A 66,911-nucleotide genomic window follows, 5' to 3' on the forward strand; every position below is an offset into this window, starting at 1 on the left:
TCAGGCAGCCCCTCATGCTGCACACAGCATGTGTATCTCTGCTCCTCTCCAAAAGGCACCACCACAGCTGCCCACTTCTGGAAGTTTCCATCACCTGCAGGCCTGGTGTCCACAAGCTCCATGTCCTGGGTCAGGTCCATGCCATCTCTCTGCCAGGCCAGAGTGATGTCAGCAGGGTAGAAGCCCAGGGCCCAGCACTTTAGGGAGACATCCCCTTCAGGTCCAGGGTGATGAGTCACACGTGTCTTTGGGGGCTCTGAAGGGAAGAGTTGGAAAGTTCAGGCATTTTACACTGTTCCTCAAGACTCCAGCAATACTCACTGACCATCCTGAACATGGATGGGAGAACTGGGGTGGGGGAGGGGTGAAATCCCACAGAGCAGCCTAGACACCGGCATCTGGATAATTTATTCCCCAATAAATTCTAGAATCCATGAGAGCCAGTCCAAGGAAGGAGATTCCAGGTTTCCCATGTGGAACATGTAGTTCTGCTCCTGACTGGGTGGAGCTGAGAGACTCAGCATCACTGGAGACAGACCTCCAGACACTGGATGTGGACAGAGAACCCAGCCTGAGAGAGGCCGTGGTTCACAATGTAGATGGACGGGAACTGCTGGCTGGTTATTTCAGGATCTTCTCTCCTATCCTGAGACTCTGAACTGTCCTAGAGAAGGGTGAGTCCAGGAGTCATTCTCTGATGTTGGATCAGGAAAGTCAGGAGCATCTTTCCCTCAGAGGGAGAGAGAGAGAGAGAGATAGAGATAGAGAGAGAGAGAGAGAGAGAGAGAGAGAGAGAGTAAAAGATGCTCCTGTCCAACCCCAGCTCACAGTCCATCCCTCCAGCCTCCGTCCGTCCCGTCCGTCCGTCCGTCAGGGGAGAGGAGTGAGCAGCTCCCTGCAGAGCAGGGAATGAAGTCAGCTCTGCAAGGGAGGAGCAGAGAAGGAGCTGCAGACAGTGAGAACCCGAAGTTCAGCCCAGTACTGCAAAGAACTTTAATTTTGTCCTCCTGGAAATCCCTTTCATAACACAGCTCTCTTCAGTGACTCAGCGATATTGAGAACATGAAGTAACTGGATCAGACCAGACCACCCACCACTTAAGTCCCAACAATGACTTCAGGATGATAGTTGTGTTTTCTTTACCTGGGAAAATTTAAAATTTAAGAATACCAAAGTGGCACCTGGGTGGCAGAGGCAGGTGGATCTCTCTGAGTTCCAGAATTGCCTGTTCTACATTTTGAGTTCCAGGCCAGTCAGTACTACATACTGAGACTCTGCCTCAAGCAAATGATAGTAAAATAAAAGAATGTCAGACGACTATTCCCTCACTAACACATAGCTGCAGAAAGATGATGGTGGCAGAGATGCTCACACACTCATGTTTACTGCTGCTCTATTCACAGCAGAAGGAGATGCAATCAGCCTAGATGTCCAGCAACAGGTGGATGGATGTGAAAATGTGGTTCATTTAAGTGATTAAGTCATTAAGTGATTAAGTGATGTAACCCAGGCTTTGAAAGACAAACACTTCGTGTTTAGTGTCAAATGCTATCCCTAGCTTCTCATTTTTATATTTGTGCATTTATGTGGGATGGAGTGGATGTGGAGGTCATGATACTAGAAAGGGCCCATGATGGGCAAAAGGATTTAAGGAAGGGGGGGAATAGACCACGTGGGACCTGCCAGTGGACCGAGGAATCCTGGGAGTGGAAGGGAAGAAGCAGAAAGGAGGGGCGGGGGATGGGAGAGGAGCGGGTGTGGGGAGCGTGAACCGAAACGAAGTATTACAATACCATAGGGAAACCTAGTTAAAATTTATTTTAATTCCAAGAGCTGCCCTTCAGGACTGCACAGCCTGAGGCAGGGGCTCCGTCGCCGCAGAGTGCTTGTCCAGTCCTGGAGGCTGTGCCCCGACTGCGTTACCCTGACTAGCTAATTAAAAGCAGTTCTGTGGTGCACACACTTGGATCCTGGCACTTAGGAGGTGAGGCAGGATGATCAGGAGGGTGGGGCAGCCTGGCTTCCATAGCAAGCCGATTCTCTCATCCCACTTTTATGTAAGTTCTAGAGATTGAACTCAGGTCTTCAGATTTACACAGCAAGCACCTTTATCTGCTGAGCCACTTGGGCTCTGGTACTGTCCCTTCGGTGGAAGGGAGGGAACAGGACCAGAGAACGGGATGACTCGTGCGCCCTCTGCTGGCCGACTGCTGGGATTACAGGAGAGACCTGCAGAGGCCATGCAGTCAGGAACAGGGATTCCTCCTGAGTTTCCTTCGGGAAATTTCCCCTGGAGCAGACAGGGCCCAGCGATGGACAAACAGGGAGACCGTACTGTGGAGAGATCTGCTCAGGGTCTGCGTCCTCCATTACTGACCTCCAGGAAAGTCACTTTGCACTGTGTCCTCAGGCCTGCAGGGGACCTTGGATGGCCAGGCTCCCCCTGTCCACAGCTGTCCAACTCCAGGACGGTGGGCACAGCAGGATGGCAGGACCAGGCCTCCCTCCCACTGAGGCAATCTCTGGGTCTCCTCTAGAGAGTGGTGACAGGGCAGTGACCCTGCCATCCCCTCAGTGAAAAGTCCAGGGCAGAGGACAGCATCTCAGTGCCTGGGCTGCAGGAGAGAAGGATGCACTGAGCTCTGATTGGCTGGAGCAGCAGGGCCTGGGGGCAGGTCACTAGCCAGCGGGAGCTCTGGTGATATCCTCCCCCACTGCCCGGTCCTTGTTCACACTCCCACTTCTCCACCCGTGGAGCAGAGTCGGTGGAGGCCCTACTGTTAGAACATAAGATTCAGGAACATCCACACCCAGCTCTTGTCTTCTAAATTCTTCAGTTCTAGAATTTCTATTTGATTCTTTTAAAAGTGATTTTTTAGGCTCAGCGTGGTGGCACACGCCTTTAATCCCAGCACTCCAGAGGCAGAAGCAGGTGGATCTCTGTGAGTTCAAGGCCAGCGTGGTCTACATAGTGAGTTCCAGGACAGCTGGGGCTACAGGGAAACCCTGTCTCAAAAAGACCAAAAAAAATTTTTATTTTTTATTTTATGTGCAGAAGTGTTCTGCCTGCATGCGTGTAAGCGCACCCATGTCATGCAATGCCCAAGAAGGCCAAAAGAAGGAGCCAGAAACCTTGGAACTGGAGTCATACACAGTTGTTAACCACCATGTGGATGCTGGGAACCAAACCCTGCTCCTCTGCAAGAGCAGCCAGTGCTCTTAACTGCTAAGTCATCTCTCCTTCCTAGTTGGTTCTTTTTATAGTTTCCATTTCTTTGTTCAGATTTCTTATCTGATTATTGTTTGTTTGTTTGAGACAGGGTCTCACTATGCAACCCTGGTTGGCCTCAAACTCACAGAGATCCACCTGCCTCTACCTCTCAAGTGCTGGGATTAAAGGTGTGATGACCATACCTTGCTCTATTTATCCTTTAATTACAAAGTGAGCCACCACTCCTTGCAAAGGGCCACTTTTCAGTCAGTTCTCTCCCTCCACCATGTAGGTTCCGAGACTCAAACTCACAGTCTGGTTTGATGGCAAAGAGCTTTAGCCACTGAGTCATCTCAATGGCTGTTCAGTTGCTGTTTTGTTTTTATAGGAAACACATCTAAAAACATTAAAAACATGATAAATGCCATTACCACCATCCTGCTAAGGAAGATTTCTGCAAGAACTCAACGCAGTCTGTGAGCTGATTTTGTGATCCTAATATGAATCCAGGCACCAGCAATTTCCTATTTAGACTTTTCCCCTCCCCTCTGCTATCTCTTCCCTCCCCTCTGCTATCTCTTCCCTCCCCTCTGCTATCTCTTCCCTCCCCTCTGCTATCTCTTCCCTCCCCTCTGCTATCTCTTCCCTCCCCTCTGCTATCTCTTCCCTCCCCTCTGCTATCTCTTCCCTCCCCTCTGCTATCTCTTCCCTCCCCTCTGCTATCTCTTCCCTCCCCTCTGCTATCTCTTCCCTCCCCTCTGTTTTTCTGGAGAAAATATTCATTTTGCTTCTAGTTTCATAGGTTTTACTTCATCGTGATGGGGAGGGTGTGGTGGTGGGCAGTTCATATTATGGCAGACAGGAAGCAGAGTGGAGACATAACAGAAAGGGGCCCAAGGAAGATGTAGCCCACAGACAAGCCCCCAGTGGCCTGTTCCCTCCAACCAGGCTCTGCCTTCCACAGTTCAATCACCTCATAATAGTCCATTCAATTTTTTTAAAATTTTATGTGTTTGAGTGTTTAACCTGTTTGCATATAAGTGCACCTCTGTGATGCAATGCTTGTAGAGATCCCAGAGGGATCCCCTGGAACTGGAGTTACAGATGGCTGTGAGGCAGTGTGTAGCTGGGAACTGAGCCTGGATCCTCTACAAGAGCAGCCAGTGCTATTAACTGCTGAGCCATCTCTCCAACCACCTCTATTAAATTTTTGAATCCATAGAAGAAATTAATTGGTCATTAGGTCATTAGATCAGAGCCCTTATGACCTAATTGTTTCTGGAAACACCTCACAAACATACCCAGACATGTGCTTTACTAGTCTTAAGCATTTTCTAAATCTAGTCCGTTTGATAGCCAAGGGGTTTTTTGGGTATTTTTCTGCTTTTCTTTTGAGACAGGGTCTCATAGTTTGCAAACTTCCTGCCTCAGCCTCTTGAGTGCTGTTATTACAAGTGTGTGTGACTGCCAGGTATGGTGGCACACCTTTAATCCTAGCACTTGGGAGGCAGAGGCAGGAGGATCTTTGTGAGTTCAAGGCCAGCCTGGTCTACATAGCAAGTTCTAGGCCAGCTGGGAAGCTGGGGCTACCAGAAGACCCAGTCTCAAAAAAGATCACACACACACAAAAAAGACAAGTGTGTGTGACTATGTTGAGCTTGAGTTCTCAGTGTGAAATACTGACCAGGTCTGTGGTCTGAACTCATAAACTCCCCCAGGGAAACTGAGTATTTATGGCTCAAAATGACACAGCACACTGCAGCCTAACAGCTTCCTGGGGGAAGTGGGTGGAGACATGTAGCCAGCTACATGAACTACCTGAGCTCACCATGTAGCTGAGAATGACTTTGAACTCCTGATCCTCCTGTGTCTACTTTCAAGGTGCTAGGATAACAGGCACACCCAGCAGACAGGCTCTTTTGTAGTGGACAAAGCACATCCCATACCCAAAATTTTTCTGCATTCTCTGAACCAAGTTGTTTATGGAAAACCTGGTGTGGAGACACTGAAACTGAAGAGGCAGACAAATCCAGAGTAATACAGAGTGCAGTTTCTTAAAGATTCATAAATGGAAGCTCCCTTGAACATCAGCAAAACAGGAGATCTTGGCACCCCAAGACAGAGGATGCTAAACTAGATTAAGGTAGGTGGCAGTCTGCTAGCATCTACCTTCTCAAAAATCATTATCACATCTAACCAGTTAGGAAATAGTCTAGGTGCCAGGAGAGTAGCCAGCATAAAATGCTGGGCTATTTTCAGGGTTTTATTTTTCCTGTAGAGTAAGAGTGTGTGGCAGGGCCACCTGGTGGGCAAGATGGTGTTTTAAATCACTGTGGCTTAACTCAGGTCAAGCTGGCTCCCTTCTGTCCCCTCTCTCCCTGCTGATCCTCAGAATGGAGGAGCAGAAGCCAGGCATGGTAGCAGATGCTGTAATCCTGCCACACAGGAGTGGGAGGATCTTGAATCAAGGTCAGCATGGTCTCCAGGGCAAGTTCCTGGACAGCTTGGACTGGGCCGGCCAAGAGCAAGACCCTATCTCAAAAAAAAAAGTACAATTTTAAAAACAAGCCAAATAGTTCTATAAATGAAGTGAATTAGAACCAAGGCAAGGAACAATCATGCAACTATGTCAGACTCTGTCTTACTGGAAACCTGGTCTAGTTTATTTGTTTTTGATGGAAAGCATGTTGGCCGACCTCACTGAAGACAGTGGTAATCTGCATGATTGCTTCAACCTGGTGCCTTCTGTGCGTCCTCCAACACCTCCCTCACCTGCTCCCTTGCTTCGATGCCCACAGACATGGACATGAAATCACACATCAAATGCTGTGATTTCAATTGAGGTGATTAAAAAAGAAAAAAAGCAAGATTACAGAGAGAATGAACTGAATTTGAAATGTGAAGACTGGTAGGACCCTGGTGTGGTGTCTTCCTGGTGTCTTTAAAAAAAGATGACTATAGGGACTGGAGAGATGGCTCAGCAGTTAAGAGCACTGGTTGCTCTTGCAGAAGACCCAGGTTCAAATCCCAGGACCCACATGGCAGCTAACAGCGATCTACAACTCCAGTCCCGGGGGATTCCAGTGCCCTCTTCTGACCTCCTCAGGCATTGCATGATACGGATGCACTTACATACATGCAGGCAATATACACATAAAATAAAAATAATAAATATCTTTTTAAAGGTGATTATTTTCCCTTTAATTGCAGCACTCAAGAGACAGAGGTAAGTGGATCTCTGTGACTTTGTGGTCAGCCTGGTCTACACAGAGACTTCCAAGCCAGCCAGAGCTATGTAGTGAGACCCTGTCTCAGAAAAAGAATTTATGTGTGTGTTTGTGTAGGAGCCCTGGGGCTCTAACAGTCCAGTGTGTGCTAGGAATTTAACTTACTCCTCTCCACCACAAATCCATCTCCATCCAGCCCCAGTATCTCGTCCTGTCTCACTGTGGGCTCTTCTAAGATGCTGTGTGCCTCCGGGTCTCATTCTGATGGTCTGTGAAGTGCTCCTGTTTTCCTTTCTGCTTGTCTTTTATATGGTGTTATTTCTTACTGCGTAGCTCAGGCTGGCCCTTAACTCAGGTTCACTTACATAGTGCTGGGAGGCCCAGCAGGCTGTGATTTACACCAAGGTCAATGGACCCTCCCTCCTCCCCTCTCCTCTCCCCCTTGCTGCCCCTCCCCCAGCTGCAGTTAACTAATCTGGGAACCGGCGGCCTGAGCCAGGTGAGCCCAGTGGTGGTGATGGGCGGGCCGGCGGGCGCGGCTTGAGGAATAAATGTCTGATCCCAGCGTCAGCCTCCGAGTCGAGTCACCTGCGGGTCGGAGCGGGAGCGGCCGGGTTGGGGCCAGCCGGACTCGGAATTCGGTGGGTGCGTGCGTGCGGACCTAGGTGAGGACTACGCTGGGTGAGCGCGGCAGCCTGAGGGCGCTGGGACCACACCTCCCGGGATCTGGTTAGCCGTGGCCGCGTGACGCCCAGCGCATTCAACCGGGTTCCGGGCCAGGAGAGCAGGTTTGCGAAGGCCGTTGAGAGTGAGAGCTCCTGGAGGGGACGGGAGCGGGGTGGGCAGAGGAGCACCCTCAGATTGGGAGTGAGGATCTTCAGGTTTAAAGGTGCCTCGGAAAAGGCCTCCAAGAGAGCACCAGGGAGACAACTGAGACCGAGAGAGGGAGATGCCTCAGGCTGAGAGCCTGACGTAGCCCAGGCTGGCCGCCTAACTCCCGGGTACAGGGTTACAGGTGTGTGTGCCCTGGGCCTCACATTTGCTGCAGTAGTCTATGAAGGGGTTTTGGTTGGAGACAGGGGGGACTAGGATAGGGGATTTGCCCCGTGGAAGGGTGTGAGTGGGCCGGTGCAGATAGCCCACCTGAGTCCTGCCAGTTAGCAGCCACGTCTGACCGAGTAGTGTTTGCCCACTTCACTTTAGAGCCCTGTGGAGGAGGAAAGAACGACTGGAGGTAAAGAAAGGGAGGTATTTTGGAGCTTGTCCCCACACTACATACACATTGCTAATAGTCACCCACCCACTGGGGTCAGACTCAGCAGCTGTCAGTCCCCCTTCCGCCGGGAGAATTCACACCTAAGACCGCTTCCTGCCACCTTCTGCTGTTTTGTTGAGGTAGGGTCTCACTATGTAGCCCTGGATAGCCTTGGAACTTGCTATGTAAACCAGGCTGGCCTCGAACTCAGACGTCCTCCTAGCTCTGCTCCCAAGTGCTGGGATTAAAGGTATGCACCACCATGTTGACTTTTTAAAAATTTTTTGAGACAGTGTCTTTTGTAGCCCAGGCTGTCCCTGAACCCAATGAGGTTCATAGGATACAGAAGCCTGCCTCAGGCTTCCTAGTGCTGGGAATCTAGCTTGGGTGGCCAGGCCTCCTCCTTCTGCTCCCTTGATAATCCACTGATAGCACAGATCTCTGCTGAGAACTGTAAGGTAGATCCTTGAAGACACTAGCTATGGAAGCTGTTTGGAGTGTGCTTGGCTGACAAATGGGGAACAACACTAGATCTGCACATTGCAAGCAGTGATCTCAGTCTAAAAAGAGAGGGAGAAACCAACCTAGAATGCAGCTTTCCTGGTAACTTCTTAGAGACCCAACTTCCTTAAATGCCTTGCTCCTTGCTAATATTTTCAGTTCCATTATCTTTACAAAAATGAGTGAAAGGAAAAGACAGGGCAACACGTTTTACGTCTTTCTGTTTTTCTTAGCACCTAGAGAAGGAATGTGGTAGTGTGACGACAAGCTCCAAAACCAAAATCCAAAATTCAATTCGATTGGATATCTAAGGCTTTCAAATCTTTATGAACCATCTTAGTCTTAGCCTCGCGAGTCAGGGATCCCCTGGGTAGCCAGACCCTCGTAAAGAATGGTGGTGACAAACCATCGGCATTCACTTTAAGTTCCCTATTCACCCTGACCTACAAATTAAGGTGCATAGGGTATGGATACTGTCCTCATGCTGGGCTGTGGCTACAAGCTGCAGCTTCCAGATACCAGATCAGGAGGGAAAACATTCCACAGTGTGTCCTATTGCTGAGATATCATGTCTGTAGGTTAGGTATATTACTTTCATTTCTGGCCTAAAGATATTTTCAGCTTACCATGAGCTTATAGGGAATAGCTCCATTGTAAGTAGAGCATCTATAGTTTAAAAGTTCAAGTCATACACTGGAGAGATGCTCAGGAGTTAAGAGCAATTGCTGCTCTTGCAGAGGACTGGGATTCAGTTCCCAGCACCCACATGGCAGCTCACAACCTCCTGTAATTCCAGTTCCAGGGAACTTGATGTCCTCGTTTGGCATCGTTAGGTTCCAGACACACATATAGTACCTGTACATATATGCAGGTAAACACTCATATACATAAAATAAAAATAAACAAAAAAATCCAAATCATAGGGTTGAGGGTATAGCTCAGAGGTGGAACACTTGCTTAGTATGGGCCACCAGGTCTGAGCCCTAGGAGAACACACACACATGCATTCATGTTACAGAATCTATATATTTTCAGTCCTGGGAGAGATTTTTATTCACGTTTCCAATGGAATCAACTCAGAGGATGAAGAGATAAACTCAGTGGTTTGTGACAAATCCAGGCCTATTCCCTGAACATATACTTTTCAGTGGTACTGAGTCTGGACTTCAGAACTAACTCTTCCATGGATCCAGGTGTCTTTGAATAAGTAACTTAGCATTTCTGTATTTGGTGTTCCTTAAGATGGAACCACTAATTAATTGCCTCATGTGGCATTAGGGCAGAGACTCAGTGGCATAGTGCAGGGAGTAATTTGGAGTTAAGGAAGCCCTTGTGTTTTATGTTACTCTCCCTTTTGCTAATACTGTATTTCTCTTTGACCCAGATTTCCAAAAGTGGTCTCCAGCCAATGATGTCTAGAAGCAGTCTGGACAGAAGTCAGATACCTAGCACCAGCCTGCCATTACCAGACAATGACATCTAAAACACAGGTAACCAGGGCCCTGAACTCTGTAGCCTAGGCTTCGAGAGAGCTAAGATTCAGTTGTAGAAAAGGAGAATTTACACAGTTGGAGCAGTCAAGAGAGATAGCCTCTTTTGGAGTAGTTACATTATTGCAGGAAGCAATAGCAAACCCCAGGGCCCTTGTAGGACACACCCTTTGCCCAGTTCCTGGGAGGTAGAGTCACAGGGAGTCCAGGGGAGCAGACCAGGTAGGGATGCCACTGCAGATGTGCTGCTCTCTGGGGTGGGCAGTGTGGTAGCCTCTGCAGATGCCCAGAAAGGAGATTACTGGTGAAGGGTGTGGGACGATGGCTCAGTGTGTGAAGTACTTGCTGCATGTGCATGAGGGTCTGAGAATGGATCCATAGTGCCTGCATTAAAACAAAAACTGGGCACAGCAGAATAATCTCCAAGGTTTGTGGGCCAGTAATCTTGCCAAACTGGTAGCTCCAGAGTCAATAAGAGACTTGTTAAAAAGGTAGAGAGCAATAGAAGAGGACACGTGACATTGAGTTATGGCCTCCACATGTGCACACACATCATAACACACACACACATGTATGAGATTACTGGTGGTGTGTAACAGTGACTGTGAGAAGATCCAGGTAGGAGGAAGGAAGTCCCAGGCCGGGGACTCTGATATCTTTCATTCATTCCCTGCCTGTGGATCTAGTGGGATTTCAGGTTGTCCCAGGCCAAACAATAGAAAAAAGGGAAATTTTCTCCATCTCCCATATCACCCTGGCATCCTTGAAATCTGTTAGATTTACTTCCTGAAATCTGTTAGAGTGGCAACAAATTTTCTTTTGCTTCTTTCTTTTTTATTTATTTTTATTTTTATGAGTGTATTGCCTCCATGAGTGTAGGTGCACTAGTGTCATACAGTGCCTGCGGAGGTCAGAAGAGGGCATTGGATTCCCTGAAAGTGAAGTTACAGACAGCTGTTAGCTGCCCTGTAGGCTCAGGGAATTGAACCCGGGTCCTCTGCGAGAGCAGCCAGTGCTCTTAACTGCTGAGCCATCTCTCCAATGTGTTTCTTTTCCTGCCGCACTTTGCTGCCTCTTTCTGTGTCCATCCTTCCTGTAGAGCACAGCGACGGGCTTTGTGTTCACCCTCACTTGTTTCTTCCTTTCATGGTAATATTTTTCTCTTAGGTTTGAATTCTCTAAATCTTGAGACTGTATGTAAGTTTCTGTCTTTACATACTAAGTCTGCCCTGCCAATTCCAGGTACCAGTCACCTTTGAGGATGTGGCAGTCAGTTTCACCCAGGAAGAATGGAAATGTCTGGATGCCAAGCAGAAGGCCCTTTACCAGGAAGTCATGTTAGAAACCTTCAAAAACCTGGCATTTGTGGGTAAGAGCAGTGGTTCCTCAGCCGCTCCCCTCTCATCTAGCCCTAGGTTGGGTTTCCTGAGGTGGTAGATCACTTAGTCCCTAGTTCTCTACCTTTTAGATGTAAAAGATCTGAATCACCAAGTTCAGGGGTAAAGGTCAAAGAAACGAAAACTTGTGTAAAGAGCTGGACACAGAGGTGGAGACAGGAGGACCAAGAGTTCAAGGCAATACCTGGCTGTGTAGCAAGTCTAAGGCTAACCTGAACTACAAGAAACCCTGTCTTAAAAAACTTAGAAGACAGAGATGATAGCTTTTGCTTATGTGTGTGCATGTTCATTGTGTATAAGGTGCGTGTGTCTGCATTTGGAGGCCAGAGGTCAACTTCAGATCTCATTCCTCAGAACACCATCCACCTTGGTTGTTTGAGATGGGTTTCACTGATCTGGAACTCACTGATTTAGCTAAACTGAGTGGCTAGTGAGCCACCTAGCACTGGACCACCATACCTGGCTTTTGTTACGTGGATTCTGGGTATCAAACTCAGGTCCTCGTGCTTTTAAGGCAAATACTTTACCTACTGAGCTGCCTCCCCACTCTAAGACAACACTTTGCTCACCATCGTACTATTGTGAAAATTTGCAAGTTTGCCATTTATACATGGCTTGTTGGCAAAAGCCTATAACCCTATCTCAGAAAACACCTGTGTATTCATCCTACCAGTATTCACTAAGTCACTCTTGTATACCAGGGACTTTACTAGAAATTGCTCTTTTGAATGTCCCTTTCTGCAACTAAAGGTCCTAGATTAACTTTTTGTGTTTTTTTTTGTTTGTTTGTTTCATTTTGTTCTGTTTGAAACAGGGTCTCCCTGTAGCCCCAGCTAGTCCAAACTTGTTATGAAGACCAGGCTGGCCTCATTCTCACAAAGATCCACCTGCCTCTGGAATTAAAGGTGTGCACTACCATGTCTGGCATTTTAAAAAAATTATGTTTATGAATATGTTTCCTGGTGCCTGCAGAGATCAGAAGAGGGTGTCAGATCCCTTGGAACTGGAGTTGTTAGCCACTATGTGGGTGCTGGGAACTAAACCTGGGTCCTCTGCAAGAGCAGCTAGTGCTCTTAACTGCTGAGCCATCTCTCCAGCTCCTAGATTAATATTCTTAAAGCAAGCACAGGGGAAGTAGCCTGTTGTTCCCCTCTGATGCTGAGAGGCTTAGCATGGGGCCAACCTGACTCATTCCCATACAGCCACCAGTCCTGGTAGAGCACCCCATCATTCAGAAGCTTAAAGTAGAAGGATGGGAGAATTCAGAGCCAGCTTGCATTGTACAGTGAAATCCTGTTTCAAAAAAACAAAGACATTGCCCCACACCACCCAAAAGAAAACTCCACTCACAGTCTGAATACTTTTGCCTAAACCAGATGTGCACTTGTATGAACAAGAACAGAAAGGACCAAGGAGAGCAGGTCTCTATCCCCGAAAGACAACAGACCTCCCTTCAGGTAAGCATGCAAAGGAAGCTTGAGGGTATGGTGGTTCACATCTGTAGTCCTAGCACCTCAGCTATATCATATGCTTGAGGCCCTGTCTCACAAAACCAAGAAAAGGGTCAGCAAGATGACTCAGAGGGTAAGGACACCTACCGACAAGCCTGATAACTTGAATTTGATCCCTGACACGTACATGGTTGATGGACAGAACCTACTCCCACAGGTTGTCCTCCAACCTCCGCAAACCTGCTGTGGCATGTGTGCATCCACACATATGCATACAAAATCAATAAAAATGTAATTCAAAACATGAAAAAAGGGTCTGGAGAGATGGCTCAGCAGTTAAGAGCACTGGCTGCTCTTGCAGAGGTCCCAGGTTCAAATCCCAGCACCCACATGGTGGCTAACAACCATCCATAACACCAGTTCCAGGAGATCCGACATCATTTTCTAACCTCCTCGGACACTGCACAACATGGGTGCACTTACACATGCAGGTATAACACATATGCACATAAAATTATATAAATAATAAAATTTTTAAAAATATATTTTTAAAGCATGAAAAAAGAAAAAGTAGGAAATTACATGGAGAGGGGGAGGTAAAAGGGACCCAGAACAACCTAGAGTGGTGAGCTGACCTAGGGGATCCAGGTGCAGGACATACGCTCATAACACTGTTTTACCCTTCCAGCCTGGTCAGACTTGGGACTGGAAGAGACCTTGAAATCAAAAGGCTAAGTCCTTGACTTCATGATGAATAGCTAAGCCTTCAGAACAGGGAAATGTCTAGTTTCCAGGGGTTGAGAGATTGCATGCAGGTTGCATATGTCAGTGATACACTTTGATTAAAAAATTTTCCCAGAGGGGCTGGAGAGATGGCTCAGGAGTTAAGAACACTGGTTGTTGTTGCAGAAGACCCAGGTTCAAATCCCAGCACCCACATGGCAGCTAACAACTGCCTATAACTCCAGTTCCAAAGGATCTGACAGGCATTGCACGACACGGGTGCACTTACCTACTTGCAGGCAATACATGCACACACATAAAATAATAAGTAAAAATTAAAAAAAAATTCTCCTAAGAGAGAAAGGTAGCAAAAGAAGCAGGTGTGATGGTGAGCTGGGAAAGGGTAGAAATCGTCCGGTCGTTATCTGAAGGGAGTTCTGTTTCTGTGGCTGCCTGAAGCTACAACCACACTTACCACTGAGCCCTATTTATGTGGGGTTGTTGTTTTTACAGAGCTGGGGTTTGAACCCAGGGCTCTGTGCTTGTTAGGCAAATGCTCTAGTAGTGAGCTGTATTCCCGGCTCGTGATTCCTGTTTACACCAGACATAGTCACAGGTTCAAGTAAAATACTAGTAATAGAATGATTACAGTTTGTCAGTTATGTGCATATGGTCTTACAGTAGGAAACTCTCCACTTAGTGTTTTTGGACTGTGGCTTGTAGTGTAAGTGAAAAGTGAAATCACAGATAAGGGGATTGCTGTTCACTGGTCACCTGGGGGAGAAGTATGAACAGTGTTGAGAATGATCGATGGATTTCAAAAAGTAAGTTAGTATTGAGAGGTCTGACACTGTGAAACATTTATTCTGTGAGATAAACTAAATACTAAAACATTAAAATTCCATGAAATCTTTATTAGCTTGTAATTTGAAAAGCCCACAGTGCCTGTTTCTAGCCTATGCCGTCCAAGGGTGAATGTACTGAGTTGGACAGGATGGGACGGGAAATGACTGTTCTGGAGAAACCTTGTCTTGGCCACAGTGTCCTGGCCATCAGTATATATTTTTTCCCTCACTACAGGAGATAGGAAGATGCCTCAAGAACCAGGTCAGAATCTGAAAAGTGAGGAGCCTAGAGATGAAGGGAAGGCGCCCCTTCCTTCCAGAGGGGCGTCCCAAGCTGGATTACCCTCTTCCAGCCAGATCCATGGCAGACGTCTAAGAAAGAATGCCCAACTCCCTAGCCGCCAGCCGGCTTCCAGCCCCAAGCACACTGCCACGAGGAAGGGCGTTAGCCAGAAGGACTCACATGGCGGCGGCGAGAGGCCTTTCCATTGCTCCCTCTGCAGCAAGACATACCGTGATGCTTCTGGACTGAGCCGTCACCGGCGTGCTCATATGAATTACAGGCCCCACTCATGCCCTGTGTGCGGAAAGCGCTTCCGGGATCGGTCTGAGGTCAAACGCCACCAGAAGATACACCAAAAAAAGGGGCCAGTGCTTGGAAACCAGGCGAGTACTGGGAAGATTCCAGCCACAGCAGGATTCCCAGCCCCCAGCTTCAGACGCCAGCAGCCCATCCAGAGGCCTGTGGATGCGACCCATAGAGCAGTGGTCAGGACCAAGGCACCTAACAGCAGAGCCGTGGATAGCAGAGCCAACCCTCCTCTGGTGAGGCGCGCAAGGCGCAAGGTGTTCTCTTGTCCCCTTTGTCCCCTGACTTTTATCAAGAAGACTTATCTCTCCAGCCACCAGAAGGTCCACTTCACAGAGCAGCCCTACCACTGCTTCTGTTGTGGTGAGTGTTTCAGCTCCTCCTTCATACTGGCCCAACACCAGCAGATCCACTGGAAGGAGAAGATCTATTGTTGCCCGGTCTGTGACGTCTGCTTTGAAGGGAAGGAAGCCCTTCTGGGTCACTTGGGGAATAAAAGGAAGGCGCAGGATGTAGGCAAGCCCCCCAAATGCTGGGAAGCCCTGGGTTATTTGGTTGGCTATTTTTATGATCCCTTGACACTGCAAAGGGCTGGAAACATGGACGAATCCTCAGGGGAGGGCAAGGATGGAAAAGTAGCATCCCAGGAAGACAAGGGAAACACGGTGGACGAACACTGACCCCTGACCTCCACATTTGTACACACACACAATGTAAGTTTAAAAAGGGGGCCCGTCTGACTAAGGTCTTTGTATTTGGTTTTTCTGAGGGACTGGCCTCTGGGTTCAGGAGGCGTGAGTAGAATAGAGGTGAGTGGATGCAGGGAAAATACAAAGCAAGGTAATTTATGCACACGGAGACTTGTGTAATTAGCACCCAGCTTGTTTGTGTCTGATAGACCATCAAGTAGTAATCGTTGAGTAAGATGGTTTTGGTTAGAGCGCCCCATACTCTTCAGCTCAATAGCTTCCCCAATACTGTGGGCTCATCTGTCCCTGTCTTTCAACTCCCCACACCACTGTTCTGCCCAGTCAGGGCTGGGATCTTGGAAGAAACATCTACCATCTGCAGGGTTTGTATACTGTAATTTTGTCATGAGGTTCTGGAACTGCTGTTTGTGGCTGAGGCCTTCTTCTCCATATGACTTTGGTACACAGGTGTCTTCTGGTAGAAAGACCGCCTGGGCTGAGCCACAGAAGGCTTCCTAATGAGAGAGGAGTAAAGAGATGAGGCAAAAACTGGGAAAGGAAGGGGAGCTAAGGAAAGGAGGAGAGCTGGAGAGAGCAAATGTTTGGACTCAGTGTTTCCGGATCGCGTTTTGGCATGTGTCCATAGGGAAGAAGCCAGCGAGAGACCGCTTCAGGGACCTGTGTCTCCACTCCGGGAAGATATACTGATGCTCAAAAGGGGTTTCCTAGAAGAGAGACGACATGAAAAATCTGATGGTGTTTCTATCATGAAACCATTGAGCCTAGGACATGGAAAGCTCCCTGGAATCCTGTCTGCACCCCACCCCTGGCTGGTCTTGGAGGCAAGGTGCAGGACAGCTGCTGTAGAGAAGAGCAGAGGAGGCTGAAGGAGTGCAGTCCCTACCAAGGATAGCAAGTCAGCTGGGAGCAGCCACTCTAGCACCTGAAAACTTCAACAGCTCTTCCCTCCTCCTCTCTGGAGTCCTTGGAGCTACGAGCTCAGCCCCTCCCGGGCCTGGGATCTCTCAGTAGCCTTCTGCCTATGCTGGCTTTCTGTTTAGAAGAGACAGTCTGGGAGTGGTACCACAGGCCTATGATCCCAGCACTTCGAAGGCAAGAGCGGGGGGGATTGCCACTAGTTCCAGACTAGCCTAGTCTACATAGTGAGTTCCAGGACTGTGTAGTGAGACCTTGTCAGAAGGGGAAAATAAAATAACTTACTTAGTTCTTCAAGAAACTGTCCTGCAAAGAGAAATGAGTATATGGGTGATCAGTGTGGGAGGTTCCTACCTCCCCCTCCCTCATACTCCCCCTGAACAGTTGAGTAAACAACCTTCCCTTTCCACTGGGGACCCCCCCGACACACCTTTCACGGAAGATAATCCAGCTCTAGACTCTGGGGCCCTGGCTCTGCTGTTTCTCACTCAGCTGTCTGAGGACCCCACTGCTTAGTGCCCTGTTTGTGGCCCTGACACTGCACCTGCCAATCTTCGATGCAGCCAGTTGTAGCAGATGATCAAGGCAACCAGGGGTCCGAGGACAGGCACGACTGCAAACAGGGTTATCTTCCAGCAGGGCACTCTAAGGAAGTGAGGATCTGAAGGGTTCAGTAGAACAGAGTTGTTTACTAACTTCATGCCACACCAGCCTCCTTAACCTGAAGTCCAAGAGCTCCAAAGGACTCTGGGGACAATCTAAAGTCCTTGTACTTGAATGAGATGTACCATATCTTTACTTTCATTAAACTCTAGTTGAATTTAACTTTTGCTTTTTTGCTAATTTGGCATACAAAGTGTTTCATATTTTCATGTGCTACTCATCTTCAGTGACCCATTAGCCCTCCCTTGTTCCGTTAATTAGCATTTTTTGTTTTTTTGAGACAGGGTTTCATTGTATAGCCCTGGCTGGCCTGCAACTCACTGTGGATTAGGCTAGCCTCAAATTCAGATCTGCCTGCCTCCGCCGCCCAAGTGCTGAAATTAAATGTGTACTACTATGCCCATTTTGATTTTTTTTTTTTTTTTTTTTTTTTTTTTTTTTTTGAGATGGAGTCTTGCCTAGAATTTCTGGCAATCCTGCCTCAGCTTCCCAGGTGTTGGGATTACAGTTGATCAGTCTGGCTAGCCCTAACACTTTCTTAAAATATAAACAATGCCAGACGTGGTGATGCACCCCTTTAATCCCAGCAGGTGGATCTCTTGTGAGTTTGAGGACAACCTGGTCTACTTAATGCCAAAAACTGCATAGTAAGACCCTGTCTCAAAACATGAGCTGGTCATGGTGACATGCGTTTAATCCCAGTACTTGGGAGGCAGCAGCAGACAGGCCTCTGAGATTGAGGCCAGCTTGGTCTACATAGCAAATTCCAAGCCAACTGGGAAAACAAGGTGTCTCAAAATATATATGTATGTGTATATATGCAACAGCTAGGAATGTGGTCCAGTAGGGTGCATGTCTGACATGTGAGGGGGCCCTAGGTTCAATCCTCAGAATTTTAAACACAGCATCAGCACCAACAGTGTTCATGACTTAATGATACAAAAATTAAGACCTTTGATATTGAAATCTTAAAGCGTATTGAGAATGTACCTCGATTTATAGAGTACTTGCTTACTATAAAGGAAGCCCTGGGTTCAGTCTCTAGCACTGCATAAAACAGGCTCGGTGGCCCTCATCAGTGATCCCAGAACATGGGAGATGGGGGTAGGATCAGAAGTTCAAGGTTATCTTTAGCTAAGTAACAAGATTGAGGTCAGCTTGGGACACATGAGACTCTGACTCAAAAATGAATAGAGCGGTTGGCATAGCTTAGTGGCTGAAGGTGCTTACCTCTAAGCTTGAAGACCCGAGTTGGATTCCAGGACCCACGTGGTAGAAGAGAAGGGACTCCAAGTTTCCACTGACCAAGGTGAATGCCTACATACCCCTGCGAATTTCCCACTCCCTCCAATGTAATATTCTGTTTTTCTTTGGATGTTCAAAGACTTATGTGTGACGTCTGTACCCAGGCCCGATGTCATGCTGCAGTGGAACCCTTGGGTGTGTCAGTACCAGGAGAACTGAAAAAGGTTACCCTTGGTAACCTCAGAAAAGCTACTTATGAAGATCGTTCAGAGCAAGGACTTCCTGTGCTCTGATGAGTGCTGTCTTCCAGTTTCTATAAGATTTATTCAAACTCTGTTATTGGTGGTGTCCATAGGTACTGGCCAACCTGAAGTGAAGAAAATGCAGGCTATTCTTGAGGGATCAGGATTCTGGGAGGTAGAGGCAGGAGGATCAGAAGTTCCAGGCCAGCCTGAGCTATGTGAGACCCTGTTTCAAAGTACAGGAGAAAATATGCTAGTGGGGCATTACTTTTCATCAGAAGTGTCCCGGTGAGTCATGTACTTACTCATGAAAACATACTCTGCTTGTGAGTGTAGTAGATGGCTTTTTAAAAAAAAATTGTTTTCGACAGGCGTGGTGGCACATGCCTTTAATTCCAGTATTCGGGAAGCAAAGGCAGACAGATCTGAGTTTGAAGCCAGTCTGCTCTAGTTAGTGAAACCTGTCTCAAAATTTTTTAAAAGACAGTTTCTCTGTAGCTCCAGCTGGTCTGGAACTTGCTATGTAGACCAAGATGGCCTCAACCTCATAGAGATCTGCCTGCTTCTGCCTCTCAAGTGCTAGGATTAAAGGTGTGGGCCACCATACCTAGCTCAATTTTGTGTGTGTATATGTATGTCTTGTGTGTGCTGATGCCCTCAGAGACCAGAAGAGGGTGGGGAACTCTGGAAGAGCAGCAAGTGCTCTTAACTACAGAGCTGTCTCTCCAGCCCCAGTAGAAAACATGTGCATGTGTGTGTCCTGTTCAAAGATCTGTTCATTTACCTTTTATAATTTGTAAAAAAAAAAAAAATGTATATAAGGAGTTAACATTTGTGAAACAGGTGTAGTGCCTGACACATGAATGCAGTACAAAGTGTTTGCTATCATCCTACTGATACCCTACTAATCTTAAATGCAAAGAAAAAGGGTGGAGGGTGTCTTCAAGGAGCCAACAGCCCTTGTTCTCCCCAACACTGGAATGTGCATCAAATGCCATCTTGACCTGGGAGGACTGGGGTATGCCTTCACTTACCAAAAGTCCGATGGAGATTCTCTGAAAGAGGAACAAATAGAAATGGATTCAGGAAAGCATTCAAAGGGATTTTTTGTATTTTTTTAATTTTTTGAGACAGGGTCTCACTATGTAGCTCTGGAACTCGCTATGCAGACCAGACTGGCCTGGAACTCACAGAGATACCTCCTGCCTCTGCCTTCCAAGTGCTGGGATTACAAGCATGTGCCCCCACTTCCTGTTCCCTGAATCCTTTTTTAAAAAAATATATTATTTTTATTTTATATGTATGAGTGTATTGCCTGCATATATGTGAGTGCACCCATGTCATGCAATGCCACAGAGGTCAGAAAAGGGCTTCAGATTCCCCTGGAACTGGAGTTAAGGACAGCTCATGGCTGCCATGTGGGTGCTGGGAATTGAACCCGGGTCCTCTGTAAGAGCAGTTAATGCTCTTAACCACTGAGCCATCTTGATAGCCCCTCCCCGAATCTTTTTAATCACTTAAAGCTGTTTCTTGTCCTGACAGTAAAGCACAGTGTAAAATTTTACTTCTAAACTGACTGAACTTGTGGAAAAGCAGTGAGATTTCCAATTCTTAGCTGGTTACAGTTTTAAATATCAAAGTTCCCCACTGAAGGGAGAGACAGAACTGGTTGAGGAAAAGGCCATTTTGGTCATGATGAAATATCACAGGAGGATTGGGAGGGAGGGTGCCTGGAACTCACCGATCTCTGCGCGGAGTTTTCCTAAAATAGAAAAAGACAGTTTTTTAGTTCCTGGTGTGATATCACCTAGGGACCCTTCCATACCCAGGACCCTGGACCTTTGCTCAGGCAATTTCTCTGCAGCCTGGGGGCATTCTCTGGAGGGCCGGAAGAGCTCTAGGGGAGTCTAGTCTCTCTTTGTGGCTACTGTCAGAATTAAGTGATGGAATAAAGAATACCAGAGCCTGGATGTGAGCTGCTCTGGAATTCTGTTCTGTCATCCCATTGATTGCCAAGGTTAATTGCTGATCTAGCTGGCTAGGCGGGAGTTCCGGTCCTTCCTCACAGCTCCATGTGTGTGCCCTGGCAAAGCCACTCCTGTGGCTGAAGGGGAAGACCACCTAGCAAGTGGGACCCACAGTTCTTCGGTCAAGGGCACCCAAATAGATGCACATTCCAGCTAAAACCTTCAAATAAGCTCTCAAAAGATGAAAGTTGGGGCTGGAGAGATGGCTCAACGGTTAAGAGCACTGCTTCTCAGAAGACCTGGGTTGGGCTCCCAGCACACACGTGGTAAATAACCATCTGCAACTCCAGTTCCAGGGAATCTGACACCCTCTTCTTGCCTCTGCGCATTGCAGGCACAGGTGCACTTATATACATGCAGGCAAAACACTCATACACATAAAATAAAAAATTAAAAAAATTGAAGTCTTCAGGACTGGCCCTCAGGAACCAGCAATGCTTCAAACCCTGTAAGTTTTATTTTATTTTATTTATTTGAGATGGTCTCACTATGTAGCCCTGACTAACCTAGAACTCACTAGACTGGCCTGGATCTCGTTGAGATCCACCTGCCTCTGCTGCTGGAGTGCTGGAATTAAAGGCATGTGCCACCACACCCAGTTTATTTTTTAAATTACATGTATATATGTGTGCCTGCAGAGTTCTGAAGACAGGTCTCTTGGAGTGATAGGCGGTCATGAGCCACCTGACACGTGTGCTGGGAACAGAACCTGGATCTTGTCTAAGATCAGTATGTACTCTTAACCCCAGAGCCATTTCATCCTCTATTATAAGGTGCTATTATCTCTCCCAGTACTCCTAGCTCCTTTTAGTTCCCAGTCCACATGGCCACTCCACCCTGACAACTGTCACTGAGTGGGGAGGAACTAGACAATTCCTGAGAACTACTTAGTAACTGGTTTCTACACTAGCACTTCCCAGGGCATTATCCCCTGTAAGCTTCCCACAGTTTAAGAATGTTATCTCTATTAAACAGAGGGCAACAGAAACTCCAAGGACCTCAGAATTTTCCTCATGGTTCAGTGTCTACAATGGAATTGGACCCTAGGCTGCCCAGCTCTATCTTCCTGGTTCTGTTCAGCCATGGTGGCTGAGGAGCAGGTAACCAAGAATCTGGGATGAATTCAAGGTGAAAGAGGACATTCCATTGTGGGGCTGAGGCTGCAGCTTGGTGTGGAGCAGTTGGTGTGGTGCACAAGGCAGGACCATTGTTGACGTAACACCAGTCCCCCTCACATGTCCCAACCCTCCTGCCTGCTTTATCCTCCTAGTAGTAGGAGGAGGTGGATATGTGAGTCCTTGTGCTCTGGCACTGGGAAGGACACAGTCTGGGATGGGGGTGCTGAACCCGACTCCACAGTTCAATGGAAAAGTCAGGAAATGGTTTTGAACACATACTGTGTGGCAAGGCTTTGATTTCAGAATCCATACTAAAATGCCAAGTAGTGGAACTGGAGAGATGGCTCAGTGGTTAAGAGCATTTGCAGTGGACCTAGGTTTGAGTCTGAGCATCCACATCTGGCAACTCAGAACCATCTATAATAACAGTTCCAGGGATCTGATGCTCTCTTCTGGCCTCTGTAGGCACCTGCACGTACACATGGTGCACACAACAGACAAACAAGGCACGCACAAATAAAAATAAATTTTAAAGTTTAAAAAAAATTTAATGCCTGGCTGACTTTGAAGAACCCACTCTCTGAGTTTCATGAAGCTTCTAGGGACTGTAGAGAGCTGAGCTCTACCACTTACAACATATCACTTGAACAAGTCACTGAACCACTCCTGGACTCCCTTGATGTCTCTATTATGAGACTGTTGTATGTCCCTCATGCCTCAGGTTCTACTATCAGTATGAAAGCAGTCAGTAAATTTTGTTATGGAGTTCTGAACTCATATCTTAAAAACAAAGGCTAGCTCCAAGGACCAGGAAGGATGCTGATGGATCCAGCAGCTGCCCCTACCTCTCAATCTGTGCTGCAGGAAGAGGAAGAGGAGGCCCACAGTGATCTGCAGGAGGAGCACAGGCAGCACCGCGATGAGAACCAGCACCCCAGGATTGATCCAGTAGAAGGGATCTGAAAGGCAGAAGTGACTTGGCCCAGCCTGCTTCCCTAACACCCTGCACAGAGCCTGGGGTTGAATAAGGGAATGAATGTCACCAAGATTAAATATGGCGATGTACCCAGGCAAGGTAGCACAAGCCTGTAATCCAGCATTCAAGAGGCTGAGATGAGGGGAGGGGGTGTCATCAAGAGTTTCAGGCCAGCCTGCAAGACCTATCTCCAAAGACACGGGCAGGGGAGGTGACACAGAATTGACAGATTAGCTTAGCTTTATCCTTGATAGTGAAGTGGGCTTGTTTTCAGAAAGGGATAGCAGCCATTGATTATTTTTGGTTTTGTTTGAAGCAGGGGATTGAAACAAGGTCTCACTATTGTAGCCATGGCTGGCCTGGAACTCACAATTATCTGCCTGCTTCTGCCTCCCAAGTGCTGGGAGCCGTAGGTTTTTTGAAATAGGGTCTCAAGTGACCTTGAACTCCTCTTCTGCCTCTGCCTCCCAAGTGCTGGAATCACAGGCCTGGGCTACCACTCTGAAGATTTTATGCAGCTGCTGGGGATGCAACTCTCGCCCTTCCTCCCTCCTCCTTACCTCCCTCAGGCAAAATCTGGAGATGAATGGAGGGGGTTGGAATGTGGAAACCAATTCAAAGGAAAACTTTCTCCCCTTAGGCAAAGGTTTTAGCTTGGCTCTCCTCTGTGAGCAGCTGGAGTGGCAGTTGTGGAACTAGGAATTTGCTTAGCAGAAAGAGGGAAATCTGTATGCTGAAGTCCTCTGACTTCTTTGTGGTAAAAATACCCCAGTGAAAACAGCTGTGTGAACAACGTTCTGTGACACACAGCTTTTTTTTTTTTTTTTTTTTTTTTTTTTTTTTTTTTTTCCAAAACCTTACTATGTACTCTAGAAACAACGCTTTGTTGTTGGATACACAATGCGTCTTCTGGTCCGGACAAGGCCACAGTCACTCCCACCTCAGATAACAAAAGTGATGAATTGTCTTGATGTTCTCTCAGCACGTGGTGAGGAGGAAGGGAAAGGATCCGAGGTTCAACCATTCAGAACACTTTTGTTCTTCAATTACATAGCAATTAACTTTCAAAGCTCCCTATCTCCACTCTGAGAAAGGACAAATTATAAATAACTCTTCCAAAATCAGCCATCACATAATGCTCACGGAAAGTGAAGAACTAGAGAATTAAAGAAGTTGAAGCACAGCTTCTTGGTTGGTTTTTTTTTTTTTAACTTTTATTTATGTGTAGGTCTGCATGTGGGTATGTGTGGGTGACCTCAGAGGACAGAAGAGGGTGTCAGGTCCCCTGGTGCTGGAGTTCCAAGGGTGCTGGAAATGAAACTCCTGTTCTCAAGAGCAGCAACGACTCTTAACCCCTGAGCCATCTCTCTCCAGTCTCTCTCTCTCTCTCTCTCTCCTCTCTCTCTCTCTGAGAGTCTCATGTAGCCCAGGTTGGCCTCCGTCTGACTCGTCCTCCTGCTCTTGACTTCCTAGGACTACAAACTTGAGCCACTATGAGCAGTTTATGCAGTGCTGGGGATGGAACCCAGGGCTTCTAAGCTAGGTAAGCACTCTACCAAGTGAACTACATCCCTACCCCCCCCCATGTACACACACACATGCACGCACACACGCACACACACACACATGCATACACACACTCACAGTCCTGTTTTTGATCCCTACATTCTGTGGTTTGCTTATACCATTCAGCAATTTCTCATGCAAAGTACCTACTATCTGATATGGTTCTAAAGCGATTATTTTAAGCTGAGCATGGTGACTCATGATTTTAGTCTCAGCATTCTAGAGGCTGAGGCTGGAGGATCGCCTGAGTTCAAGGTCAGCCTGGGCAATTTGGTGAGGACCTATCTCATAATTTAAAAAAAACAAAAAACAAAGGCTGAGGTGTTAAACCCCTTGTTCGGCATACATTCACAGGGCTCTAGGCTCAGTCTCTAGTACTGAGAAAAACAGCTTAGGCTGCAGAGTATTCCTGAGTTGGATGCCATTTTTAGTTACTTTCTTATGCATGAACCCTGACTTTGATTCCAATTTTTTTCTCCATCCAAACAATGAAGCGATAGGTGGCCACAACACAGGTGTCCTTATTTACTGATATGTCTATTGCCTTGGAATTGGTCCCAGGCATGAGTGAGGGCTGAAGGGGAGGTCCGCCAGCCCTAAGGTCATACCTCACGTGCCATGCCTGACTCACCCTCCACTTTCAATTCCACCGCGGCCTCCTCCTGGTAAGAGTGGTCCCGGAAGAAGCAGGTGAAGCCTCCTTCATCTGAGAACCTCACGTTCCGGATCCTGAGGGTCACCTTTCCCTCACTAATGGCATCCTTCAGCAGCTCTGTGCGACCTCGATATTCAGGTGCCTGCTCCACATCTTGGTCCTTGCCATTTCGGTAGAGATGAACCACCCTAGAGAAGGGGGGACGGTACCACCCCACCTCCATCCCACTGGCATTCTTCCCAGGAGATATGCGACAGGGCAGCTGCGCTTCATCTCCAACCAGAGCCCGGATGGGGTACCCTGGGCCTATCACTCTGAACTGTCCTGTCCAAGACAACAAAGAGGAGAAACCAAGAGTCGAAGGGAGCCGTGACAAATGCATCATGGGAAAGCTGCTTCAAAACGGGGAGGAGGCGGGGCGTGAGAACCTCAATTTTATTTCTCTATTTAAAATCTATTTTCTTTTCAATTATGTGTGGGGAGTACATGCATATGAATGCAAGTGCCCTTGGAGGCTAGAAGCTTCAGGTGCCCCTGGAGTTACAGACTGCTGTGAGTTCACCCCATCTAAGTGGGTGCTGGAAACTGTCTTCCGCTAGGTCAGTACATGATCTTAACCACTGAGCCGTCTCTCTATTCCCTATTTATTTTTGAGATAGGTTCTTGCTCTATAGCTCAGGCTGGCCTTGAACTCACAGCAATCCTCCTGCCTTAGCCTTTATTTTATGTGTATGCATGTATTGCCTGCATGTAGGTAAGTGCACCCCGTGTGGCGCAATGCCCATGGAAGACAGAAGAGGCCGTCAGATCCCCTGGAGCTAGGGACAGTTGTTAGCTGCCCTGTGGGTGCTGGGATTTGAACTTGGGTCTTCTGCAAGAACAGTCAGTGTTCTTAACTGCTGAGCCATCTCTCCAGCCCCTGCCTTAGCCTTTTAAGAGCTGAGGTTACAGGTGTGTGCCCCATCCCCAGCTTAGGACACTCAAATCTTTTTTGGTTTTGTTTTATTTCAATTTTTTTGAGACAAGATCTCACCATGTAGCTCTGGCTGCCCTGAACCTGGGTAAGTAGACCAGGCTGGCCTCAAACTCAGAGATCTGCCTGCCTCTGCCTCCCAAATGCTAGGATTAAAGGCCTATGTCACCACACCTGACCCTCAATTATTTTTAAATTTATTTTTATTCATGTATATGTGTCTGTGTCTGTATGAGTGTATACCACATGTGTATAGCTGCCTGCAGAGTCCAGAAGAGGAGGTGGGGGGATCCTCTGGAGCTAGAGTTACAGGTAGTTATGAGCCACCCCAGGGATATGGGTGTCGGGAACCAAACTGCAAGAGCAGCAAGCACTCTCAATCACTAAGCCAGTCGTGGTCGTCCCCCTTTTGAGATCCTCTGCTGCCTTTTGAGACGGGGTCTCATGTAGCCCACACTGGCTTTAAATTTGCCATGTAGCTGAGGATGACTTGAACTCCAGATCCTCCTGCTCCTACCTTCCAAGTGCTGTGGTTACAGGGTTCACCACCACACCAGGCTTAGACCAGCCATTTTTTAAATGGAATTCAGGAGCTTGGGTGAAGCTCATTCTTTTACTTTGAACATATACAAAATAGACAGTCTCTAGTTAAAGATGTGTTCTCAATGTCCGGGACAGAACATCCTAGTGTGAGATCTTGACAGTGGCTTCTACCTTTCCACAAGCTGCATTTGTCTCTGACTCTTCAGCTCAGTCTTTGCCTCCACCATGGAACGAGGCCTACTGCCTCTCCTCACTTCCCAGCCTCCGTCCTCACACCCTGCTCTCTCGTCCTCTCTGGATCATCCAATCTGGGGGGTGGCTGCTTCACTCTGTCATCTGTACTTCCTGCCTCACAGCAGCTCTGGATCCTGCTCTGAACATCTCCCCAAAGAGACTATCTGGCAGGCAAGGTTGTGTTCTCCTTTAGACTTGGGTGTCCCTAGGTGGTGCATGGGCTGGGCCTCTACCGATCAGAGGGCTCCCTGAAGTAGGACTCTGGCTTCTGCTCTTTTATTTCTCCTTCACATGACTCCCTTATAAAATTTTATTGCTACCTGAATTTCCAGAGCAAGTTCTCAAACATAACAAGATAGCATAACTCATTTTTTTCAGTGTGTGGGGGCGGGGGGCGCAGCGGCAAGGTGGGTTTGAGACAGGATCTTACTATCCAGCTGTGGCTGCCCTAGAACTCACCATGTAAACCAAACTGGCCTCAAACTCACAGAGATCTGCTTGTCTCTGCCTAGAAAGTGCTGGAAATAACTCAAAACTTAAAAAAAAAAAATTGTTTGGGGGCTGGAGAGATGGCTCAGCAGTCCAAAGCACTTGCTGCTTTTGCAGAAGACCTGGGTTCGGTTCCTAGCATCCTCATGGTAGCTAACAACTTTCCATAGCTCTAGTTCCAGGGGATCAACGCCTTCTTCTGGCCTCCATGGGGAACTGCACACACGTGGTACACTTACATGTAGGCAAAACATACACATAAAATAAAAATTAATAAAATCAAAAACAAAAAAAGAAAATTAGGAAAAAAATTGTGTACGTGTGTGTGTGTCTGTGTGTGTCTGTGTGTGCTCCCATGAGCGTGACTCCTAAGGATGGTCCTCACACACAGCAGGTGTGTGGAGGGAAATCAGAGGACCATCCTCAGGAGTCATTTTTCACCCTTCTACCATGTGGGTCCCTGGCATCAAACTCAGGTCATCAGGCTTAGAGGCAGGTGCCTTTACCACTGAGCCATCTCACTGGCCCTCAACAAACATTTATTGAGATTTGCCACAAAAGGGAGGGCACTTCCCTCTCATTTAACTCCGAGAGCAACTCCAAGAAGCTATTTTGTCCCCATTTGAAAAGTGAAAAGCCAGAACCAGGGCTGTAGATATATCTCAATGGGAGAGCATGCACTGAGCTTGCACAGGGCAGGGTTTGATCCCCAGCACCATAGTGTGGGAAAAGGTTTAGTATCCCTTCTGCAGGAAGCCAGGAAGGTCTCTAAGGCAGAAAACATGCCAGCAGATCTAAGTAAAAACAGGCCATTCTTATAGTCATTTGAAGGTGATTGAAGGACTGGAGCCCTGGACACCCCCTTTTCTGTTCTTAGGTCTCTGCAGGGCAGGAATAAACACACTTACCTGCGTAGCTAGAAGACAGCCGGAGGAGGAAGAGCAGGAGGAGGAGGCAGCTGGGCAGAGAAGACCTCCATAAACCCTCCATCTTCATGGTCTCTGGGGACAGAGTCCCCACAGCTGGGTCAAGCCAAGCAGAGGCCCTTGGGCTGCATGTCTACTACCCTGAGAAATCTGAAGGGAGAATCTGAGAGGGCACTGCCACAGCTGTACCCAGAGGAACAGCCCCACGTCACCCTTTCCTACACAAAAGGCCTACAGACTAGGGATGACCAGGGTTTGCCTTCCCTGCCCCCTGAGGAGCAGCGGCAGTGGCTGCCTGGTACTGGGCCTGCCTCCCCGCCCCCCCCCCCAAGACCCAGCCTTGTAGAGGGTGTGTAGGGGCTGGCCAGTAGAGGTCAGAGGGACTTGTTTATGGAATCCATGAGGTGTCTTCAATCCATCTCACCCCTAAGAACTAGCCAGGGAAGAGTAATTACTGTTGACTCATAAAAAAGAAAAAAGCAATCGGCTTTGACTTGCTATGTCTATTGTGTTTTAAAAAAATATTTTATTAATTTTATGTGTTTGAGTGCATTGCCTACGTGTGTGTGTGTGTGTGTGTGTGTGTGTGTGGTGTGTGTGTACATGCCACAGAATACATGTGGAGGTCAGAGGACAACTTTGTGGGGTTGGCTCTCTCCTTCCACCTTTATCCAGGGATTGAACTCAGGTGATCAGGTTTGTGCAGTGCAGAAAGTGCTTCCACCTGTGAACCATCTCACAGACCCCGACTTACTCGCTCAATCTTTCTTTCCCTTTCTTTCTTTCTTTCTTTCTTTCTTTCTTTCTTTCTTTCTTTCTTTCTTTCTTTCTTTCTTTCCTTTCTTTCTTCTTTCTTTCTTTCTTTCTTTCTTTCCTTCCTTTCTTTCTCTCCTCTTTTATTTATTTTTTAATATTTTATCTTTTTATTTTACGTGTATGAGTGTATTGCTTGCATGAGTGTAGGTGTACCCATGTCATGCAATGCTCAAGGACGTCAGAAGAGGGTGGCGGATTCCCTAGAACTGGAGTTACAGATGGTTGTTAGCTTCCTTGTGGGTGCCGGGAATTGAATCCAGGTCCTCTGCAAGAGCAGCCAGTGTTCTTAACCATGGAGTCATCTCTCTAGCTCCTTATTTATTTATTTTTATTTTATGTGTATGAGTGATAAGTGTCTTGCCTGCATCTATGTAAGTGCACCTGAGCCATGTAATGCCCATGGATACCAGAAGAGAACATTGGATCCTCTAGAACTGATGTTAGGGACAGTTGTTAGCTGCCATGTGAGTGCTGGGAAGGAACCTAGATCCTCTGGAAGAGCAGTCAGTGCTTTTAACTGCTGAGCCATCTCTCCAACCCCACCCTTTCCTTAATGAAAACAAAACAGAACATAAATTGTAACATTTATCTTGTATCTCTCTTCTTATCAGCATCTAAATAACATCCTTGTTACTTTACACAAGTGCATGTAGTCTCTTATTGTAAAAACTGTCATACTTACCTAACTAGATATCCCAGGATGTTTAGATTGACCCATTAAAAACAACAACAAGCCAGGCGTGGTTGTGCACGCCTTTAATCCCAGCACTTGGGAAGCAAAGGCAGGCAGATCTCTGTGAGTTCAAGGCCATCCTGGTCTACATAGTGAGTTCCAGGACAGCTGGGGCTACAGGGAGACCCTGTCTCAAAAAGAACAACAACAACAACAACAACAACAAACTACTTCTGCTAGATTAAAACAAAAACATATCGAGTTAATAAATGTTTAATGGCATGATATGTGCTGAGCTTTATATTAAGCCCTGATTAGTACAAGTCTCAGGAAGACAGAAAAGGCCTTTTGAAAGTTATATTCCTAGCTGATGTGGAGGCTGAATTTGGCTCTGGGAGAGAGGGCTGTAAGGAGCTGGAAATTAAGATTTATGGAGCTACTGGCAAATATAACATGTTTTATTTTCTTCAGGCAAGGGCACACAAGCTGCTGGGCAGGTGGATCCCAGGCAAGAGTGCATGTTCCCTGGTTCCAAAGATTTTTCTTAATAGAAAATCTCATAAAGGTGACTTCTTGCCAAAACTGGTTATATAATAGATTATACCATTATTTAATTTTGGGATCCCTGGACATCTGGTGTCAGCCATTTTGTGCTGACTCCTAGCCCTCTGAATGTCTAGTGTTACCTATTTTGACCCATGCCAGAAATCCATATCAGTGCTTGCTGTCTACACATACACTGGCCCCCCAGCCTTGATTTCCTATAGCCTGGCACAGCTAGTGTCACCTGTAGTTCCAGGTACAGAGGCCAAGACAGGAAGATAACAGTAGCAAAAAAGGCCCCATAAGAGAAAACTGGTCAAGAAAATGAGATTCTCTGGCCCGAATGGAGTCTCAAGTTCCAGTTTGACTGGGTCAGTCACCTGGCATGGGACCTACAAGATAGGTTCACCTTAAGTCATGTTAAAGAAATGGGCAGAATTCTTAATGCGTTAATGAGATGGTAAACTTTTCTTGCCTGGAATCCCAGCCCAGTCCATTGCTTATAGATGGGGCCACAGACAAGTAGCTGTCAGTAATTCTTCCCACTTTTCTGAATCCTTACAACAACAACAACAACAACAACAAAACGTTCTTTTAATTCTTTCCACCTCTTTTCTGACCTTCCTTTCCCTAACCCTCTGGGCACCCAACAATTTTCAAAAGCTCCCTTCCCCTCCCCAGTGTGCACCTACTAGTACAACATGTGTCTGACATCCATGCTGGGTCTGGCATGGATTTATGGCTTTTTTCTCTTCTCCCCTCCATTCTCCTCCTCAGGCAGTTGCTGAGATTGCAGTTTGCCTGCCCTATGGATTTTTCTTTAAACTCATAAAATTGTCCTAAAGCATCCTAAACCTTTGAGTCCATTCTTCATTTTTATGATTCTTAATGTTTATGGTGGAGACTAAGCACCCTAAAGGGATTCTGTTTTCCCATGACCATAAAGGGATATCCAGAATTCCAGTAACAATTTGGGCCCAATCTTAGCAACATTGTGAGACTCTGTCTCAAAAGAGAAAAGTTATAATCCAAGTGCATTGTAGCCATTTTCCAGTTATCAAGTCATCAATTTCAACCTTTTTTCCTATTTATTTGGAACAGGGTCTCATGTAGCCCAGGCTGTCTTGGATCTTACTGTGTGACTAAGGCTGGCCTTGTGCTTCTGATCCTCCTGCCTCCACATCTCAAGTCCTAGGATTTGAGTACACCACCATGCCTGGTTAGCATCACATCGTTTTATCTAAAACACTTAGTGGGTGAGTGTGGACTTCCCAAGTGCCTGGAATCCTGCTGCTGGACAGGTATGCTGACATCTCCTTTTCTCCTCCTCAAAGCTGAACACTAGTTTGAGGGACACTGAGCTGGGACACTCAAGAAAGAGCAGAAAGCTGGAGCCTAGGCACAAAGCCCCCAGCATGTACTTTATCATCTTGTCAGAAGTCATTTAACCCAAATTGAGGGTTAAAATTATTAAGAATTCCAAGATGGGGCTGGTTGTTCTTGTAGAAGAAAGACCCGGGTTCAAATCTCAGTACCCATATGGCAGCTAACAACCATCCAACTCCAGTTCCAGGGGATTGGACACCCTCTTCTGTCCTCCGTGGGCACTGCACAACACAGTGCTCTACACACATGCCGGCATAACACCCATACACATAAAATAAAATTAAAAAATTAAAATAATTAAAAAAAGGATTGGGGAGATGGCTTAGCCAGGAAAGCGCTTGCTGCATAAGTGTGAAGACTTGAGTTTGGATTCTCAGAACCCACGTGGAAAAACTGGATGTGGTGGTGCATGCCTACTACCCCAGCACTGGGGGAGAACTGAAGTTTGCTGGCTGTTCAGTCCACCTGAATCAGTGAACTCCAGGGTGCGCGAGAGACTGTATTAGTCACTTTTCTGTTGCTGTGCTAGAAACACTGACCAAAGCAATTTACAGAAGAAAAAGAATTCCAAGATCACAGAGCATTATGACCCAAATGATATTTCCTCTGAGGCATGGTGTCACTGAATATCTCTGGATTCCCCTCAGCCTTCCAGTCACAGTGGTTGCCATTAAAAGAATTCAGATGAGACACACTAAGTAGAGAAAATACCCTCAGGGCTGAGAGTGGATAATGGCCAAAGAGACCTGGTGCCCATCTCCATTTTAGGAAGGCTTTATGTTGTTTCTACAGTCTCTAGGTCAGAACAGCTTGCCTGAGGGGCTTTTTCCTTTCCAGGTGACTTACAGGCCCATTTGGATTGATTCTTACAGGGAAGGGCAAAGACATGTTGTGGTTCTGTATCAAAAATCTTCCTGCTAGACAGTAATCTTGTAAGGCTTAGGGCTTCCAGAACCCAGGTAACAGCTTAACTCAGGTTAAGATGGTCATCTGGGCAGTTCAGGATGTCTTGTTTCCTTCCCAGGGAAAGAAATGAGTCAGCTCTGTTCCTCTGGGCAGTAGTCAGAGTCCTGCAATTCCAGTTGTTGGCTTTTTAAGTTGATTATGAGGGAGGGGTCCAGCTCTAATGTCTTCAATCTACTACTTATAACAGTGGAGTCCTGAAAACGGCTCTTCTCTCTGATGCCTGAGAGGTTTACTCTGCCTCTGTCATAGTGGTATGTTTGAATTGTTCCAAAGAGTCCATGGAGACTTGGTGTCCAGGTTATCTCCATTTAGCCAGGGGCCTTCTAGGTCTGCTGGAGAAATAATGACACTGATAGGAACCAGTCTGATGGAGCTTCATAGCAAGTGAATGCTTGAGAAACAGACACGTGCAGGTGCATTTGGTAGCCCCTCTCTTCAATTATCACTTTTTTTGGTCTTTGTTAGAGTGTCATATAGTCCAGACTGGCCTGAAACATACTATGGATCTGAGGGTGACCTTGAACTCTTCCTGATCTTCCTGCCTCTGCCTCCCAAATGCTGGGATTACAGAAGTGCCCCACCATGCCGGGCAAGGCACACTTCACCTTTGCTCACTTGTTTAGCAGGAATGCAGAGGTCTGGAGCTTGAAGCTGGTCTCCAAATGAAAGACGAATAAAAGATACAAAAGGCTTGTACTCTCTGCTATCAAAGGAGTGGAGTTATGTATAGACAACACTGTTAGGACTGGAATGGGTGGGGACCCTGCATTCCCAGAGCCAGATTCTTCCTCCATTATTTATTTATTTCATTTTATGTGTATGAGTGTTTTGCCTGTATATATGTTTGTGTACCTGTGCATGCAATGCCCATGGAGGCCAGAAGATGGTGTCAGATCCCCCTGGAACTGGAGTTACAGATGGTTGTTAGCCTCCATGTGGGTGTTAGGAATTGAACTCTCTGCAAGAGCAGCCAGTGCTCTTAACCACTGAGCCATCTCTTCAGCTACCCCCTTTTAAAATTGCATTTATTTATTGATGGGGAACATGCATGAGGAGGTCAGATGACAACTTGTGTGACAGTTCTCGCCTTCTACCAGGTTCTGGGGCTTGAACTCTGGTCACCAGGCTTGGCAGTAAGTACATTTACTTACTGAGCCATCTTGCTGGTCCACAAACTGGATTCTTTTCCAAATTGAGAAATCCTTTTTTATTAACAAATGTGTGTGTGTGTGTGTGTGTGTGTGTGTGTGTGTGTGTGTGTATGTAGGTGCACATGCAGGTATCAAGAAGCCAGAAAAGGGTATCAGATCCCCTGGAGCTGGAGTTACAGGTAGTTTTGAGTTGCAGGATGTGGGTGCTGGGAACTGATGAGCCATTTCTCCTAAATTGAGGAATCTTTTTTTTTTTTTTTTGAGACAGGGTCTCCTTGCAGCCTCAGCTGGCCTGGAACTCACTATGTAGACCAGGCTGGCCTTGAACTAGATCCACCTGCCTCTGCTTCCTGAGTGCTGGTAATAAAGGCAAGCACCACACCCAGCTCAAACTGAGGAACCTTTGAAGCCCTCTTTTCCCCTGGTGGTAGGTAGTGCACACCTTTAATCCCAGCATATGGGAGGCAGAGACAGGCGGATCTCTGTGAGTTCGAGTCCAGTCTGGTCTACATAGTGAGTTCCAGGCCAGCTGTGGCTACAGGAGGAACCTGTTTCCAAAACAAAACAAAACCATATTTTCTTCACCCAGAACTTAAATAGAAACGTTGTGTCAAAGACAGCCTGGAAGCAGGTCCCCTTCCTCCTAGAAAAGGACAGATTAGCCTGTCTCACAGTTAAATGTATATACAGTCTAGCCTTTGTTGATGGATTTCTATAAACTGTAAGATACCCACAAACTCTGGAAAATCTGTAAATTAATCTATTTTCCTTTCAATTTGCAATTTCTTTTAAAATACAAGGAAACTATGAAGCATTTAATGGATCTAAGAGCAGGCAGCACTTGAAGCATGTGTGTGTGTATATGCTGTAGTGAAAACGGAGTGGGTGTGTGGGCTGTGCTTTCACACTGTTGTGTTTATTTAAGTTCAGGGTAGAAAATTAGAAACACTTTATAAGACCGAAAAACCAGTTGTATTCTACTAATGCTTTAATTAGAACTACCAAGTTTTCTCAGCTGGGCGTGGTGGTTCACACCTTTAACATCAGCACTCAGACCAGGAGGATCCTTGGTTACATAGTCTGAGTTTCAAAAAACTCACCAAACCAAACCAAAAAAAGACATTTCTTATCTATGTCTTCTGTTGTTATCATCAAACTTATTATTTAAAGTTGTTGTGTTTTTATTTTTTGTTTTTTGTCTTTTTGAGACAAGGTCTCCTTGTAGCCCAAGCTGGTCTGGAAGTAGCTATGTAGACCAGGCTGGCTTTGAACTCATAGAGATTCTCCTGCCTCCCAAGTGCTGAGAGGGGTACACAACCATACCCAGCTTGTTGTTGTCATTATTTTATTATTAATTATTAATTAAGTAATTTATTATTGTAATTTTGAGACACGTCTCAGTACATAGCTCTGGCTGGCCTGGAATTTGCTTTGTAGACTATGCTGGTCTTGAACTCAGAGAGGCAAAACTACCTTTGCCTCCCAAGTGCTGGCATTAAAGGTGTGTGCTACCACGCCTGGCTGTTGTTTAAATTTTTAAAAAAGATTTATTTATGTATTATTTATTTATGTATGTGTCTATGTGAGTGTATGGCACATGTGTGTGGGTGCTCACAGAAGCTCCAAGAGGCCATCAGGTCCCCTGGAGCTAGAGTTGAATGAAAGGCAGTTGTGAGCTGCCCAAAGTGGGTGCTGGGAATCAGCACTTGGGTCCTTAACCACTGAGCATTCTCTCCGGATGTATTTAAAATTTTTATTTTAAATTATGTATATGGCTGTATCTGTTTATTTGCATAGGAGTGCAGGTGCCTCCAAAGTCCAGAAGAGGGCATAAGATCCCCTGAAGCTGTTGTGAACCACTGGACTAAACTCAGGTCCTCTGTAAGAGCAGCAAGCACGCTTAACCACCAGGTCATCGCTCCAGTTCTTCTTGTTGTTGTTGGGATGGAGGAGGGGGAGGGGGAAGAGGAAGAGGAAGAAGAAGAAGAAGAAGGAGAAGGAGAAGGAGAAGGAGAAGGAGAAGAAGAAGAAGAAGAAGCAGTTCACCCTATTTCTTAGGCTTTAAAAAGAAACGCATTCAGCTTGCTGAGTCAAGTGAGCTAAGCACAGACTTGCTTTCCTTCCTCCCTCCAGCAAATGAGAACGAATTCGTGCGGATTTAACCAGAATACTGTGGGAAGGGGCCTTACATTGTTCTGTAGGTCGGGGGAGGAGTAAGGGGGACCGTGGGGTAGAGTTCGGGTTCCAGGGACATCTGAGTGTGCGACCCCAAAAGGCACACTGTACCTTTCGGGCTAGCAGAGAACGCGAGAACAGGGTGAAACAAATGCCCAGGGCGGTTAGGTTCCCTACATCGTCTTCGGCCCTCCTCCCCGCCTCTGCATTCCAAGGACACCTTTGCTGTGAGCTCTTGCCATTGAGAACCCAGACGAGACTCCCAGTCTGCCCAGCAACAGCTGACGTCATGGCCAAGCCGCAGGGAATTGATTGGCAGGAGCCTTTGGAGGCGGGGAGTCGGCCCGCAGCGTCAGCCAGAGGCTCAGCTACACCCAGGTTCCTCCGGCCAGGCCTTGCTTCCTTCCGTCACCTGCTGTTCCTCTGCAGTCTGTTCAGTCTGTGTCGGTCCTGCGGCCATTGCAGCCTGGAGGCCCCACCTGGGGGTGGCTGTCAGTTGCTCCAGTCTCTCTGACGTCAGAGGCGTGCAGGTGCGGCTCATTTCGCCCTTGGCCATCTTGGCACCTGACATTTTCCCTCCTTTTCAATCTGCTGCGTATCAGGACCGCGTAGACTAGGCAACCGCTCAGCCTCCTGATGGTTGCCCTGCTAAGTCTGTTTTCCCAGCAGAGAAAACTATAGAGAAGGAGGATTATGTGGCCTGGAGTTTCCAGTGCTCTTTCCATCCTTATTCCAGTGTGGGTCCTCATCAGCACCTGTGATAGGACTGTATGCCAGAACGGAATTCTCACACGCAGATTCGGGGTCTGGTCCTTCTTAGTGACTGACGAACACGGCAGACCAGCTTAAAAGGTCCTAAAGAAAAAAATACCTAGCCAGGCCTTCAATCCCAGCACTCGGGAGGCAAAGGCAGGAGGATCTCTGTGAGTTCAAGGTCAGCCTGGGGCTACAGGGAGACTTTGTGTCAAAAAGACCAAATATAATAAATAAATGAATAAATACTGGCATGTGGGTTAAAGAAACCACAATTTCTATATCTGTAAAATGAGGATGACACCTCTTAGCTCACGAGGCTGAATTTATGGTTCAGCGAGACAAGGTACACTAAGTGCTCAGGCCCGTGCCTCTCAGAGAAACACTTTGCAGACCCTGTGCACAGAATGTTAGTCAATGAGGGTGAGACTCTTACTTTACCGGTATAGCCTCTCCCCTCTCCACTCCCACCTTCTTCCAGGCATCTGATAGTCAGAGATATGTAAGAGAATAACTTTTGGGAAGGGATGAACCACAAGCCCCTCACCCTTGACATTTCCAGCCTAAGTTTGTGGAAGGAATGAATGACAGGAAGCTGGGAATGTGGTTTGGTGGGTAGAGAGCTTGCCTAGCGTGCAGAAAGCCTTAGGTCTGCTCTGGAGTGCTGGCACAAACCTGTAGTCCCAGCAGTTGAGAGGTGGAGGCCGGAGGATCAGAAATTCAAGGTCAGAATTCAAGGCCTGTCTCAGAGGTTTGAGGTAGATGGATAAATAGGAAGGAATGACAAAATTTCTACCTCACATTGCCAACTTTCACTTGTGATCCCTCGTCCTCCACCCTCCACCCCTGGTGGCTCTGCCCTTCCCACCTTCTAACCCTAGGTGGACACTGGCTTTTGCATTTTCACTTGATCTAGATTATAGCAACCAGTTAACTATCACGTTAGTATTTTTCAGTTTTGATCCTATTTTTTCTCTTGTAGTGCTAGAGATTGAACCTACTGTTACAGCAAACTTACACATTCCTACATTACTAACCTTTATTGTTTTTAGCATTGGGCATTGAACCCAGGGCCTCAAACAAGCTAGCCAAGTGCTGTACCACTGAAGGAGGTATTTTTAAAAGGTGAAAGTGGGGTGTGTGTGGGGCGAGGTAGGGGTGTTCAACCTATGATAAATCAGCTTTGGTTGCTTTTCAGCGCCCAGGCACAAAGTGGGGTAGGTGGAGTTAGCGCCCCCCTCCACCTCTCCCCTTCCCCTTCTCCACATCTATCTTTAAAGCTTCCAGGACTCACAGGCCAGTACCTGAGTCCTCCCTGTGGCATTTCCCTCCTGCTCCGGAAGAACACATGCGTTCTCCTACAGGCAGCCCTCCATCTTCTTCATCTGTCTGCCGGCTGCTCAAAGAGCCTCCCAGTGCCAGGTGAGAACACGGGTCTGAGTGTACAAAAAAGTGGCCAGTGGAATTTACTCAAGCTTAGTTTCTGTTTTTTGAGACAGGGTCTCACTCTGTAACCCTGGCTGACCTGGAACTCTCTATGTAGACCAGGCTGGCCTCACAGAGATCTGCCAGCCTCTGCCTCCTGAGTGCTGAGATTAAAGGTGTATGCTACCATGCCTGGCTTGTCTCTCATAGCCCAGGGAGGCCTCTAACTCCCTAAGTAGCCAAGGATGGCCTTGACCTGATTTTCCTGCCTCCACCAGCCAAGTGCTAAGAATACAGACACAGACCACCATACTCGGTTTATGCAGTGCTGAGAGTGAACCTGGGTTTGTACGTGCTAGGGAAGCGCTCTTCCAACAGAGCTACATTCCCAACCAGATTTACTTTTTATCTTGTTTTCAGACAAGGTCTTACTGGGTAGCTCTGACTGACCTGGAACTTGCTTTTGTAAATCAATCTGGCCTCACATTTGTGTCAATCTGCCTGCCTCTGCTCCTGAGTGCTGGGATCACTGGCTTCTGCCACCATGCCCAGCTTAGTTTTTCTTGTTGAATGAATTATATGACAGCCATCTTGACGTGCTATGGGTCCCATTGCCCTTGGCCCAAAAGCAGCATTCTGAAAGGCTGGCCCTACAAAGGAGCCAGATGAAAAAGGCATGTGGAGTTCAAAGTCATACGAAGGGGAGAAACTCTGTTATGTTAATATTCTTAAATATTTATTTATATTTTTTATGTGTATGAATGTTTTAACTGCATGTATGTAAGGGTACCCATGTTGTGCAATGCCTGTGGAGGTTAGAAGAGGAAGTCAGATCCCCTGAAACTGGAGTTACCATGTGGGTGTTGGGAAACGAACCCAGATCCTCTGCAAGAGCGTCCAGTACTCTTAACTTCTGAGCAATCTCTCCAAACCCATGTTTGTGAGATTTTAAATATGGTTCCTGACACTGCTGATTCCACTATGGACTTGAACTACAAAGGTTGAACCAGCTCAGTCTGAAGCTGATGACACTACTCGGGGAAGAATTGGTAAATGCTAAGAGAACTGGAGCCTTAATTTTGGTCATTGGAGTTGAATAAGAATGTGGTTGGCCCGCAAAGGGTGGTTAGGGTGGACGTGGCACAGTGATTTTGAGTTGTTTACTGATGCCCTGCTGGGGTAATGGTCTGGACAATATAGGCATTTCAAGTAGCCCAGTACAACTTCCCCCTCCAACACCTTAGAGTCCCATGTAGCCTAGGCTGGCCTTGAACTGGATCTGTAGCTGAAGTTGTGTGTGAACTTCCAATGCTCCGACCTTCACTTCCCAAGTGCTAGGATTATGGGCGTGTGTTTCTGCAGCCGACTTCCAGTACAGCTTTCTGCTTAACTAGGGTTAACAGGACTACATACCTACATGCTGTTCTATTCAACTCAGGGCCAGAAACTGCCTTGGGTCCTACCAGAAATGGGGGCTTTACTTTTATTTCGTTTTTTGTTTGATACATTTTCACAATGAACATATGGACTTTATAATAATGATTTATTAAAAATGTTATAAAACAGACCCGAAAAAGCATATTTGCTCCTTAGACATGTTCCGTGTCTACCTTGTAACTAGTGCCATCTAATGGTCAAAGTAAGTAATTGAGCCATGTATGATGGCAACACACTTATCACAGCAGTCTGGAGGCTGAGCCAGGAGGATTGTCTACATAGTAAGACCTTGTATCAAAAATGCCAGAAGGGCTGGCATGGTGATGAGCACCTTTAATCCAGCACCTGAGAGGCAGTGGATCTCTGACTTTGAGGCCAGCCGGATTCTAGCTGTACTTATCCACAGAGAGTGAAATTTGGATTCAGGCTCAGTTGAAAATTCTCTACCCGTGTTCCTGATTTCATAGAACCTTGGGATAAGATTAAGGACCACAATTTTGGATGGACACTTTCAGAGAGCAAGCAGAACGATAATAGCCAGGTGTGATAGTGCACACCTGTAATCCCCAGCATTCAAGAGGATGAAGGAAAATCTCAAGTTCAAGGTCAACCTAGGCCACATAGGCCCTCAAAAACAAAACAAACAACACTATTGAGGAGGAAGAGGAGGAGGAAGAGGAGGAGGAGAAGGAGGAAGGGGAAGAGGATTGATAAGGTCCTCTTCTGGATCAGTGACATCTCACTGTATTCGTTCCAACTTAGACCACCAATGTGAGCACTTCATGTGGAGCGGAACTTATGCATGTGCCAGAGTCCATACCTGTGATGTGTTCAGGGTGACTCAAGACCCACAGAGATCCTACCATTCCCAATGCTGATGAGGAAGCTTCAGTTTCCTGATGGTAAGGGCTACCGAGTAGAAAGTAAGGTACTGGGCATGGCGGCATCCTGGGCAGCATCCTGGATGGACAGCATCTAGAAATAAGACAAATACACAGAGAGATTGAGAAAAGGTGAATGAAGATAAACACCAGGGGGTCTGTTGAAAGACTCTGCAGCCCAGTCAAGGCTGCTGGTTGCTCCATGGAATGACTCTATTCCCAGCAGAACTCAGCCAGGTAACACTTACCCCAGGGGATTCATCCGAAGCAGTGCTGCAGATACACAGAAAGGTCTCCAGAAGATGATTAGGTACCTTGGCGATGCTGCTCACAGCTGCCCATCAGGCCAAGTACGGTCTTTGGAGTCAGTGTCCTCATCTTCACATCTTGCGTGGAAGACATTGGCAGATTATTAAATGTGTTTGAGTTTCAGTTTCCCCATTTACAAAGTGGAAACAGTAATAACAGTGTCAGAGAATGAAGCCTGGCATGGTGGCGCATGCCTTTAACTCCAGCACTCGGGAGGCAGAGGTAGATGGATCTCTGAGTTCAAGGCTACCTGGTATATATACATAGTGGGTGAGACCCTATCTTAAAAAACAAGACAAGGGGCTGTAGAGATGGCTCAGTGGTTAAGGGCACTGGCTACTCTTGCAGGGGACTCAGGTTCAGTTATGGTGGCTAACACCTGTCCATAACTCCAGTACACTTACATACATGCAGTCAAACCACTCGTATACATAAAATAAAAATAAACAAACTAAAAACCAAACAAAACCAACCAAACAAAAAACCCCAAACAAACAATGCCAGGGAATGTTATGTTTTCTGGGTCAGGTATGGAGAAGCTCCCACAACCACCTCTGTAGTCAGTCTCTTTACTACATTTTATTTATTTATTTGTTTATTTATTTATTTATTTATTTATTTATAGTACAAGTGTGTATGTTGGCAAGCATACTACAGCATGCATGTGGAGGTCAGGGGACAACTTTCAGAAGTCAGTTCTCTCCTATCATGTGTGTTCCTGGGATCCAACTCAGGCTGTCAACTTTGTCAGCACATGCCTTTGTCACTGAGCCATCTCAACAGCCCCTAGAGAATGCTATGTTAAGGGACAAATGAGACAATATAAGTGAACAGCCCCAAACCACTTACAGTATAATAAATGCTGTTACTATTATTGTGCATCTCACAGGACAGAATAACTTAAATGCGTGCAGAATGCCTTCCTATTAGGGTGATGGATCGAAGCACCCCACTTCCAGCACCCAGGTCATTGACGACATAGGTCATTCAAAGTAAGTAATTTGGAAACTGGGGTAACAATCCCTTGCAGTGCTGTGAAGACTAATTTTTGAGTCTGAAAATGCTTTTGTTGCTTGATCTTTTAAAAATAAATTTTAGTCTTTATTTATTAATTTATGTTTATATGTGTACGCCACATGTGGACTGCTGCCTGTGGAGGCCAGAAGAGGAAGACAGATCCCCTGGAGCTGGAGTTACAGGTGGTTGTGAGCTACAGGACATGGGTGTCAAACTCCATCCTCTGCAAGAGCAGCATGTGTTAACCTCTGAGCCATCTCTCCAGCCCCTTGTTACTTGGTCTCTTATTAACTTGTAACAAGGTGTCAGGTGCTGCACGGCTGTTGCTATAGGAAAAAAAAAATGAACAGCATGCATAGGGTTCCTGCCTTTGTGGATCTTATGATCTAGTCAAGAGGACAGATATTAAAGAAATTATTCTATAATTTATTCTTTTTTTTGGCAGTACTCATATTGAACCTATGGCCTGTGCATTTTAGGTGGGTACTCTACCACTGAGCTATGCCTGCAGACTTCTTTTTGCTTTTTATTTAGAGATAGGTTGGTTGCCTAGGTTGGATTTAAACTCACTCTGTTGCCAGGGCTGCTCTTGATTTTGAGAACCTCCTGCCTCAGCAAGCCCAGCAGTTCTATAATTACTGTAATTAACACCGAGATAATGCTTTCTGTTTGTTGTTTGTTTTTTGAGACAGGGTCTACTATGTGGACCAGGCTGTCCTAGAACTCACAGAGATCTGCTTGCCTCTGCCTCTAGGATTAAAGGCATGCATCACCATGCCCAGCTGAGATAATGTTTTGCTTAGTGGTGGGGATCAAGCTAGGGCCTCATGCATGCCTCAGGTTCCATACCACTGAACTGTATTTGCAGCCACTGAAATAAATTCCCTGGAGCGTTCAAAGCAGGCTTCAGTGAAGAGGCAGCAGCTAAACAGTCATGTGAGGAGGGGATAGCCAGGCTGAGGGGGCTGGTGCTTGATTGTGAAATGGCACAGATTTGAGAAACTTTAAAATAAGTGCGATCAGAGCAGCAATGTTGAACGAGGGGCAGAGGGCCAGAGATCTGTCTTAGAGACTAGCATTTTGGTTTATTGGCTATGACCTTGGGGAAATCATTTAAATTTTCTTTTTTTTTTTTTTTTTATTGTTTTTTTTGAGACAATTTGTTTGAGCTTATGGTTCCAGGGGAATTGCAGTCTGTCTTGGCGGGGAGGCATGGTGGCAGAGGGGGCTAGAAGAGGAGCAGAAGCTAAGCTCTACATCTTCAAGCAGGCAAAGGAAGCAAGAGAACAACTGCAGATCTGGCAAAGTTTAAGAACTCTCTAAGTACACCCTTATTTATTTATTTATTGTGTGTGTGTGTGTGTGTGTGTGTGTGTGCCACAGAGCATGTGTGGAGATCAGAGGACAGCTTTCTGGAGTTGGTTCTCTCCTTCCATCATGTGGGTCTTGGGGTTTGAACTCAGGTCTTTAGGCTTGGCAGCAGACACCTTTATGTCCTGAACCATCTTGCAGGGCCCCATTTTAATTTTCTGGGCTCCAGTTCTCTCATCTGACATGGGGAGATGATTACCATAAAGAAATAAAAGAATTAGGATAAGCAGTGCATGGTGGCACAAGCCTTTAATTATTCCAGCACTCGAGAGGCAGAAGCAGGTGACTCTCTGTGAGATTGAGGACAGCCTGGTCTACATAGTGAGTTCCTGACCAGCTAAGGCTACAAGGAGACTTTGTCTCAAAAAAACACAAACAAAAACAAAAACTAAAAACCAAAACAAAAAAAAATCCAACAATAAAAAAGAATTAGGACAGAGGGGACTGGTGGTGTGGTTCAGTGGTAAAGTGCTTAGCTAGTAGGTAAAAGGTCCTGGGTTCCATTTACAGCAATGCATGCATGCTGTATTTATGTGTGCACACATGCACATAGGCACATGCACACACAGACACACAGGCACACACACAGGCACATACACAGAGGAAGAGAGAGAGAGAGAGAGAGAGAGAGAGAGAGAGAGAGAGAGTTAGGAGATAATGTAATGAAATTACACACCATCAAGGTATTCTGTTTCTGCACAGACCCAAATGTAACAAACACCCCAAACATCTGAAGGTGTATATGAGTCACGCAGTTGCTGCAGAACTCCAGAGCCATGGCAGGAAAGACAGAGAAGGAGGAGTAAAGCCAGCAGGTGCTTGTTTACTCTCACTTGCTAAAAGAAGAGCTGGTTTTACTTCTGTTCCTGGCTTTCACCTCCTCCAGGATCCCAATGGTTCACGTGTTTCTTGGACACAGGGCAGAACGTGCTTGCCCCCCTGTGATAGGGTCACAAGTGTATGGACTTGGTTAAATTTACAGGCAAGGTCTGTGTGGGATCCTTCCCAGCAGTTTTATGGTGTTCCCATGAACAGAATTTCTAGTGTCTTGCCTCAGATTTCTTCCCTGGACTCCAAAAATATCCATTTGTGGGGATGGAGAGATAGCTCAGCGGTTAAGAGCACTGGCTGCTCTTGCAGAGGACCCGAGTTCGGTTCCCAGCACCCACTCAGCCGCCAACAACTGTCTGTAACTCCAGACAGGATGTTCCAACAGGGGACCCAACAGGCTCTTCCGACCTCTGTGGGTATTGCAAGACACGGGTGCACTTACATACATGCAAGCAGAATACTTATACACATAAAATAAAAATGTCCATTTACCAATAACTTCTTGTATTTATATGATAATCTTTTCTGAAATTTTAAATTTATCAATAGTCTGAAAACCAAAATTTTGTTTCTCATGCATTTGGTGGCAAAATTAGACGTGAAGTTATTTACAGATTCTATTTACCCTACCCAAAGTGAAGAGTCTGACATTTAAAACAGAAATATAATCCTGCATGTTTTGGCTTCAGATTTCAATATACATGTTAAATGGTGACCTAAAAATATTTATTTATGTATTTGAATTAGGGTCTCACCATGTCGCCCTGGCTGTCCTGGAATTTGCTATGTAGACCAGGCTGCCTGTGAATTTACAGACATCCACCTGCTCTGCTTCCTGAGTGCTGGGATTAAAGGGGTGTGCCATCATACTGGCCTATGATTTATTTTATTTTTAATTATGTGTATGAGTGAATCTCTCTCTCTCTCTCTCTCTCTCTCTCTCTCTCTCTCTCTCTCTCTTTCTTTCTCTGTATGTGAAGAGGTCAAAAAAGGGCATCAGATCCACTGGAGTTATAGGCAGTTATGAGTCATTGGGCATTGGTGCTGGGAACCAAACTCTGGTCCTCTGCAAGAGTAGCAAGTGCTCTTAACTACTGGAACAAATCTCCAGCCCCCTTAAAAATGATTTCTTGTCAGCTTTCTGTAAGTTCCTAATAGAATATGTTGAAGGGGGACAGATAAAGGCACGTTTGTACTTCCTACTGTAGAAAGGAAGGTGCATGTACTTACTGTACGGAGCTCAGCACATACACTGGTAACAGTTTCTTCTGAGTTAATCTCTAACTTGGGTGGCACCTAATGCAAGGCTCAGAGGTTTGGAGAGTATGATCTCTGCAGACAGAGATGATAATCAGGGAAAGTCCATGAATTTCAGAGACAAGGCTGACCACCTGATTGGAGAACAAGACTAAACTTTGGGGTGACTGTCTTTGTTTCCCTTCTCTATTAGGTCTGCTGGCTGGCAAGGAGCTCTAGGACAGATCTTTAGGGGATGGAGAGGTGGTTCAGCAGTTAAGAGCACTTGCTACTCTTGCAGAGACTCCCAATTCAGTTCCCAGCACCAATGATGGTGACTCCCAACCACCTGTAACTGCAGCTCCAGGGGATCTGACATTCTCTTCTGGCCTCTGTAGGCACTTGCACACACACAGAGACACATGCACAAGCAATAATAAAGTAGTAAGCTCATCTTTCCCTGCAGTGTAGACCAAGTGCAGATTAAGTGACTGAAAACAGACTGTCTATAACTCCAGTTCCAGGGGGTCTAATGCCCTCTTCTGACCTCCTTGAGCATTGCATGCAGGCAAAACATATACATAATTAAAAAAAATATTTTATTTATTACTTTTTAAATTTTATGTGTATGAGTGTATTGCTTGCATGTATGTGAGTGCACCCGTGTTGTGCAATGCCGCAGAGGTCAGAAGAGGGCTTTGGATTCCCCTGGAACTGGAGTTAAGGATGGTTCATAGCCGCCATGTGGGTGCTGGTAATCAAACCCAGGACCTCTGCAAGAGCAGTCAGTGCTCTTAACTGCTGAGCCATCTCTCCATCCCCCCCATACACATAATTAAAAAAAAAACCCAAAAATTCTCATAGTTCCTAGAATATAAATGCTTAGCAAATTTGTATTTGTGAGACTCGAGTCTGTTTTTGGTCAGTTCATCTGCACTTGGTCTACACTGCAGGGAAAAATGAGCTTACTACTTTATTATTGCTTGGTTACTCTAGATCTTAATTACACTGTGTTCATTCACTTATTTCTTAAGGGCTTACTTGTGGAGACATTATTTATAGAGGTAATTCACACTGCCAACTTGGTAACCTGGTTATTAGCTCTGAGTGCCCCTGGGACAGTGGTAGGCTCCCAAGCCTCTGGGCCTCCTTTGGGTGGGGGATGTTAACTTGAGAAAGGGTTCTCACAATGTGGGTTTCTTATTTCACTGAAGTTTTTTGGACTCCAGACTCTCCTGGGCTGCAAAGGCATAACAGATTGGCTAATCTTCCTGTTCCCTGTGCTGGAGCAAAGTAGGAAGGCGTAGGGTGTCAGGAACACACTTGTCGGATCTGAATGTCCCCAACCTCCCCAGTTCGTATATTGAGGCCTAATATACAGTGTGATGGTATTCATGGTGGGGCTTTGGGGGAGGTTCTTAGTGCCTTTGTAAAAGAAGTCCTATTGGGTTGGGGGTTTGACTCCATGGGGGAGTGCTAGCCTGGCATGTACAAATCTGAATTGCTCAACACTGAGGGGAAAAAAGGAGTTTGTGTGAGACTATAACTAAGGAGGTTCCATTTGTGAGGAAGAGGCAGGTAACTTGATCCAACTTTCAGACATGTCAATAAATTTCTGGGATTTTGCGGGGTTGGGGGTGGTCCTGAGGAAACAGGGTCTCACTGTAGCCCAGCATCCTGGCTGGGACTTCTTTTTGGTAACTCTATTGGATAAATTTCTGGGATTTTGCGGGGTTGGGGGTGGTCCTGAGGAAACAGCATCTCACTGTAGCCCAGCATCCTGGCTGGGACTTCTTTTTGGTAACTCTATTGCATGGTGTGTGTGTGTGTGTGTGTGTGTGTGTGCGTGTGTGTGTGTATGTATAGATCAATTTTCTCTTTTCACCACATGGGTTACAGGGATTGAACTCAAGTCCAGGTCATCTGGCTTCAAAGCCAGTGCTTTTACTCACTAAGCCATCTCGCTGGCTCTATCCTCAACCTCTTCCGGTTCCAAAATTCTGAGGTCTTGTTTCTATTATGAAAGGAAGAAAAGAGTTAGGTGTGGTGGGGCATGATTGTAATCCCTGTACTTCAGACAGAGTCTTCTTGTACCCCCAACTGGCTTGGAACTTACTATGTAGACCAGGCTGGCCTCAAACTCACAGAGATCTGCCTGCCTCTGCTTGCCAAGTGCTGGGACTAAAGGCGTGTACCACTGCACCTGGCAGCATCTCTGACTTTTGAAGCCTTACCCCATACATTTTTTTCTGAACAGTTGTAAAGGACAGAAAACAGTCTCTAAAGATGAGTCCTTTACCTCAGGGATGAGGATTTCTGTCCTTCACATGTTGCTCAGTCACTTCAGGTGGGAAATAGAACAGAATGCACTTTGATCTTTGATCAGGATGCTATGTGGAGGGAGGTCAAAGAGAGGAGTGCCTCAAAACTAAACTTCCAAGCCAGGGTGCAGTAATACTATAATCCCAGTACTCAGGATGTAGAGGCAGGAGGATCAGTAGTTCAAGGTCATTTTTAGCTGCATAGCAAGTTTGAGAGTTTGAGGCCAGCCTGTGATTCATGAGACACTGTCTCAAAAACTATCACCACCACTAACACCCCCCACCCCAAACCTCTAAACTTCTGTAAAAATATTTTTATTTATTTATTATTTATAAACAGGGTTTCACTATGTCGCACTGGCTGGCCTGGAACTCACTATGTAGACCAGGCCAGAGATCCACCTGCCTCTGTCTGCTGACTGCTGGAATTAAAGATGTGTGCTACCATGCCTGGCTATTTTTATCATTTTAAATTATATGTATGTATGTATGTACATATGTATGTCTGTGTGTCTGTGTGGGGATATGTTCACTGTGCATCCAGCCCCTGTAATTTTATTTTTGATACAGAGTCTCACTATGTAGTCCTAGTTGGCATGAAACTCACTATGTAGACCTGGCTAATCTCAAACTCACAGAGGCCTGCCTGCCTCTGCCTCCTGAGTGCTGGGATTAAAAATATGTGACACCACTCTAGCGTGGCTTCAAACTCTTTGTATAGCCCAAGGCTGGGTTTGAACTAGTGATCCTCCTGCCTCAGCTTGCTAAGTGCTGGCATTATTGGCATGTACCATGATGCTTGGCAAAACTAAACTTTGAAAGCTGGGCACTGTAATCCTAGTACTCAGGAGTCAGGGGCAGGAAGATTGCCACAAGTCAAAGGCTAGCCTATTCTACGAAGTTAAGTTCTCAGTCAGTTGAGGCTTCATAGCAAGACCCTGTCTAAAAATGAATTAATTTGGGGAACTGGAGAGACAGCTCAGCAGTTAAGAGCACTGTCTGTTCTTGCAGAGGACCTGGGTTCGAGTCTCAGCTCCCACATGGTGGCTAACAACCATATGTAACTCCAGTTCCAGGAGAATCTGACACCCTTTTCTGACCTCTATGGGCATTGCATGACAAGGGTGTACTCACATACATGCAGGTAATACACACAAACACATAAATCAATAAAAAAATTAATTTGGGTGCAGAGTAACGAGCTTGAATTTGAATATTGATGCTGCAGACTTCCTAGCTGATGACCTCTGAGTGCTTTCACCTTCTCTAAACCATTTTAGTCTAACACAACGGTATCCAACACAAGTACATGGGTATCTACTTTGTGTGGTGCTGTGAGGATTGGATTAGATGCTCCCTGCAGAGCCCAGCATCTCATAGATCATCAATAAATTGAGGTGCTTTGGTTACTTTGTTTTCATGGCGACTGGGCTGTATACTTTCAGAGGTGGGCAGAAGAAGGGGCTGAATGGGGAGAAAAGAAGTGGATCATGGGAAATAAAATAAACAACACTGACCCTTCTCAGGCAATCTGAGTAGGAACTCCACTAGTTCTGTGGGAAAATGTTCAAAAACTATGAAAGGAGACAGCATTGCAAATTGTACAGAAGTGAGAGGAGGAAGGGATTGAGCCCAGGTACCTTTTCAGAAGAAAAGTGTTTGTATTTGGTGTGGAGGAAGGAAGGAAGTGGAGGGCTGGAGGTAGACCACTCAGCACATGTGAAGTCCTGGTTCAAGGCCAGCCAGCATCATCCCCCACCTGATACACTGTAGGGAGGGCAGAGTTAGCACACTTAAGTAGTGCAGTTGGGGGCAGGGCCTCAGCGATGTCCTGAGGAATACAGACTAGGAATCCTGGAAGTGATACTGGAGAATGAAAAGGCAGGACAGCAGGAAGAAGCAGCTATGGAGGGCTCCAGAGGTGAGCAGTTTGTCCAGTGAGCACATTGGAGGCCCTAGATGGAGAGCAGTTTGTGACTCCCTGACACTTGCTCAAATGTTCCCCTGTAGTAGGGTGCTGCCAGGTCTGGGAAGGGTCCCTGGGAGCCCAGCCCTGCCAGGACCACATGGGATCACAAGAGAGGTAGAAGGGCCAGCCCGCAGGCTCTGCAGAGTCAGGGAGCTCATCTTCCTGTCTGGGAGGCTTGTCCTCATGACCTTCTGGTGTCAGGAACGTTAGTTGGTGTCACATTTCTTCAATTCAGTTCTGTTGAGGAGACAGGGCACTCAGGGTGACTGTCATTCCCAGGGGTTAAAAACCCTTCTAAATCTCTTCTGCCCTTTCCAGCTCAGTGGTTCTCAAGCTTTAGGCAGCATTTAGACACTTTGTGGTGTTTCTTTTCTGTATTTACAGTGGTGTGTGAGGGGGTGCACTTATGGATAGGGCAGGTGTAAAAGCAATTTTCTACAGGATGAAGAGTACTCCCTTACTCAGATTTTCAAAAGTCCCCGAGGACATTCATGTAGATGAAATCTTGTGTTTAATTATCTGAGCCTAGAACTTAATAGTTCTTTTTAAAAAATGGTCTAAATATGCAATGAACCTTCTAGGAATGCAATTACAGTTCTGTGCAAGTTTAGGGAAAGCTGACTTGGTTACCGTGAATTGTACAACATTTCATGGTGTCATTTCATTGATGGCAACCTGCCGGAGGTATTGAGTCACCGGCTGTGCACCTGTGTGAGCGTGTGTTGGTAGCAATTCCATCTCCATGACTCTCCATGGAGAGATGTAAGTATCTGCCTCCTTCCAGGGAAGCCCTAGCTTGGCACTCTTGTTAAAATACTGTTTATGTTATTTTATTACAAATTGCCGTTCTTTGATTTCCTCTTTATGGGGGGGGGAATGCTTTGGTGCCATTTAGTCATGTGTGGAGGGAGGTGATGTAATCTATGAATGTCAGTGATTGGTGGTATAGGGGTCATGGGTTGAAAACCTTGGCTCTAGTGGGCATTACAATATCTGGTTTCCTCCCACCTTTTTAGAGGGACTGGACAGAAAGGCGTGTCCCTCGGTTCTTCATTCTCAGAGGGACCCTTTCCTCACCAACATCATCAAGGACAATCAGACCTCAGTCAGGGTGTCAGCTGTCAAAAGGCCTGCAGGTCCTATAACTGGAGGGCCTCCAGCTCACAGAGGTGTTAGGCCCTGAGTGTTGACTATAATACTGGATCCTGCCCACCTGGAGGTTTTCTTTCCTGGAGTTCCCCTTTCTTCATCAACCTCAGTTTCCCCTCCCTGATGCTCCCCTTCCGGGCCTTTGCTTTCCCCTCTGGAGCTTGCAAATAGCCTGCGGCTAGACCAGGGAGCCGCCCTGGGCAGCTCGGCTTCTCCATCCTCTCTTCTCCGGCCACCTAGGCGGCTCCGGGCGCCCCCTCCACCCGTAGCTCCTTCAGACCCCGGCTTCTCCCTTCAGCTCCTGGCCCTTGGCCTGCTCTTTGCTCCGGTCGCCCGGATCTTCGTGCAACCGTCCTTTTCTCCACCTTCACGCAGGCTCCTGTCTCAGTGCCAGCTCTTCTGCACTGGGATCGGGTCGCTTCACCCCACGCTGGCCTTCAGCCGGCGCTCAGTCCTCGCGCGTGTGCAGATCCCGGGTCCCCGCGGTGCCACCTCTCCGCCCCCCGCGCCGTGGGCGGTCCAGGGCGGGGCCGGGATCTGGGGCGGCTCCCGGGGCTCGGGTGGTGGGAGGCGCCCTCTCCGGTCTCCCCCTCCCTTCCCCCCGCCCCGTCTTCTCCTGCACCCTCCTTCCTCCCTCCGCCCGAGAGCTTCCCTGGTCCCCGGCGCCGCCTCCTTCCCTCCCGGCTCCGCGCTCCCGCGGCCGCCGCCGCCCCGGGGAAGGAGAGCCGGGGGTGGGGTTTGCAGGGGAACGGGAGAGCAGGGAAAGACCCCGGCTTCCCGGGGAGGAAGGCCGGGGGAGGGGAAGGTGGAGGAGCGGGAGGGAGCGCGGGGAGCAGCGGTCCGGCCTGGGGCCTGGAGGCCCGGGGAGCGCCGGGGAGCCGGCCGGCCGCGGAGGTAAGCAGGGCCGCGGGCGCCGGGCGCGGACAGGGGAGCAGGGCCGGTCTCGCGGTGCCAGCGGCGGGCGATGGAGAGGCCGGACCCCGGAGCGTGGGTAAGCAGGGCTCGCCGGGGCCGCGGGGAGGAGGTGGAGTCCCGGGAGGGTGGGGGGCGAGGGAGGCCGGAGGAGGGTGGGGACAGTCGCTCTCTCCTCCTCTCCCCCGGCCCGTGCGGCTCCGCCCCCGCCACCTCCGCTGGGCGCCCTCCGTGTCCCCCTCTTTGGTGAGCCCGGCCAGGCCGGTCCAGGCCGCCGGCGGGCTCGGCGGGGCTAACGGCCGCCTCTTCCCCAGATGCTGCTGCTGCTGCTGCTGCTGCTGGCGCCGCTCTTCCTCCGCCCCCTGGGCGCGGGCGGGGCGCAGGCCCCCAACGCCACCTCGGAAGGTGCACCCTCCTCCGCCGCCCTCTCCCATCCCGCGGTCCCTTTCCCTGCACGCCTCCTTTCCGGTCCTCAGCACTCTCCCCAGGGCATTCCGGTCTGCGGCCGTTTCTCTACTGACCTCCTTTCCGTCACCTCGCATCACCACGAGCATCCTCACGTTGCTACTCTACACCGCCTTTCTGTGACCCCGAATTCTCTCTCAGCTCCACCTCCCCTTCCGGGCCCCACATAACTACAGCACCCTCTTCCGTGGTCCCACGTTATTTCCTTGATGGTCTCGTGCTGTCCTCCTCTTCTTCAGCCCTCGTCCCTCATTTTAACCACAGTCCCCCCACATAGTATGTTATGCCTCTCACTATTCCTCATTGTACCTTCCTATTCTTGGACTCTCTCATCAGCTTTAGCCTTAACCCCTAACTGTCCTGCAGCCCGGGGTTCTTACCTGTTCCCCCTCCCACCTTCCAGTCCCCATCCCTCTCCCAACCTACTGTCCGTCTCTAGCCTGACCACTGCCACACCCTGCTCTCCCTCCTCCCACTGCGGCGCCTCCTTCGCGCTCCCACGGTTCCCGTGTGCCTCCCCACTCCCCCTCAGGTTGCCAGATTATACACCCGCCCTGGGAAGGGGGCATCAGGTACCGCGGCCTGACTCGCGACCAGGTGAAGGCCATCAACTTCCTGCCGGTGGACTACGAGATCGAGTATGTGTGCCGGGGGGAGCGCGAGGTGGTGGGGCCCAAGGTGCGCAAGTGCCTGGCCAACGGTTCCTGGACGGATATGGACACACCCAGTCGCTGTGGTGAGTAGTGGGTGAAGCCCCTCCCCTCCTCAAGGCCATTCCTTTTCCTGTCTTAAACCTAAGATTGTTGCTTAGCATGTCAGCGCTTTAAATCCAGTGTTACCAAATTCACCAATAGGTTTAATGAGTGAGTTCAATGGGCTGGTACAAGTTTGTGCATTTCCCTTCATCCTCTTTATTAGGCCACTGATCATTGGCCGAAATAACTTTGACTATTCATATTAGGAGTTACTCTTTGAGGATCATTGGTGAGAGATTACACTAAAAAATTTTAAAATGATTTCATCACATTTTCTGACTCCTTTGTCTCCAACTCAGTGGCCTTATAAACTAAACTGGTATAGACCAACCATAAAAAGAAAAGCGAGCCTGATGGTGCATGCAAAGTTATATACATCTACACATTTCAAAGCAGAGAGAGCCACCCACTTTGGAGTGCTGTGAGCAGATCCCATTTTGTGTGCTTATAGCTCCATCTTGGGTTTCGAGGATGCAAATGCTGTTTCCTTTTTTCCTGGTGGGATTGTGGATGCTGGGGTTTAAAGTTATATACATCTACACATTTCAAAGCAGAGCCACCCACTTCGGAGTGCTGTGAGCAGATCCCATTTTGTGTGCTTATAGCTCCATCTTGGGTTTCGAGGATGCAAATGCTGTTTCCTTTTTTCCTGGTGGGATTGTGGATGCTGGGGTTTAGGGAGGAGAGAGTGGTAGGGTGGCACAGCTCTCTCACATCTGATTTCCTCTAGAGCAGAATGCTTGTGGACCTGAACCCAAGCCTGAACTCCCTACACTCCCAAGGGAAAGGAGCCTCTCTCTACAACTTGACTTTCTTGTTTCCTCTCTCTCCACAGTCCGAATCTGCTCCAAGTCTTATTTGACCCTGGAAAATGGGAAGGTTTTCCTGACGGGTGGGGACCTCCCAGCTCTGGATGGAGCCCGGGTGGATTTCCGATGTGACCCCGACTTTCATCTGGTGGGCAGCTCCCGGAGCATCTGTAGTCAGGGCCAGTGGAGCACCCCCAAGCCCCACTGCCAGGGTGAGGGTAACAGCTGCCTGCCTGCAGCCGATAAGGGTGCTTGTACCAGGATGGGAGTTGGGTGGGAATGGATAGAGGAACAGGATGGGTGCTTTGAAGACTGTAGGGAGGGCCCTGGGAAGACAGGTGAAAGCACTGCCCTTTCCACCATCCACCTGCCTCAGACTTGCCCACAGTCCCTGGCAGTTACTTTACTTGTGCGGACTTCCCTCCACCCCCTTTCTGTCTTCCTACACTCAAATCTTGGGCCTTTTGTTTTCTCTTTTCCTTCATGAGTCTCACCCTCCCTCACCTTCTTAAGGTTTAATTAACCTCTGGTTTTCCCTAGACTCATCCCTGTTCTCTAGACCTACAACTTTCTATCACTTTCTTCTAGAATTGTTCCTTTGCCACTCATCTATAATCGGATGACTGTAAAGATTCAGAATTAAATCATACATTATGTTTAGAAAAATGGATGAGATCTGGGAGTGGAAACATATTCAAGAGGCAAAAGAGGGGACATGTGGTCAGAACATTGAGGACAACTCAAGGACAGATGGGCCTACTCTGGACCTTGTCTCTACTTTCTATAAGCTGTCATGTCTAGGGAACAATTGTTTCTGTGTCTCCTACCTCTCCTGCCCACTTTTTGCTGACTAGTTCTGCACACCTATTCTGGGCACCCAAACTCTTCCCCGAGATGCAAGTTAAGCACCCTCAATTGAGGGAGAGTTCCTCAGTTCTCACAGAGCCCTCTTTTGAGTTCTAAGAATGTGTTCAGATGCTAACCAACTTTTGGAAAAATTACAGAATTAAGGTATTTTAACAGCAACTATTTAAAATCAATTGAATTTGTAATTTTTTCCTTAGAGACCCCTTAGACTTTTTATACTATCCAAGCTTCCCAAACCAAGATATGTCTCCCCTTTAGTTGCTGGCACTCCTGTCAACAAATTCTGTTGTCCTTTGAACAATAAAAGAAGAAAACACCAAGTCCTGACCCCCAGCCCCACCTTGCTCTTATCCCCAGGCAACCCTTCCCTCAGAAACGCAGTCTCGGCTCGGCATGAACAGGTGTGGGAGGGGGCTGGGGATCAGGCCTGGGAACCTGGGCGCTCGTGGTAACTCTTCTCTGATCCCCGTCTTTCCTGCTGCCAGTGAACCGAACTCCACACTCAGGTGAGACTAGACTTCGTTCCCGCGTGCACACCGCCCCTCTCCCTCACTCCACCCCACCCCCTTCCCGCAGGATTCCTCCCCTAGGCTGTGGGCGTCGGGTCACTCATGCCTCCCCACACATTCCAGTTTGAGGCCGGGCCTCTGCCTACCGGTTTCTCGCGGTTTTCCCCCGGCCGCGCTCCCTCCCATCTCCCCGGCTCGGGAGAGCTCCCACCGCAGGCTGCGCTCCTCCCGGACTCGGCCTCGCGGCGTGCGCAAACCCGGCAGGGGGCAGCCGCGAGCCTGGGGAGGGGGGACCCCGCGGGGTTCCTTCCGACCTTCTGGGGACCGGTTCCCGCCACCCCCTCCCTAGGTTTCACCCGCGCCCTGTTCACCGGTCCCACCCTCGCCAGACCTGGCATCCCTTCCCCATCCTTCCTCCCCAGACTCCTTCTCCCGCCAGACCCCGATTCTCGTTTTCGGCTCCCCCAGCTTTCGCTTCCTTCCCAGATCCACATCGCTCCCTTCCTCACCCATCTTTCTGAAAAGCCGTTTTCCCTTCGCTCTCTGCCCGCCCTCAGCCATTCACCACATCTCCCACACCCCACTTTCAGACCCGGCACCAGCCCCCAACCTGTCCTACCCACCCTCACCCCATCTTTACTCTGTGCTTGGCCTCCGACCTCCAGCATCCCCTGGTCCCCTCCCCTCCTGCCTCCTTTCGGGAAGACCCCTCCCTTCCCGTGTCCCCTCCCCCCTCCCCTCGCGCAGCTTCGACTCCCATCCCCGCCCCCCGTGACGTCAGAGCCCCCTCCCAGCTCCTCTTCTCCCTCCTCCCTTCCGTCGGTCGGTCAGTCGGCGAGGAGAGTCCGCTTAGGCGGGAGCGCGCGGGGCCCTAGCGAGCCCAGGTCCAGCCTCCACGGGGCTCGGGCCCCTTGTCCCCGCGAGACCCGGGATGGAGGCGCCTCCCCGACCCCCCCCCAGCGGCCTTCACCAGGAGAAGTGTCCCCCCTGAGCTGCCTCCTCCCTGGCGGCCGCCCCCGCCCCTCCCCGCCATGGGGGTCCCGGGTCCCCCGGTGGGGTGGCCGCTGCCTCTTCTGCTGGTGATGGCGGCCGGGGTGGCTCCGGTGTGGGCCTCACACTCCCCGCACCTCCCGCGGCCTCACCCGAGGGTCCCCCCGCACCCTTCCTCAGAACGGCGCGCGGTGTACATCGGGGCGCTGTTTCCCATGAGCGGGGGCTGGCCGGGGGGCCAGGCCTGCCAGCCCGCGGTGGAGATGGCGCTGGAGGACGTGAACAGCCGCAGGGACATCCTGCCGGACTATGAGCTCAAGCTGATCCACCACGACAGCAAGGTTAGTCGGCCGAGGGGTTGGGGGGTCCGGGCGGGGGGCCTAGGTTGTGGATCCCCGGGGATCGCGAGGCAGACCCCTCCCAGTGTGACTGGCAGCACAGGAACTGGGGTGCAGGAGCACGGGGAGAAAGAATCGTAGGGCTGGAGGCCCAAGGCTAACCCTCCCGTAGGCAGTGCGAGACTCGCAGAAGTGCTAGTGCTGGGGGTCTTCGGCAGGTGCTGGTTCTCTAGGGGAGCAAACTAAGCCAGGCCAGGGTTGGGGGCTGGAAGGAACGTCAGAAGGGAGCTGATCAGGGGTTTACTTTTTTACCATGGTAACAAGGTAAAACTCCGCGTAGGTTGGGGCTGGTAGGGATAGGGAGAGGAGGGGGAGGGTTCAGAGAGGCATGAGAAATCTACTTTATTTATCAAAACAAACAGCCAGGTAGAGCTGCTTGACTGTCATCTTGACCCTGTGGGGGATTCCTGGACTGTGAGGATGTGTGGTCTGTGGCATTGGGAGAGACGGACTGATGATGGTCAAGAGGTGGGCTGAGGCCCTGGAGAGCAAATTGGCCTAGGGCCCACGCAGGAGACCCCACAACAGCATGGGGGTGACAGTCAGCGTACAGGGGGAACAGTCAGTGTACCGGGCGGGGTGGGGGTGGGAGATGGGGACGGTGAAGAATCCTGGATTTCCTGTGGAGCTTGGGGTCCTGGTCTTAGCTTCTCTTTATCATCTTGGGATGGAGGATTTGAGGAGAGAAACAAGATGTAGGGTTGAGAAGGGGCAGAGTGATGTAGGGAAATCAGGGGTGTTAGGGGATGGCCTACAGTAAGATTTCCTTCCTAGGCCTCTCCCTGGGGAGTGGGGGCAGACCACCACACCAGGAAGGAGGGAGGTTTGGGTTCTCTCTGACATGTGGCCCCAGAGATTTGAAAGTACAGGTGGGGAATTTGGCCATTTTACAATTGGGGTGTGCCTAAATATGTACCTAAAAAAATAGGCAAGTGCGGCCAAGAGGGGGCAGAAGTGAGGCAGCAGGCAGGGTGCTGGGGAAGGGAGAGCCAGGGACTGTTAACACCTTCTCTGTGGGTCTCAAACATCCTTGTGGATAAGAATCATCAGAAGACTTTAAAATACCAGGTCAAACCCCCTGGTCAGGAAGAATCCCAAGTAGTATTTGCATTTTCACCTACAAAATTCCAGCCTGAGTGTGGATTACCTCAGGACAGCTAACTCTAGGATGCCTGTAGGAAGAGAAGCCCCATGCAGAGCCTGTAGGGGAGGCAGGGGACAGAGGGTCAGATCTATTGGGAGAGCAAAATAGATAATTGGCTGTGGGGGCTGGGCTGGAAGAAGATCCAAGAGGGAGACAGGCTTTGGGATGGGGCACCACAGGGAGGCAAGGGAGGCCTTGCTGGACCTCAAACTCATCCCCCATGACAGGTGATTTCCTGAAGGTGTTGGGGAGCAGACGGGTGGGAGGCTAAGGGAAGGGAGAAGTGAAGGAGGAGGATAAAGCAGAGGATAACTGTTGGTAAGAGGGACCCCACAAAGGAGGGACTGTGCAGTGAACAGGGTGTGGAAGGGATGTAAGGAGACAGAGATGGTACACACATGGGGCCACACACATTATCTGTTTTATGTAACCATAGATTGCCACACATCCTCATTGCTCTATTAAACCATTTCTTCAGACAGACAGTGGTAGGACACTGAGGAACCTTGGGAGAAAGCTGCAGGTGGGGTCTGCTATCTAAGCTGGGAAGGTGGGACCCCAGAACTGTAAGGATGCTAAGTGGGAGCCATAGAGGTGTTGGATATGTATGTGAATCCTGCCCTTGACAGGGATTGAGGATAGGGCAGGCCACAGAGTTCAGGCTCCCCGCTGGCTTCATCTCCAACTTCCCACAGTGTCTTAAATGTCAGGCCTCAGTGGGGAGCAAGCAGGCTCCAGGTGTCTTTTTTATGCCCCCCTCCCAGTTCACCCTCTCCAGTCCCCTGTGCCTCCTTTCTGTGTCCCTCCTGCTCTGACTTCCCACTAACTGCCATTTCTTCTCCACTTCCTTTGAGGGGCTCCTGCAGCTTCTGAAAGGTCATTCTTCAGCAGGAGGGGAACAGACTGTGGGTGACCCGTGGCTGCCCCCCCCCATTTTTCCTCCTCCCACCTCTTTTCCTCTACAGCTTTCCCACTGCCTGGCTTTCAGGCACCCCTAATATCATCTGGCTTCTGGAGAGTTCTATTCCTTCTCCTGCTCGTCCTTGCTTTAGATTCTTCTTCACTTCCAGGGTCTTTTCTTTTTCTCTAATGGACCTGTCAAATGTCAGGTCCCAGCAGGAGAGGGTGGGGTGCTGAGCAGACCCCCTACTGGTCGTGTCCTGCTCTTTCTTGTTTATTTTTCACTAGTTTTGAACAGAGAAGAGGGAGGGAGAATAGCAAGGGGGAGACAGAGTTTGCCCACAGGAAGGTGGAAGCTGTCTGGAGACCTAGGGGAGAAAGTACTTATGTTCCTGCAGATTTCTTTTACAACCTAGAAACATGGGGTGGGGGACATGGGTGACTGGAGAGAGTGGGTTTGGGGATGGAGGATGGCATATGCATTAATATGGAAGGAGGGTGTGCAGTGAATGGATAGAGCTAAGGCTCCAGATGGAAGATGAGAGAAGTGATCTTAATGAAAGAGGAGAAAGAAGAGACTTGACAGGAAGAGAGGTTCAGGAAGGAGAATCTGTCAGTGATGGAAGTGAGTAATCGAGGAAGGAACTGGGTTGTCCAAGAAAAGACACAGGCATGGGGAAGGGGAGGAGCCCTGGGGAGCCTACCCTTTCATCCCCTCCCTCCTTCCTCAGTGTGACCCAGGCCAAGCCACCAAGTATTTATATGAACTGCTCTACAATGACCCCATCAAGATCATCCTCATGCCAGGCTGTAGCTCTGTCTCCACGCTTGTGGCGGAGGCTGCCCGGATGTGGAACCTCATCGTGGTATGCAGGGCCTGGGGTCGGCTCCTTTTGGCTTGTGCTAAGTGGAGGAATTGTGGTTATGTTTAAAAGGACTGGGGGGGGGGCTACTGCCAGGACTCAGCCTTCTGAGAACCTGAGCTGGTTGACCTTCTAGAAGCATTGTCTGAGGAGCTGGAGGGATCTGTGAGTGAGCACCCTGATTGTCTATTGGAGGGTGGGCCCTTGAGGATCATTTTCCTAGGACAAAAGTAAGGAGGTTTGGAGAGCGGGGTGGAGAAAACTGGAGCTCCAAGAAACAGCTCAAGGCACTCCCAGTGTCTTCAGTGGGGTCTTCAAGGACACTTCCTGTCTTTCTGCCTCAGCTCTCCTATGGCTCCAGCTCACCAGCCCTGTCCAACCGACAACGTTTCCCCACGTTTTTCCGAACACACCCATCCGCCACACTCCACAACCCCACCCGGGTGAAACTCTTTGAAAAGTGGGGTTGGAAGAAGATTGCCACTATCCAGCAGACCACAGAGGTCTTCACATCGGTGAGGAGGGACAGGGTGTGGGACAGGAGGTATGCCAGGGGCATCCCCTCAGTGCCCTGTTGGGGAAGTCTTAATATTTTACCACTCCAGAGGGCCAAGTCCTTGTTTTTTCTGTAGCCTGGGAATGAGTGAATTGGATTTTTGGGATCTTCTCCATGGTTTTACAATTGTTCTTCATTTTGATACACTGTTTATCAGACAGATCCAAAAGGACTCTGGGTTCAAACCCAAGTTGAGCCAAGAGGGAATAGGAAGCAGGGTCCTGAGGAAGCAGTAGGTTGTAATATTCTTGGGTAGGGTGACTGGAAATAGCATGAACAGCCCAGTGGGGTCAGGGAGGAAGAGGGTAGAGGGACAGGAGCAGACAAGAGACCAGCGGTAGTGTGTGGGTCTGATAGAGATACTGATGGACAAAGAAGTTGAAGGGGGACAGGGTTTGCGGAGGTGGAGGAAGTGCAGGCTTCACACAGAGGCAAACAGCCCAATTCTTCCTTTTGTTCTATTATTTGGGTCCTGTACAGTCATGTTCAGTGACCCTTTAATCCTTCTTCTCCACTTTTCCTTAGTGACTCAGTCCATTCTCCTTGGATTCTTTTGTCTGTCTGCCCACTTGCTTCTTGAATTGGCATCATCCTGTCTATTCCAGACCCTGCCTTCCCCTTTTATGGTCCTTTCTTGTTTGCTTCCCAGTGTCAGGAGTGGAATGGGTGTCAGGAGTGGGATAGGTGGGGTGGCATCCCTGGACACAGACCCTGAGAAGGGGGTTCACCATGCATCTTGGAAGCTACCTCCTAAGACTCAGGGTGCTTTCCTTTGCCCCCTTCTCACAGGGGCGCAGGAGGGCTGTTGGAATGAGGTTCAGCAAGTTGCTCTTTTGCTGTGAATTGTGGTCAGTCTCCACTTACCAGCTGTGCTTTGCCCCACCTGCCCTTCCTACCCTGCCTTCTTCCTACCTGTCTCTTATGCCCAACCAAGACTCTGGATGACCTAGAGGAGCGAGTGAAGGAGGCTGGGATTGAGATCACTTTCCGCCAGAGTTTCTTCTCAGATCCAGCTGTGCCAGTCAAAAACCTGAAGGTGGGCTGGCAGGGTTGGTGGGCTCAGCCTGAAAGAGAGGGAGGGTGGTCAGGGGGGAGGCGAGCCTGCGAGAGGGGTCATGTGGGAGGGTGGTCCATGGGAGAGGAGAGCCAGGGACTGATGTCCATTCTGAGAGGCAGCCGTGTCCCCTGGGAAGGTTTAGTTCCATCTTCCAGTTGACATTTATCCACTGCCCATTGAGCATTACTTTGCACTAAGCACTGGAGCTGGGAAGTCAACGTTGTGAAAGCGCTGGCTTAACCCCTCGGGCGCACTCGGTCCCTCAGGAGCTCTGTTTCTGTCTCCATTCTGTAGCGCCAGGATGCCCGAATCATCGTGGGACTTTTCTATGAGACTGAAGCCCGGAAAGTTTTTTGTGAGGTGGCGTTGGAATCTGGAGCTGGGCGGGGCTGGGTGGGCTCTTTGCTGCTGTTTTCTCTTGGGTCCTCCTTACTACATCTCTGCTTCAATTGACAGCAAACGACCCGAGGTGATAATTAATATCATGTCTGTCTGTTGGCTCTGGCCCTTGCCCCCACTTGCACACACACTTCATTTTCCTCCGTTCTGTTTCTGAACAGCCCATAACCCACCCCCTTTTTTTTTTTTATCCTGAGTGGTTGAAAAGGCTACTCAGAAATAGCAGGGCTGGGGAGAATTAGGGAGGAGGCTTGCTGAGCCTTTCCTATTTTTTAAAGAGTTAAAAAAATATTGTTAAATTTTAGGTTCACATACAAAGTAATGGGTTTCATTGAAGATTTAAAAAAAATCCTGTGTTTTCCTCATTGTCAAGGCTGAGACACTGCCACCACCTCCCCCAGAACAAAAGCAAACCCCACACACTCCCCTCCTGTTCTCCTACATGCAGGTCTACAAGGAGCGGCTCTTTGGGAAGAAGTATGTCTGGTTCCTCATCGGTTGGTATGCTGACAACTGGTTTAAGACCTACGACCCATCAATCAACTGTACAGTGGATGAGATGACCGAGGCTGTGGAAGGCCACATCACTACTGAAATCGTCATGCTGAATCCTGCCAACACCCGAAGCATTTCCAACATGGTGAGTGTGGGGATGCGGAGGCTGGCAGGGTGTAAGAGGACTGAGTGAGCCTTCTGGGGGTGGGGAGGGTAGACATGGAGTCTGGCACAGGATGGGAAGAGGTCTATGCCCACCTGTGTTTATTTGTGCAACATCTCCTGTGAGTTCTGTCTCTGCTGTTCTCTCCTTGGGCAGGAGAGAGAGAAACAGGGTGGTATGTTCAGTAGGTCTCTGGTGAGTGGAAGGGCTGTTACTATGGCAACAAGGAGCAGTTGTTGAGAAGTCAAGCAAGGGAGACTTGTTAATGATAATACAGACGCTTCTACACGCAGGCATGCCTTCACCAGAGCGCTTCTCCTGGGTACAAATGTGTTTATTTATTTATTTTTGATGACTTAGGTTAGTGCCTCAGAGAGTCATTCTTGATTGATAGGAGCTTTAGTTTGGATTCTGGCTTTTTTTCCTTTAATTTTGCATATAAAAGAGATTTTTGAACTCCTTTAACTCTAGATAGTTGACTGGTGTCAGATACTTGGAGCTGGAAGGTACATTGCCTGATTTGGGGTGTGTGTGAGTCAGTGCGTGTGGGCATTAGGGGAAGAGGCGCTTGCTGTTCAGCATTGTACCCCACAGTGGGAGAATCTCAGTCAGCTTAGAAGGGTATCCTGTATGTCTGTTTATCTTACTAGGCGTAGCCCCAGCTGTGATACCTGCTTTGGTAGGGGTGAGCTAATGATGGCTTTAATAACAAGTGCTTTTATAAGGAAAATCAGGAGGTTAGCTATATGATTTCAGGGATCTTAACAGCAATACTATGAAATAGATTTGTCATTTACATCTTAAGGGCTAGAAAACTAGGACTCAGAGATTTAGTGACTTGTCCTAGTTCATGCATCTGAATGGTCCTGTTGGAGCTGAGTCCTAGGTGATTCAAACACGGGCCTGCTCTGCCCATCACTTCCCATGGGAGAGCACTGAGCCTGACTAAAATGTCCATTCCTTGACTTGCTAATGCTGTGCCGCTGAGGCTGTTTGAGCAAAGCAGAAATGAGATTCAGGAAGCTGATTGTGGTGAAGGGTCAGCTGCTACATGGACTCTGATTATAGACCTTATTCTAGAATGTTCTAAGGGGATGCTATGTTTATTATTTTAATTGAAAAATGCAACGAAAAGATTCTGGACAGTTGCTTCACTGCATAGGACCAGAGAGCTGAGTCACCTCTGGAACCCAGAGAAGCCAGCAGGTGTCCCAAGTCAGAAAGCTTATTAGTGTTCTGAGCTCAGGACCTGCAATCAAGGCCTCTTAGCTTTTTCAATAGAGGAGAGAACCAGCTTTACAAGTGGCTAGGGAAGACTATAGATGATTCAAACAGCACCAAGAAAAATGGATCAGGCAAAAGTTGGACTGAGGGGTGAGAGGTTGGCAGAACCGTGGAGACCTAGAAAATGATCAGTGTTGCCTTCGCTTGGTGAGGTGGCTTCAGGTATGTGGCTCAGTAGTTCCCAAACTTGAGCTTCCCGTAGATTTCTGAGCCATTTCCTGGAGTTCTGATTCACTAGACCTGGGAGAGAACTTACATTTCTGGCAAGTTTCTGGAGGTTCTGGCTACCCACGAAAACCATTAGGGCTGAAGTTTTTAGCAAGGTTGCAATGTCCAGAGGGGTAGAGGGCAAGGATGTGTCTAAATATCCTACAGTGTACAGTTCAGCCCCCAGAAACAAGGCTGTCTTGCCTAAACTGTCAATAGTGTGGTGGTCAAAAAACCTTGGTTTAGAGAAAGAATCTTAGGGGAATGGAGAGTGAGGAGGCATGGCCGTTTGAAGGTGGGAGGCAGCAGGGATGAGATTGAGCACATCCTGATTGGGTCAGAGATCCCATCAGACCTAGGTACAGACCTACTTCAAGACACATGTGTCAGGTCACTGTTGAACCTCCTCCTTCATGTATAGAGGCAGCCTAACCAGACTGCTTAAAAAAAAAACTCAGAGCCAGGTTTGGTGGTGCATGCCTTTGAGCTGGCCAGGAACTCACTATATAGACCAGGCTGGCCTTGAACTCACAGAGATCTGCCTGCTTCTGCCCTCCGAGTGCTGGGACTAAAGGTGTGCACTACCACGGCCGGCTTCATTCAGTCATTTCTATGGACTGTGGAAATTTTGTTGTTCAGTTTGCCTCAACAGCTAGTAAAATTTCTCTTTGAAAATGTACAACCAAGCTGAGCATGGTGGCTGATGCCTATAACCCCAGCACTTAGGAGGTTGAGACAGGAGGAGTTCCAGGAGTTTGAAGCTAGCCTGGTTTACAATGTGGGACCATATCAACATAAACAACAACAACAAAACAAAAAGAAGACAAAAGAAAAAGTGTCACTATAATCTCTGCTAACTCAGGGGGAAGGATTTTTTTCATAGTTTTAGTCATGGGGGTGGTCATGAGAGTCCTCTTGGAATCTGTGTTGGGGGTAGTGACCTGAGTGAGCTGAGTGTTTGAGGATCTGGGCTAGGATAACATCATGCTGAGCACATTAATCCCTTCCCAATCTGGGTGATTTTCTGATGCAATCTTTGCTGAGAATCGGACAGACCTGGAGGCTGTGGGATTAACTGCTCAGAAAGTGCCGGCTTAGCTGCTGTCTGTGAGCAGGTGCACCCGAGAGGCTTCCATCTTAGAAGCAACACAAGGTAGCACCCAGTAAAAGCAGAGCTGTCGGTGCCAGATGTCCCAGGTTGGAATCCTGGCTCACCATACACTGGCATGTTATATGACCTTGTGCCTCTAAAAATAGGGATAATAATAGTCTATTAATTAGATGGTTTGAGGGTGGAATGCATTGATGTGTGTCTACACATAGTAAGGACAATGTAAATGTTAGCTACCATCGCCATCAATCCGTATAGAAGGCATGATGTATATTTAAAAAATATTTATTACGGTGTGTATGATGTGTAAGTTTGAGGGGGTGTGAACATGCCACAGTGCACACGTGGAGGTCGGAGGACATTTTGTAGAGTGAGTTCTCTCCTTCTGCCTTTATGTGGGTTCCTGGGATTGAATTCAGGTCATTGGGCTTGGGCAGCAAGCACTTTACCCATTGAGCTATCTTGCTGGCCCAGGAGAGATGATACTAATGAAATATCTCAACAAATGGGTTAAGAGGATTTGCAGATTTGAGATGTGTAGTGCATTCCCAAGGTTTCAGCCTTGTGCATTGGATAGCATTGGAGTGTGAGGAAGAAGGAGCTTAGTTGGTGTTTTGAGGTGTTTTTTGAGACAAGATCTCATTATGTAGCTCTGGCTGGCATGGAACTCATTATGTAGGCAGGGCTGACCTCAAACTCAGAGATATATGCCTGCCTCTGGCTCCCAAGTACCAGGATTAATGATGTCCATCACTACACTTGACTTTGTTTTTTGATATTTTGAGAAAGGATCTTGATATTTAGCCCTGGCTAGCCTTGAACTTGCTATATTGACCAGACTGACCTTGAATTTGAGACCCTCTGTCTCTGCCTCCTGAGTGCTGAGATTACAGGCATGCACCATTGTAGACCGACTTTTTAAAATATTTTATTTATAATTTTTATTTTATGTGTATGGGTATATGGCCTGAATGTATATAAGTACACCCATGTTGTGCAGTGCCCACGGAGGGCAATGCCCAGAAGAGGGCGTTGGATCTCCTGGAGCTGGAGATATGGATGGTTGTTAGCTGCCATGTGGCTGCTGGGCATCGAACCTGGGTCCTCTGGAAGGGCAGTCAGTCCTCCTACTTGCTGAGCTGTCTCTCCAGCACTGTAGACTGGCTTATTGTTTGTTATTGTTTTTGTAAAGATTTATTATTTTATGTGTGTGTGTCTGAGTGCATTTGTGTGCAGCACATGGGTACAGTGCCTGTGGAAGCCGGAAGAGGGTGTTGCTTTCTTAGAACTGCAGGCTGTTATGAGTTGCTTGATGCTGGAAATTGAACCTGGAGTCTGTGGAAAAGCAGCAAGCACTCTTACCACTGAGCTATCTCTCTAGTCCCTTGTTTCTTTCTTGAGGTGGGTCTCGCTGTTGCCCAGGCTGATTTTGAACTTACAGACTTATGGGGCCTCTGACTTTAGCCTCCCAAGTAGCTTGGACTGACAGGTGCTGCCCATGTTCCCGCCTTCAAATGGAGACCAGTGGTTATGTAGCTCCTATGTGTTGGGAGTAAATGATATGTATGTGATGGAAGGTCTCGGGCCAGAATTACAGGCCTGGGCATCAGGAACAAAGGTGAGGGTGCAACCCAGGGATATTCACAGAGAGAAAGTGTAACTTGCTTTGTACCCAGCATTTTATACGTGTTCTTACTTAATTCTTGCAGGAGCTCTTTAAGGCAGTTTTATTCCCATTTTAAAGCTGAATAGCCAGTTTAGTGAGATTTAATAACTGGCTTGAGATTTCATAGCCAGCAATGGTTTAATTAGAATTAGAACCCATCCATCTATGTATTCATTCAATGGACTTATTTTTTTTTCTGTTTTATATTGTTTTAAAATTTTTCTTGAACTTTTGTAGTTTCATACAACAGTTCTTAATCAAATTTAGACCCCTTCCCCAGTCATGCCTTCCTAATTTTTCCCTCTTAAAGATGTTATTGTTTTAGAATAGTTTTAAATTTACAGCAAAATTGAAAGCAAGATACAGAGTCCCCACACCCCCATGTCCAGCATCAGCCTCCTCCACTGCGAGTGCATTTGTTACAGTTGGTGATCCTGCGCTGATAGGCTACTGTAGCCCAGAGTCCACAGTTTATATTAGGGTCTGTTGTGAGTGTTGTGCATTCTGTGGGTTCAGGGTAATATATGTACAACACCTTTACAGTGTTGTACACAGCATCATACACAGAGCTCCAGGGACATTTATTGTTTGTCCACTGTGGGCTGGGCTCAATGCTAGGTGCTAAATAAGGGAGGAATGGAGCTTGATCCTGTCCTAGGGATAGTTGAGCCTGGACCTGCGTGTCTCAAAGCCTAGGGTGTTTCCAGAAAGCTGCATAGAAAAAAAAAGGTCAGGGCATGGAAACAAAGATTTTAAGAACTATATTTTTAATTCCTGGTGTGGTGGTGCTCACTTTTTAGTACTAGCACTTAGGAGGCAGAGGCAGGTGGATCTCTGTGATATTGAGGCCAGCCTGGTCTATATAGTGAGTTTCAGGCCAGCTGGGCCTACAGGGAGACCCTGTCTGAAAAACAAAAGAAGAATGAAAGAAAGAAAGAAAGAAAGAAAGAAAGAAAGAAAGAAAGAAAGAAAGAAAGAAAG

The 66,911-nt window shown here is 47.9% G+C and overlaps 3 protein-coding genes across 3 annotated transcripts in view; 2 read left to right on the forward strand and 1 right to left on the reverse strand.

The window, feature by feature from the left end:
• The first annotated feature begins 14,101 nt into the window (after nt 1-14,101).
• Nucleotides 14,102-15,462, forward strand: Zfp57 (ZFP57 zinc finger protein). The gene has a single exon (XM_008850451.1). It carries the CDS (start codon nt 14,347-14,349, stop codon nt 15,367-15,369), a length of 1,023 nt encoding a protein of 340 aa, XP_008848673.1. The 5' UTR covers nt 14,102-14,346; the 3' UTR covers nt 15,370-15,462.
• A 75-nt stretch (nt 15,463-15,537) lies between these two features.
• Nucleotides 15,538-28,199, reverse strand: Mog (myelin oligodendrocyte glycoprotein). The gene is made up of 8 exons (XM_008850449.3): nt 27,954-28,199; nt 24,783-25,130; nt 22,455-22,568; nt 20,206-20,226; nt 19,499-19,519; nt 16,859-16,975; nt 16,600-16,620; nt 15,538-16,103 (listed from the first exon to the last, which is right to left on the reverse strand). Exons 1-8 carry the CDS (start codon nt 28,039-28,041, stop codon nt 16,090-16,092), a joined length of 744 nt encoding a protein of 247 aa, XP_008848671.1. The 5' UTR covers nt 28,042-28,199; the 3' UTR covers nt 15,538-16,089.
• Nucleotides 28,200-51,053: 22,854 nt separating this feature from the next.
• Gabbr1 (gamma-aminobutyric acid type B receptor subunit 1) overlaps nt 51,054-66,911 on the forward strand; it is a 29,999-nt gene continuing 14,141 nt past the window's right edge. Inside the window, exons 1-11 of the mRNA XM_008850452.3 lie at nt 51,054-51,371; nt 51,607-51,697; nt 52,290-52,493; nt 53,348-53,533; nt 54,674-54,694; nt 55,868-56,028; nt 58,861-58,995; nt 59,337-59,507; nt 60,483-60,584; nt 60,900-60,965; nt 61,453-61,644. Coding sequence (XP_008848674.1) covers nt 51,345-51,371; nt 51,607-51,697; nt 52,290-52,493; nt 53,348-53,533; nt 54,674-54,694; nt 55,868-56,028; nt 58,861-58,995; nt 59,337-59,507; nt 60,483-60,584; nt 60,900-60,965; nt 61,453-61,644 — 1,356 coding nt within the window. The 5' untranslated portion in view covers nt 51,054-51,344. The remainder of the gene's footprint in view (nt 51,372-51,606; nt 51,698-52,289; nt 52,494-53,347; nt 53,534-54,673; nt 54,695-55,867; nt 56,029-58,860; nt 58,996-59,336; nt 59,508-60,482; nt 60,585-60,899; nt 60,966-61,452; nt 61,645-66,911) is intronic.

Source organism: Nannospalax galili, unplaced genomic scaffold (genome assembly GCF_000622305.1).
Source record: "Nannospalax galili isolate Female #2095 unplaced genomic scaffold, S.galili_v1.0 scaffold1105, whole genome shotgun sequence".
NCBI classification, from domain to species: domain Eukaryota; kingdom Metazoa; phylum Chordata; class Mammalia; order Rodentia; family Spalacidae; genus Nannospalax; species Nannospalax galili.

Bases quoted from the DNA above. Each gene is read 5' to 3' on its own strand.
- Zfp57 (XM_008850451.1), top strand. From the start codon at position 14,347: ATGCCTCAAGAACCAGGTCAGAATCTGAAAAGTGAGGAGCCTAGAGAT.
- Mog (XM_008850449.3), bottom strand. From the start codon at position 28,041: ATGAAGATGGAGGGTTTATGGAGGTCTTCTCTGCCCAGCTGCCTCCTC. The intron at 25,131-27,953 runs GTAAGTGTGTTT...TGTCTTGGACAG, and splicing joins GCTGTCTTCTAGCTACGCAG to GACAGTTCAGAGTGATAGGC. The intron at 20,227-22,454 runs GTAGGGGCAGCT...TTTCTATTTTAG, and splicing joins CCTGCAGCACAGATTGAGAG to GAAAACTCCGCGCAGAGATC.